At 44.0% G+C, this 60,948-nt stretch overlaps 2 protein-coding genes across 5 annotated transcripts in view; both read right to left on the reverse strand.

Moving 5' to 3' along the window:
- The window catches only part of dpysl3 (dihydropyrimidinase like 3), a 31,991-nt gene extending 11,734 nt beyond the window's left edge, over positions 1–20,257 (reverse strand). For 2 of the 4 annotated variants that reach the window (XM_036523641.1, XM_036523640.1), the window contains exons 1-8: positions 19,886–20,257; positions 6,861–6,949; positions 5,779–5,963; positions 4,094–4,258; positions 2,266–2,327; positions 1,564–1,644; positions 1,000–1,068; positions 424–544 (exon numbers count right to left, since the gene is read on the reverse strand). In XM_036523641.1, the coding sequence (XP_036379534.1) occupies positions 424–544; positions 1,000–1,068; positions 1,564–1,644; positions 2,266–2,327; positions 4,094–4,258; positions 5,779–5,963; positions 6,861–6,949; positions 19,886–20,242 (1,129 nt within the window). In that variant the 5' untranslated portion in view covers positions 20,243–20,257. Of the gene's footprint in view, positions 1–423; positions 545–999; positions 1,069–1,563; positions 1,645–2,265; positions 2,328–4,093; positions 4,259–5,778; positions 5,964–6,860; positions 6,950–13,611; positions 13,866–19,885 lie in introns of those variants that run through there. The other 2 variants (XM_036523639.1, XM_036523638.1) reach the window with 1 other exon arrangement.
- Positions 20,258–30,060: 9,803 nt separating this feature from the next.
- On the reverse strand, positions 30,061–60,538 carry jakmip2 (janus kinase and microtubule interacting protein 2). Its single transcript, XM_036525131.1, has 22 exons — positions 60,441–60,538; positions 47,367–47,618; positions 46,408–46,905; positions 45,582–45,791; positions 44,574–44,672; positions 42,729–42,875; positions 42,185–42,325; positions 41,981–42,037; positions 41,261–41,383; positions 40,202–40,330; positions 39,810–39,893; positions 39,222–39,284; positions 38,507–38,605; positions 36,849–36,947; positions 36,265–36,318; positions 35,959–36,024; positions 35,546–35,614; positions 34,265–34,342; positions 33,202–33,405; positions 31,794–31,859; positions 31,021–31,094; positions 30,061–30,611 (listed from the first exon to the last, which is right to left on the reverse strand). Exons 2-21 carry the CDS (start codon positions 47,493–47,495, stop codon positions 31,044–31,046), a joined length of 2,466 nt encoding a protein of 821 aa, XP_036381024.1. The 5' UTR covers positions 47,496–47,618; positions 60,441–60,538; the 3' UTR covers positions 30,061–30,611; positions 31,021–31,043.
- Positions 60,539–60,948: the final 410 nt, after the last annotated feature.

Raw genomic sequence — 60,948 nt, forward strand, 5'->3', positions numbered from 1 at the left:
GGCCCCCCTGACAAGCCGCCCGAGCCAAGTGACTCCATTATTCAGGAATGCCTCTGTCATGCAGACGAGGAACACATTTTTTCTCATTTCCCCTAAAAAAAAAGCAGGTCATCTTCTGTGGCTCGCCATTTATGAGGAGCCTGCTTTCCATCAACGGATTAAACCAGGCTTGATAATTGTCAAACATATTTAGGGACAGCAAACTGGGACAGGGGATCTCGGTACGGTAAGTGCAGGATTCTTCTGAAAAGCAGTTCTTTTCTTTTTTCAGTGCCATCTACCAGACCAGACCGGACGTGTCATGTAAACCTGCCCCACGGAAAGAAGGACTGAATCATCATATAAGGGCATAGGAGCATTCCTATGGGGTGAACGCTGAGGTAGGCGCCTTGGCCTGCCTGTGGGCTGGACCCGCAGGCCTACCTTTTTTCCTGGCCTGGGAGATGATGTCGCCCGCGCTCTTGCTCATGACCTTGGTCACGTACAGGGGGCAGTTGGTCTGGCTGGCGATGGTGATGGCTCGGAACACCGCCTCAGCCTCGAGCTGTATGTGCAAGAAAAAACGGAAACATCAACACACACATACTGTCAGGACACTGACCTGGCACAAACTGTCTGGGTCAATTGCTGGCAACAAAAATGCCAAAACCCCCCACCCCTCCCCTCCTTCCCCACACCCAGCAGCTAACACACAGTCAGGGGCAGTGGAGGGTCATGCAGGACAAATTGTTACAACGCCCCCCCCCCTTCCACACTAGGATCCTGGAAACAATCACAGTCACACACGCGCCAGGACTGATACTGTGGTCCAGTTGGAGAAATTTCCTTCTGTTCACTCGCTTGTTATCCCGTTCCCAGACGGGACTCAGCACCTAAGAATAGTGTTACGGGCTGGGCTATGCTGGCAGAGGAGAGCGGAGCTACTGGTGGGGGGGAGGGGGGCGTGATTGCAGCCATGATGGGGGGGGCTGAGGCAAAGACAGCAGAACTTGTCCTCACCTCCTCTGGCCTGCTCAGGACATGACCCTCGGGCCCAGTGATTCCCATCTCCAACATCCGTGCTTGTTCCTGCGGGACAGACGCATTGGGCCCACTTTATATCGCAGATGCTCACACAAGCAGAAGAAGCAAGCAGCATTTTTATAATTCTTCACGCTTCAAAATCCCAAAATCCCAAAAGGCTGTATCACTAATAATATTACAACCAAAGGGAGACACCCTTATCTAGAACAACTGAAATGACACAGGCTGTATTTTACACTTTTCTTTTTATACAGCTGGGTATCTATTAAGTATCTCAGTTTAAATACCGTACTCAGTGGATAACCTGAACTTTCCAAATAGTACCTGTATCTAAGCTACACCCCTAAACCAAAGCACCACTTCTGTTCTCTTCATGACTGTTCTCAATAGTAAAGCAGTAACATTCCACTAGGTAATCACACCTGTGTCGGCCTGGTTTCATAACCACTAGGTCTCACTGCCATCAATGTATTTGATTTATTACTGGTGCAGTTAGTGCTAAAAGCTCAGTGAAGGAGACAGCAGGGAGGAGTATGGCACCTCGGCGATGATCTCTCCGTTCTCTGCATGGACCTGCACGATGCCTCCCAGCTCCCCCAGGAAAGTGAGGATCTCATACAGCTGAAACATTACATTAAATTATTGTCATTTAGCAGATGCTCTTATCCAAAGTGACTGACGTTTGTTACAATTTTTACATGTTATCCATTTATACAGCTGGATATTTACTGAGGCAACTGTGAGTTAAGTACCTTGCCCAAGGGTTACAGCAGCAATGGTCCAGCAGGGAATTGAACCAGCAACCTTTTGGTTACAAGCCCTGCACCTTACCACTATGCCACTCTGCCACCCCAACACACGTTGCACAGAACTGACATCAGCACACGTGGCCAACACGCTTAGTACGGATGACGTAATGCCCACATTCACTTTCAATTCTCCCAAGAGTGAAAAGCCGAAGGAAAAAAAATAACCGAAGCTATAATAAACTTCAGTTACCGTACTAGGCGTATACCAAAAGCGGCAGGGCGAATGGGGCGAATTTTCAGGAGGGTTTTTTGAGAATCTTAAGTTTCCTTGCAGTGCTCACTTGGGGCTGCGGCGGAGACGGAGTGGTTTTTGGGCTGAGGACGGCTGGTCAGATCTAGTCTGACAGCCAAAGTGCACAGAGTGAGGAGAGGTGGCAGCACATCCTCAGAGCAGTAACCGACTGTGACAGTGTGAAATGCCGTGTCAGCATACCTCACTGTTACTCATCTGGTACAGGTCCTTATATGCCATGTAGACCTGGAAGGAATTCACTCCTGTGGAGACAGAGAGAGAGAGGGGGACAGAGACAGGGAGAGAGGAGGAGTGAGGTGGACAGAGACAGCAAGAGGAAGAGTGAGGGAGAGTGAGACAGAGAGGGGGAGTGAGGGGGAGAGAGACAGCAAGAAGAAGAGTGAAGTAGAGAGACAGAGAGAGGGAGAGGGTGGAGGAGGAGGAGGGAGAATGAAGAAGATGGAAAGAGGGGGAGAAAAGGAAGAGAAGAAAATGCAATGAGAGCAGCGCATGTGATAATTACAGCGCTTCACGGAATACAGAGAGGACATTCCTGCAGATGTTCCGGCGCTGACAATGCATGGAACCACAGTGGTCTCCAGATGACTGCATCCCAGCTGCAATTACCCAGAAGCCTCTGGACACTCGCGGCTTTAGCAAGGAGAACCATCTTCTTTCGTATTACTGTCTTCAACTCTCCATTATCTTCCATGAATCTGCAAATTGTCTATTGCACCCCACCCTTATGCACGATATGCGGCTGCTCGCAGGCCGCTAAAAGTGGAGTAATTTTAGTGTGTGCGCTCGACGTGGAGGAGTCTGGACTCGGGATATCTGAGATCAGGACACGAAGTTAACTAAACAGCCTCCCCCGAATGTTTTTAATATCTCATCCCAGCCGCTGCCCTGCAATCCTCTCCCATTGGTCAGAAGACAGATAAAATTATGTCATATTGTTCGGCTGACTCGGAGGCAGGCCATCCCAGCTCTCCCTTTCCTAGGGGAAATCCAAAACGGCTCGTCTACTTTCGGGCACGGAATTTAAAAATAGATAACGGTATCAGTTAAGACAATACGTCTCCCAGGAACACTAAACTTTTATCCTGCCTCTTCCTGATGAATTAATTTGGCAGGTCCTCCATTTAAGCAGATTGGCAAAGAGAGGACATGTTGACTCAGCCAGGCTAATAACTTTCCCAGGCCTTGGGCCCTCCACAGTTGGGAGACACATCTGCTGCTTCTGGGGGTTAATCCTGTTTGTCCACAGCTGCTCTTCAGCCTAGCGATGACCCAAGGACAGGTCCGCTAGGACACCAGCTCCACACCAACACACATGGCACAGATTACAGGATCCCGGGGATTACACACATGCTCAGCGAAGCTTCCAAACGCTCTCTGCGTTGTCTTACAGAAGACACTGTAAAGTGCCATGTTGGATTAGAAACCAGTATGGTTTCCAGTTTCATTGTTGTAGCAGTTATAATGTGATCTACACACACAGGGAGGTACGCATAAGGGTAAGTGATACATGATGTAAAGAAGCCACTTCCTGCAGGCTGGGAACCCAGCACTACTGCAGATCAGATAACTTATATAGCTGCACGTGAAAAAAAGAGTATTTTTCCCCCTTTATGTGACACAATGCAGTTTCCATTGCTAACATTATCTGAGCTCAGCCAGCTGGCCAAGTACCCAAAGATGTGCAAATTTACACATTTAGCATTTGTGTAATGCACAGTCTGCTCTGCATGGCGAATCGATCAATCGCTTAAATAATCCACCCATCAATCACTTCTATCAACCAATCGGAAGGATAGCAGGGATCCTAGCCTGTGGGAATTGGTGTACATCATCAGATCATACAGCCATTTCTGATTTATTATGATGTCATCTGTTTAATTACTGACACATCGGTTGAACTTAACGGTGCATTATTTGTATTTATATATGCAACTATAACTGGTACATAAAGTCAGCCCCCTCTCCACCATCATCCCTCAAACCCACAGCACTGCGGGCTTTGCCGTACCTTTCTCCTTGATCAGGGTCTCCACCTCCTGCTTGACGCTGTCGTTCCAGTGAGTGATGTCCACGTGCAGGGAGTAGTCGCAGCAGGCTTTCTCGTCCGCCCACTCCCTCCAGCGATCGAAGGCTTCGATCAGGCTGCTGCCCGGGTCAGGGATCACATGGTCCACTGCAGGGGGGGGAAGCAGGCAGGAGTCACGCTCGGCTCCGCGCGCGGGCTGCAACTAGCGCCACCTGTCTGTGCCACTCACAACAGCACCCCTGTGGTTGAGCTGTAATACAACTGTAATCCCTCTTTCTCTCTCACACGCATCAGATTCACTGTGAATTAACCTCCCTCCTCCCAGAATGGTGTTGATACACAATCTAATTAACGGCTGTGTTACTGATAGCACAGAGATGTTGAGCTGTTGGATGCTCCTTGGCTGATCTCATTCCCACAGGTCTGGGCATACTGTATGCAGTACAGTGCGGAGGCGACTCAGACAGGGAGATGCTATCGTTCAAACCTCGAGGTGAGACGTAGGTCATGCAAAGAGCCTGTGGTCTTGAGAGACATCTTGGCTGGGCTGCCAGACTCAAGCCCCTCCTGGTTTTACTCCCCGCTTGGTGACCTACATGCTGGTCTGGAGTCAGTCTCCGCATTCAGCTCTCATTCAAGGGGAGTGGAGGCTCAGATGCTCACGCCAACTGTATGAATCACCATCCAGACAGGCAATTAAGGCCACCCCCAATCTCCACAGATAAAATGGTTTATGTGAATGGGAGCCAAGTCCGAGCGGAGCTGTCCTGTAATAAACCGACACGCCCTCGCGAGCGATGGCACACAACCCCGGTCCAGAGGAGCGAGGCGCGTCGGCTGGATTTCGTCAGTAAAAACCCGGACGCTTCGCCCACCTGAACGGATATACACACCACGATAGTGATAGGGGGTGGCGGTGTAGCAGTTAAGGAGCAGAACTCGTAACCAAGAGGTTTTCGGTTCGATTCTCCGCTGGGGCACTGCTGTTGCACCCTTAGGCAAGGTACTTAACCCACAGCTGCCACGGTAAACATCCAGCTGGATAAATGGATAACACTGTAAAAAACTGTAACTGATGTAAGTCACTCTGGATAAGAGTGTCTGCTAAATGCCAGTAATGTAAAAAGTAACGTAATGATAGTTATAGTCCCTCCACTGGGCCTCTAGAAAGGCCTGCACAGCCTGTGGTTCTTTACCAGTTAATCGCGATGAGACACCGTTACAGCTACCAGCTGTTCCCCGCGTCTGACTCGCCTGTGCGCTACTCTCTCTTCCACGGGACTTGTGTTTCACTCGGGGGCCTTTGTGTGGTCCTCTGGCTGACCGCCCGCACAGTCCAGTTTGGACCGCTCCGCTGTGACAGCCAAAGCTACAGCATCACGGCGCTGCCACCTCAGTATCTAGACTGTGTTTTGTCTAACCTCACATGACAGGATCTCGAGAGTGACTGTTTCCCAGGGTTAAATTTTCACCAGGATCGAATGTCCTCAACAGATGTGCTGTACCTGAGAGCTTCTGTTTGCACTACACTTGTGACAACTGCATGTGTTTTGTAGGCCCCTAGTGGCACAGGTTTTTACATTTACGGATTTACATGTCTTGCGTGACATCGGCTGGTTAAGAACCGTCGTTTCTGATAAAGGTTCAGGCGGCAGGAAGCTCTTTACCAATCATGGTGGTCCCTCCAGCCAAGGCGGCCTTGGAGCCCTGGGCAAAGTCATCCACTGTGGTGGTGCCCCGGTAGGGCATCTGGAAGTGGGTGTGGATGTCGATGCCCCCAGGAATCACCATCTTCCCATTGGCCTCGATGATCTTCACCCCGCCTGGGACGATCAGGTTGTCTCCAATTTGCCTTTCCAGACAGTATAGCTCAGTCAATCAAATGTTTTCCTCGAGACATTTTACTAGAGTGCAAAATATACACACTAAAAAGCTCTCTTCATTAATGGTGCCATAAATTTTCCTTCACTGTTTATTATCTTTTCTAGCAATCATGGGGAACTAGCAGACACAAAATGATTCACCACTTAGGCATCCGTGTGTGAGACATTTGAAACCGATTCACAATTTAGCAGTCAGATATATCAAGCTCAAGATACATAAATTTACAGTCTGTTGAACAACATCCCAAAGTGAATTAATTGATAAAAAACAATTCAAATAAACTTGTCTCATCACCATGCAATCATCAAGCTATTAGTCTACAGTGCTGCATTCAAACTGGTATGAGTATTGTTTCCTCACAGTCTATATTTTTCCTTGACAGTTTTTCTCCAATGACATAAATAACTAGAAATAACTGAATCTTTTGCCTAGTAAGAGGCAGCCACTGGCATTGAGAGCTGCAATTCAGCAGGGCCTCAGCCATGTGAAACGGTTGTTTTTCAGAGGGCGAATTACAGGCGGCAGCGAAGACAGACGTTGGGGAGCGGTGAAGCTCTGCCCCAGTTAATTGGTATGCTGCGTTAATGTCCGCGCGAGGCTGGCGAGCCAGGCCTCTGCACGCTCACACGACAAAGCAGAGGGTTGACTGTTCGAGTGGGAGAGAGAAGGAAAACAACGGCGAGTGACCTTCCAGGAACGGGCTGGAATGCACAGCGCCACCCGCCTTTCTGACAGTGTGCATGGGGGGGGGGGGGGGGGGGAGCAGGGGGGGGGGGGGGGGGGGGGGGGGGGGGGGGGCTGACCCAGGGTGCCAACAGCCCATATCAGACTTCTCTCTGAGCTCACGCTTGCGAACAGGACTTACTTGATGAGGCCATCTTCCATGTAGATATCGGCGTAAAACGACTGGTCGTCATTGACGATCCTGCCTCCTTTGATCAGAAGCCTGTCGCTCTGGAGGAAAAAAAAAAAAAAAAAAGACATGATGTTAAAAATAACAGGCGTACCTGATCAGCAGTTTTCATGTACAGTGATTTGCATTTCTATCGCCTGCAAATCCTGTCGACAGCAGGGGGTGAATACAAGATTTTATTCCTTTGTAAACGGCTCTCCTACAAGGGCTGGGGAGAAACAAGATTTCATTCCAATGTAAATGGCTCAAACCTACAAGCTACAGGGAGCTACGCGAAGGCGGAGCCCGCATGTGAGACCTACATGTTAGCCTACATTTTCCGGCTGGTTGGATATTTCTGCAGTGGTCAGACAGCTAAAGTCAGACGCACATTAATGCGGGGTGAGCAGCATTGGAGTTCGCGTCGGTCAGATGAGGAGACAGCCACTAGTGAAGCCTGTCTTTTTTGCAAGTCAGGCAGACACCGCCAGAGGCTGTTGGAGAAGCTGGAGATGCGTGCGCATCAGGCAGAAAATGTCTCAGAGCCCAAACAACGAGAGAGAGGGAGAGAGAGAAGGGCTTAGAATGGCGTTCTGACAAAGCGATAGCTTTTACATCCGAGACAGGGACGGAGGGGGGACAGGGATTGGAAGGATGATGAGGGTCATACTCCAGCCCTCTCCTTGTCCTGGTTTAGACTCAAATCCAAAACCCAACCCTGCAGAGACCCCACCATACAGATGACTAAGGGTGCCTTTAGCAGGAAACACCCAGCACATGTATGCAACCTATTATTGTTTCACACTCTGTAAAATGCTTAAGTTCAGTTCACGACCTCCATGGAAACCAAGCATTAAATACCGTCTCATCAGCAGCGGGCGTTTGATGTGATTTACTGCCGTGTTTGGCTGCCAAGACTCCGTCGATCTACGCCCCCCCCACCCCACCCCCACCCCCCCAAATGAAGCCATGCACATCCCTGTGATGCCTGGCCAAATAAATAAAACAAGTCCCGAAACCCTCCCAGACAGCACAAGTCTGATGCTGATTAGCCAAAGAAGCCACAGGGTGTTCCGAGCCGCCCTGATACGAGGACGGCAGCCTGTCGCCAAAGGGGTGGAGCCACTAAGCGCGCTGAAAGTACACACGTCAATACGCGAAACCTAAAGAGTGCTCCACCTAAAGCCATAGTGAAAACACAATGAAGATGCAGTCAAAGAAAATTGCTTTGTTAATAGGGAAGCATGTTAGTAATGCTTACGAATAGCTTCAGTGGATTCATTCATCTCACTAATCTTTTTGCTAGGGCAATTGTTCGCAGATCCCCTGTAGGTAATTACAGTGTGCTACCACTGGTTGGCAGGTGCATTTTCTCTCTGCATAGTCCTTGATTAAAGATCTGACACTGAACGAAGCTTTGGAGATGTCCCCCCTGCTGGCCCCTGTTAATTCAAGGCTGTTCTCTCATAAATGGGCTTTTCTGTTAGGACTCTAACAGGGAACCCTGCCAAAGGCTACAGTGCTACTGTAGGGCAGTCCCTTTCAGCCATTGAACTTCACAATCAATGTGCACTATCCAGCCATGCAGTGCTGGCTGTCGCCACGCTAATGCTGGAGAACATTCACTTCTCATTCAACCATTTTAATATCAAATTCAGCTTTCCTTCTAATCGGCTTGTGTATTTGCAGTAACAGCTATGACGTAGAATGCAGTATTGCGGCATGAATGTGGTGTAAAATGCATGTTTGTTCTCAGTATGTGTTGTTTCTGTACTGTGTGAATGACTCAGAGTTCATTAGTGACTGAATGGCTTTAAAATGGCAGACAGATCAAATCCCCCCCACCAACACACGTACACACACAAAACTTTGGAAAGTTTTCACCCCATGCGGTGTGGTTAAACTGAAACATATTGCTTTATTCCAACTTTAGCTAATGTAGGTTTACAATTACTCAGACAGTGGCATTGAGGAATAGCTTGCTAAATGAGTCAAGAGACTACAAAGTCTCTGGGGCTAAGACCAATGATATCTTGTCTGTGAGTCCATTATCCAATAATAAACATCTACTGGAATTCATTTGTGGTTGACAACCATTGAAAATACCATTATTATCATAAAAATGTGGTCTTAACACAGTAAACAACTGTATCTCCGACATTTAATTATAATGAAATTCAATAATTCATAAAAGTTCACCAGAGAAAAAAAAACAACTCCCGTATCATAAATGATAATGAATAATAATAATGCATGAATAATACCGATCATATTCTGAAAGAACAGCAAAAAATTGCTTATTTCATCTCCAATATATTTCTGACCGATCCCTATCAAATAAATATAACAGCAAATATGAAAAGCAATACTGCAATTGACTGGTCTGATTCGGCTGCAGTAAAACAAATCTCCTGACTGTGGCTGAACATTCCCATAACTCTTTGCGGTGGAAGGCCACAACAAAATCCAATGGTTGCCGTGGTATCTGCATCTGTCTGACCACAATCCAGGAGGTGTGGCTTGTTTCTCACACTGTGGCCTGTGATGGATGGCCTGCAATTGGGTTACAGTATAATGCGTCAAAGGCGGGCTATTTGTACAACTCCCACTACAATCATCCAGATGTGAAATGCCCTTCGGGGGGGGGGGGGGGGGGGTGTCCAGAAAAAGTAGCAGAGGTTTGAGAACGCAGAATCTACCGACTCAGGCAGCCAAGCGATTGTGGTCACTTTTGAAGTGCGTCGTATTTTAAGGCCTCTGTACCGCAGTTCATATCTTTCGGTGGAAAAAGAGATGGAAAAGCGCAGGAAGAATGAGGGATAAACCTCAGGAAGGCTCCACGCAGAGGCACTAGAATATCAGCGATTCAATCTGTTCACTGTTCCTCGGGCCTCTGCACTATAATCAAGGGTTATAATCTGCAGCATAAAGGGCGCGCTGCCGTGAAAACATGCAATTAAGCCCGAATATAAAACTCAATGTTATTTTTCTCCATTATTTCCAACATCAATTGTGGTGTCATATACAGCCATATCATATAATCGTAAATGTTTATCCTTTCCCGTAACACCAGAAGGTACGTTTCACTGAGCTGCAAGAACACTGTCCAGCTGTTTCAGCATACTGCACTTACACTAACGTCATTTTATCCAAGAGGTTGCGAAGGATGCAGCGCACATGTGAGTTTAAATCACAGCTAAGCCATGGTCAGTTTGCCTGACCGTGATAGTTATGTGCCCTGCCCTCTCTGGTTCATCATTGCAGACCATTTCCCAAGTCATATGAGCGCAGAGGAAGCCTAATGAACAACTGTTCTATTTTCACTGCTCTGGAATGACAGGGAGACAGCAGGGGTTGTGTCATGGGAGCATTAGCAAAAACAGGATTTTTTTCTTTTACTTTAAGCCTTTGTGTGCCGCATATTTTGATCTAATGTGCTTTAAACTATTTATGCTCAAAATAAAAACCGCTATGTAGACCACGATTTCATATCACTGGAATTTGATATAGCAAATATTGCAAAAATTCATGGAAGAAATGTTTTCCAAGCTGATTTAAAAAAAAAAAAGAGAACAGTACGTTCTGTATGCGTTGATTTTATTTGAAATGAAAGATCATAAAATATGTGATGACTAAAATGCGTAAATGAGTAAAACGGATAAACAGTCCCTTGGGAAGTGTAGTCCTATGCACTTCAAAAAGAATCATCTCTGGCTTCCAAATGCACTTATTAATAAGGAGTCTTCTTTCCATATTGCATAGTGGATGGCCTCTGTATTTTGTAATGCCTGATTACAAGCAAACAGGAACTAAACACCAAGGAGCAAAAAAGTCCAATTGTTTACCATAATTCACTCTGGTGAACAGGGACAGTCAAGCTCACTGCTTTGCCAAAAGAGCAAGACTTCTGGAGCATACGACCATGTTCAACTCTAGCTTTTCCATGTCGTGGAGCAGCAAGGGTCTACAGTCCAACACGCTACAGCAGTTTGCACACTGCACAGAGGTCTACGAGGAAGGCCCAAACTAGGACACGGATGTACAATGCTCCATTTTCGAGGCCCGTGGTGGAGCCTGAATGAGAACAGTGTTGTCATTTGTTGTTGCTAACACAGAAAGCACGACAGCCAAAAACGAGCAGCCAAGAGGATATTACTGAAGAGCCTGTTAAGTCTGAGGCCCCTATGCTCAAGCCCGGGCCAGGAGAGAGGGATGGAGGAGGAAAATCATTCAGCATGCGAAGCCAGCCCCTTGGCTTCAACCTTGTTGCCTAGCAACAAAAATATTTACTGTTCGTTCAAAAGCACATAAGGCTTTTTTTTTTTTTGGTGGAACGTTGAAAACAATGGAACTTATCAATCTAAATAAGTTGCCCGCCTCCACGTTTCAGAGGCCTTCACGTCAGCCACAACTGTTTGATAAGCAAAATATTAACTTTCCAAGAAAACTTTGTCTGGTTTCAGTCAGGACCCCGTGGGTCACGAACCGCTGCAGATCGCTAAAGTGCCTTCATATTTTGATATCTTTACCTTGGTCACCAAGGAGAATGAGTGGCACTGCCATGGTGGTTGCAGACAGGACTGCATTTTTTATTTGCAGTCTCCCGTGCCTTTCTCAAACCCGTCTCCCTAACAGCGTCTGTGGGGCTGACGGGGAAAAAAAAAAAAAACAGGGCTCTTTTTCAAGGCCCCGTCAGTCCAGCTCACGTACGGAGCATCCAGCTGGAGGTGATTATTGATGACATGTATGGCACTACACTGGGCTACTGTGAAGAGATGGAAAAACCAAACCACACCTAGAAATTTCTACTTACTTACATAAGGAAACAGCTGCACTGTGGTGTGTTCACTCTGAGTGAAATTCAAACAAATGATGTCTTATTTTAAATGTGTGCATATTTATTACAAATTATTTTTTTTTTTATATGCTTCAAGGTTCCCATGAAAATGAGCAGCGACAAATAAATCTACAAATAAATCCCTGGGAGTAAAATGCACTTCATATAATGCTACGATAAATTATACTTGCCTGCACTTCATATAATTGCCTGACTATGAACAACTTTAACCTATCGCTTACATTGCACTTTTTACATCAAAATGATATAAAAATGAATATGAATGAAAATGAAGAGAAATTACAGCCTGCCCCAATCATGTTCTAACTTTAGTTTTTCATGCCATTTGGTAACACCTTAAGGTTTAAATTAATTTTAAAAAAAAGTTTATTTTTTATTTTAGGTGGTAATGATGAATGTTACAATTAATTGTTCATAGGGGCACTGCAGATGTGTTTGCGCAGTACTCGTAGAAAATAGTCAATAAAACATGATCTTCCTAAATTGTTCAAAACCTTCCTCCCTTATGCCAAGCACTGTCGCTTCCAAACTGCATCAATCCCAATGAGCCGTGATGCCCTCGAGCATCCACTGCATAACACAAGCAGGTGTCTTCTTTAGCTGGCGAGAAAGCTCCATGACCAAGCAAACCCTCCAAAAATGCATTCAAACGTTTTAGAATTGCATTCTCCGCTTTACGCGTTTGACCGGCATGGTGGGGCGCCGTGTCAGGGGTCCCCCACAAATGCCACCCCCCACCCCCCACCCCCCCTCCACTCCACTGCCGTTTGTTAATTCAGTGCAGACAAAGGGCGGCTCTCCTGGGTCCTGAACAACACCCTGAACCGCAACGATAAATCCACAGCCAGTTAATTTCTTAAGCCATATCACCGACATGAAACTACCCTAAATTCAGTTCCTACGAGCACGCCGATTTCTCCTACATTGCGTGCTTGTAATGCAGAAATCAAAACGCCACATTCAACGGGCGGGCTGTCTTGTTTTAATCGCCGATGGGCGTGGGGAATTCGATTTTTTTCTGCAGTACTCTACACGCTGAGTTTCAGGCACACAGCCGGCCGCCTTTGCTGGGTGAAAATGCTTATATCTACAAGTGCACAAAATACTTGAATTCATGCATACATAGTGCTTAAAAATAATAACACCACAAGAAACGCCAACAGCAAAATTCAAGTTTAATGATTTCCAAATATTGTTTCAACACTGACACTATGAATTACTTGGGATATTAATGTGACTGATAGTATCTACCGACAGTCTTTCACGAAGGCCTGCTAAGCCTGATAATTAAACAAGAAAAAATATTTGTGCTTAAAATGTTACACCGGCACAACCGTTAGGCACTCGAGACGGACTGCAATTAAAGCACCACGATTTCTTTTTTGCCATGTGAGTGAAATAGTATGGTGACAAATATGCAAACAACTGCAACGCCCAGTTAATTGTGTCGAGTTTAAATTATACGCAACTAAACGGACACAACGCATAACAAGGCGTGCACATGAAGGGTATCATGTACCGTCGCCGCTCGAGTTTTACGGAATACGGCAAATTATCAACCACAACAAAGAAGATGCCAGTCACCTTTAAGAAAACGCCTTGTTCGGTCTCTAGTTGTCACAATGGGTCTACCACGCCACTGTACTCTGCACAATCCTGTAGCACCTACGAACTAGTTAATACATACACGATTGCGCTAAAAAGGTGCTGGCGTCAATCTAATAACGTTACCGTAACAATTAACGTTCGTTTTAAAAAGGACACTAGTAAACCACAAAGCCACATCATCGCTTCATTACACTTAGCTAGCTATTTCAATATCAGTTTCTCAATAACGGATAAAACAGTAAATTCATATTGACTTACAGTGATCTTTGGAATATTCTTTTTGCCTTGGTAAGACATATTTGCTCACAGTTGATGACTCAGAGGACGCAAATGCAATGCGTGGTATATATATTTTTTTCCGGATGGTTTGTTTCTGCTGCTAGTGTCTAGATGGGAAATTAGGGAATGGTCGTCTTCCTCCCCGTGCAATGTTAAGTCCCTCTTCGCAGTAAGCCAGCGCGTCTATCCTGAATAACAGCGATGATCCGCAGGGCTCCACCCTCACTTGTAGTTACAGCGTTTCTACTACAATGCACCTATGATGCCACAGGAGGGCGCTGCAACAGCAACTACAGACATAAGAGACAAAGCCCAATATCCGATTTCTTTCTTATTCAATAAGAGCAAAAATACGGGCCGTGTGCTATTGACCATCTATCATGTAATTATTTATCACATATCACGTCATATTTATATATTTTTTTTGCCTGCAAGACTGCATTAGTGAAAACAGCATTCGGCAATATGGGAGATACCCCCCATTTCGTATCCTCCTCGCATTGATCAGTGTTCAATTTCGTCATTTTGGCCATTTCAATCACATGCCGAACCTTGTTTCAAACAGTATCCCTCAAAAGGTACTATTTATAATATGAGGGAATTTATTCCAAGACAGGTGCGGCGATGGATAACATTATGAGTGGGGACCCACCCAAAGTTGTTCGCTAACGTGTAGTGACGTGAGAGTGGACTGAGTGGGACGGCTCTAATCCGCCCGCAGCTCGTTATAGTGCGCGAGCCCCCTTGCACTGCTCACTGCTGCTTTGCTCGCATTTTGCATGACTTGCACTTTGTCTAGCCGTTTCATCAAAATACGTGATATGCGGTGTGACATCTATGGCTTTGGGAAGAAGCAAGTGCAGGAGACACAGCCGTACTTTAAAATGCACAGTCCTAATGGATTTCCGCTGCAAATATCCTGCTGGTACATGAACTATTAGCAAGCGCCAGTATCACTGTGTAATTGGACTTCAACACAGTTGCAGGCCCGACGCTTGAAAATTTATAATGCATTCTCTGCATGAGTCCAATCTTTTGTAAAATTGCTAAAATAAACAGTTACAATTGACTCAAATCTGATACAACTAGCACTTCATTATTGTCTGACTGATCCCTTGTTGTTTATTAAACAGTTAAAACATGAAAAACAGCAGTATCCAAAGAAAAATCCTTGACTGCAAAGTCAAACTGAAAGAGCTGTAAAATATATGGAGTGTACAGTGACAAGGCTAACAGATACAAGTTATGTGTCCTTGTCCTTCATATTGTATGCTTTGCTACAACAGTTAAAAGAAAACAAAAAACCCCACACAATTATTTTCCATTGAGTGGTAAGATTTTAGTACACATGCAAGAGATCAAAATAAGTGCAGTCAAATCGTAAAACATTTTCTTTCCACAAGTTTCTGGATTTCATTTAGAATCGATTGTGGAAAAACACATTCCTAATATCCAAGTAATGATTTTACAAGACTTTTTTTTTGGTTTCCAATAAGTGTTATCATGAACAAAGAAGGGGGCATGTTTCTGGGGAACAGCTGTTGAGCCCCCAGCTCCTCTCAATCCTGCCATGTGTCTCTATTGTCTAAGGGCAACCCACTTAAAGCTCCAGTAATGAGGTAATTATAACATAGGTACAAGGAGGGCTGGTATGGGATCCATAGATTAACTAGGGCAGTGATGTCAGCATAGAGGGTGACCAATCAGCATGCCTGTCTCCGGATACAGGCTATATACATATAGATGCAGCTCCTGGTACAGGCTGCAATGATGTGCTTTAAAATATTGATTTATTCCAAACAGATGCAACCAAAGGATATCTTTATTGTTGCCTCGTGCACCAAGTGTACAAAAGCAAAAGTGCACGGAAAAGGGCAGCAACGACGACTCAACCAATTACTGCCATCTTTACCTTTCATGGAGAGAACTGGGCGTGGGGGAGACACAGATGGAACTTCACTTCAACATTTCCATCACTGGCGAATGTATCAACAATAGTTGGCAGGACGTTCCTTTTGCAAGCCATATCTATGCATTGCTAATGTAAGCATTTTTATGAGTTGCTCTCAGGGAAGGAGGGCAGATGTCCAATCCAACACCTTCCTTCCTGTGAAAAACAAAGGGATTAGTCGCAGCCCTTGGCCCCAGCAGACCCCGGTTTGGTGCATTTTTTCGAGGAGGCTGGAAAGAAAGGCCCTCCCAGCTGGGACAAGACAAAGGCAGAGCCCCCTCCGAGCACCCCCATCACTCCAACCCCGGGGCTTAATAGGAAGGGTCCTCTTTCCCCCCCCTCTGCTGCAGACAGGGAGGTTTCAGAGGAACTGACACATTAGCATCGCCCAACTACAGCGTGTTCACTACACAGGCCTGCATTTTACAGAGCACTCTGCAATTAATTAATTTTAAAGTCATAAAGTTGGGTTGTGGATCATATGAATGAAGATGGTGTTGACTGTTGACCTGTGTTTTTAAAAGAAGAGCAAGAAGACCCTGAATAATGCACATTTTGCTATCTACAACTTTATATTAAGCTACTTAAGGCCCAGATACAATGTTAGTGCAGCACAGTATTTGTTATTGACTTTAAGTGAAGAATTTAGGAAGGATCTTGAAATCAGTAACTACCAAAGTCATAATTCCAGATTATAAACAGAAACAACGCAGGCTTGCTTAAATTACTCTTGTTTCTCAAAGTTAAGGACAGAGCTGCACCGTGTGGTTACACTGAATCTGGCCGTTAAACCCTGCCTTCTGACCAAACCATCATCCAGCAGGAAGCGCGCTAAATCTTTGCTTCGGCGAATTAAAGTGTTAAGAAGACCTTGGTTTATGAAACGCACACAAAAGTAATGCAATTAAGTCCTATTTTCGAATGTATATGAATCTGTCAATGGCACAGCTGCCGTGCACATTGAGCAAAAATATTCAGTGGAGAATCCGGTCATGGTGTGCATGTCACTGAAGCCTCAGAGAAACAGTGATGCACTCAGCTGTAATTAGAAGAATTGGCAGTGTCTGCGATTGAGAATGCCACGTGTCCTTGCAGGAACACAAGACACAGTACAGTACAATAATAATCTCCACTTCTGGGAGGTCACATTCTCATCACATTCTTTCTAAAAGAAGCTTTAATCAGTGAAGGACAGCAAATCCAATGTTAAAGTGTTTGCTCAAAAAAAAAAAAAAAAAAAACCACAAGACACTGCAAGTTGTGTGGAGGGCATGATCACCAGCGTGATCGCGATTAGAAAGTTTCTTCTCATTTCAAATATAGTAAAGACTCTGCAAAGCCTCTGTGTTTCTGCCAAGTCAACAATCAATCCCACAAGTCAAAGCAGTCACTAAATTAGATCTCACAGACACAGTGATCTGGTTCTTTTGCATTATTAGTTTTGGTCGACTTTTATTGTGTAAGAATGCTCACACAAGCACAGCATGCTCGCACAATTACATGTTTTGCCATTATACTCCTAGCCACATGGTGGCGACATCTCAGGCACTGGAGATGCAAGGGAGGATTGACCAGAACAGCTGAATGCACCGATTCAGAAATTTCATGAGGATGGACACTTGCAGGCTCGGCTCTATGGGGGTGCTTTGGGGTGCACTGCACCCCCAGACAATCCTCAGTGCACCCCCAGTTGTCTCCTTATATCCCGATGTCTACATAGTATTTATGACTTTTTGTGCACCCCCGTGGATTGCAACTGTACCCCTCTGTATTTTCTCATGCTGCCGAGCCTGGACACTTGGGCATGTCAGATCTAGTAATTGCTGAGGATGCGAGGCTGAAATGTGACACAGTGGCACAAAATGACAGGGAAAACATGCAACAGTGATTAAGAGCCTCTGATATCCTCCGCTTGCTGGAGTGTGCACTGTCCATAGATACCTCTCCCTCCACAGCTTGGAGGAGAGACAGAGACTGAGAGATTCTGGGGCCACTGCCTGTGAATATTGTAATAATCTCCAACCCCATCTAATGCATTTTCTCATTTTTAGGCAAAGAGGCTTAAATATTGCAGGGCCAGACATGTTAAATCAGTGCTCTGTATTGCAGCGCTGTATTGCAAGGCCAGGATCAAGCCGACATAATTGTAATGTGTGGAAGTGATCTGTCTCTCTACCAAAACCTCCTTGCCCAAAGAGACAGCAAATAGGCAGTTCATAGGCAATATATACATATATATTGTTTTTGAAAAATGCAAGGCACATTTTAAGAGCAATATTTTAAAAAAAGAATCAATAAAAGAATTCATCATTTCATCTTGAATTTAACCTGTTGGACATAAACAGTGCATAAACAGTGCAGTGCTGTACAGTACCATTTTGCAGATATATCCAATGTTCCTGGAAAATATGAATAACGTAAATATGAGAACTTGCATTCTCAAAATATTTGCATTGTGGCCTCTTAATCTGTGAAGTTATTCAAACCTTGATTTAAATATACACTGGAACAAAAGTGGAGAAAATGAACTTCAGTGTGGTTAACATGGTTTAAGACTGGTATTCACATGGAAGAGAAAAAACATCTTTGAGTAGGCTGGCTCAATACCACAGTGTGTAACTGAAGCCTATAGTTTGCATGTTCAAGATTCACAATGTACCACAGCCCGCCACAACGTGAAAGCGAAATATAGCTCCACTTAGACATGCAAGGAAACTGACAGTGCACAGCAGAAAAAAATGCTAGATGAGCTTTACAGTTTGACGCCGTATCAACAGGGATACCTCACCTATATGTGGTGAAAACATTGAACAATTATGCTGTCATTGATTGGTTCTGACAAGTCGTTTGAAAGAGAATGCATAAAGGATATGAGTCCAGTTATGTCTCATATTATTGCAATACAAGACTACTCTCTGAATCGGAATGCATGTAGATAATGTCTTTAAGGCACACCCTCCGTGAAAACAGATCATTAAGTAAACCATATCACATGATGTAACAGCAGTGATACATGGCTGTTCAGGAGTGTAACTCTTTACAATGAACTCTTGTTTCTCAGTCCATCTCAGAATAACACTGACAAATCAGACACAAACTGTGTCAGACAGCACACATTTTTAAATTGCTGTGTTTGATGTGTCAAAGTGACTTTGAAACAAACAAATTAGTTATGTATATAATTATTTTAAAAAATACAAAATCCCAATCATTTGTGAACTGTATTTCTCAATGGATTTACCTTTTTAATAACTAAGCAAAAATCTTCAATAATCCCCATGTATTTTTTTTCTAAAGCCTTCCAAGGAACATTAATTCCAAAGCGAACACTCTTCAAGTAATTATGGGGTAACCAGTAATAAATTTGTTTAGTTTTGTTTTCCATATTGCCAGGCATCGAGGTTTAGGGAACGTGCCAAAGTAAAAACGCTTCATATTCCAGATGCATACTTCATACAGAAACAAGGCAATAATGATAGGATGACTCATCATAATCATCAGGATTACCACCATGAACTTCATTTTCATCATCATCATAATCATCATAAATATTTGTATTAGCAGACTAGCAACAACTTGCTCCCGATCTGTGATTAAAATAAAATTGCATAACATACATTAATCTGTTTAATATTTTGCCTTTCATATTTGTTGTAAAATATCTTTCATTTATTTACTTTTTAAGCATGCATAAGGGCACTGTTATTAAGTCAAGGACAAGAGCACTATACCATTTGGACAAAGCAAAACGCCGATGCCAGTTGACGCCCTGTGGCGGTGAGGCGAGAAGTGCGAGAAGTCTGCACGTGCACCGAGGAGGCGGGGCAGCAGCTGTCACTCATTGAGGGTGGAAGATTTACGTTTAATGTATTACTGATTAAAAAACCTTATTTGAATAATTCATTTGGAATGCAGGCCGTGGCGTGCACATCACATGAACAGGCCGGCACAGGTCACAATTCACAAAGTTACTTTTAACGCCCTTGTATTGTTTACCTCGGGGCGCTCCACGCCATCCCAACTTTTTTAAAACTTACGGTACGCCCAAAATTAGCTGTTTAAATTGACCCCCCACTGTGAAACGGGTTGACCGAAATTAAATTATTTGAACAGATAATATTTAACTACAATACCGATGCTCACAACTCGACACGTTCATACACCCAGTTGTTTTGTGTGGCAATTCATTGATTGCATTATCTGGCACGAACTACAGTATGCGTTCATTGTGTGTGTTTTTAAAGGAGATGGGATATTTAATCTACATCAAAGAAAAGCATGAAAACACAGAGGGGCTCTTACCTTCAAGTCGTCAAGGTTCTGAAGGACCTCTTTTCCTCCGGTAGTTTTTATTTCTATGCCGGAATCTCTCGGCTCGGGCTCTCCAGAGAGAGTCTCCGTACACGGGCTGGTTTTCTCACTGTCGGGACTCTTCACTTCTTGAGATGCTTCCCGTTTATTCTGTGTTTTAGCGGTCCGGGAACTTCGCTGCCCGACACTCAGGGCATCAAAATCTATGGTTTTGCTCTCGAAGGCTCCTTCCACATTGCAAAACATACCACCGTATTTTTGCCGGGGTACCTGGTCAGTCGTTCCCGGTCGGGCGAGATAAACCGGCAGGTCGTCCTCCTTGTCCCAGTTGCGTTTGCGTTCGGCCATTATCTTTAGCTCAAACAGGAGGAAAGACAGCAGAAGAAGTATTTAAATTGTTCCGAGCAAAGGGCTCTGCTGTAGCACGCTCGGCGGCAGCAGGAGTGGAAACTCAAAACCAGAGGTGGCAGTGCTGCCTTCGATCCCATGACAACAAAGTGATAGCATCGATGCATTGCAGTTTTTTTCTGTCTTCCAGGGGCTGGTTCACTATCCAAAGAGATTTCAAGGCAAAGTTTAAAGGTTAAACGTAATGTATAAGAAGACAAATTTATCTAACAAAAATATAGTAATTTTCTAAAACAAATGTTATATATTACAAATATATGTATAAAACAGATAAGAACAAAACTGCAGCACACTTTACAAAGTGTAACCGCAAAATTTCTTATATGCTGCTGTATAATTGCTTGTATGCTTGCTTATATACTACGCACGTGTGTGTCAAAATGCATTATGCTTATTGACACTTTATACATTTTATTATGATAATTTCCTTTATCATGTATCACATGCATTGGTGAATTAACAAGTGGGTGCAGGGACTGATATTAGGCCTAACTATTTCTTATGAATTAACATTTGCAATATATATATATATATATATATATATAGAAGAAGGAAATAAGTCAGTGGACCTATTGCTTATTTTACAGTAGTGCAACCAATAGTATTGCCTGATATAAATGCCTTTTCTGGTTCACAGTTGTAAAATGTGCAACACATAGCAATGGTTGGATTTCTCATGAATGGACCCTGACGCATTTAAAAACACACTCCCCCACGCACTCACAGCAATAAATGAATAAATAAATAAAAGTCTATCAAAAAGATATAGCAACCCCTTTCTTCACTTGGCTGACATGCACCCAGGGTATATGTGGGTGTGTGCTAAGGTAGCCCGTGTTGAGCTTGTGAAAGCCTTATAATCGCGTAACCACCAGAGTCTTAACAGCGTCGCATCAAACATCATTCAAGAGTATACTTTTTTAGAGCAGTGCCACGCCCTGGCTATAAGCAGCCGCTGTTCTTTCAGCACCACTGATGATGTCCAGACGTACACCTGGCACTTGAGGCACTTTTGGCGACAACCCCACACCAGACCCTGCCGTTAATTTTCACAACCGCGTATGAATGTAAGGACTGTGTCTTTAAGAGCGTCCAGACGCCTGCTCTGCTGCTCACTGGCACGGCGCTGATTACGCTGCAGGAAAAGACAGTGGTCGGTTCAGCACAAACACAAAATTCAGCGGGTACCAGTCTAAGAGAGAGTGCTGAAGCAGACAGTCAGACCCGACAGATGAGTCTGTTCCAAACCTCGTCATCCCATATGAGAAAATGGAAACACGTAACCCTTGGCCTGCGCAGCTAAACTAGTTTAATGCAACGTGTCCCTGCGCAGACGTTTTGGCGCTTGAGACATCGTGCGTAGCCTACTGTAACGGTTCAGTCTAGAGCGCTGGCCATGACTAAAACTTTCTACCACCTAATCGCTAATTACAAAATCAGATGCCAGTTATTGTGAGGGACCGAGAACGATGCCAAGTACTTTGCTTATCAGTTTGTGCGATATCACGCAACATTATTTCCGCGGTTTGCTCGTTCAAGCTTTTGAAGCCTGGTAGGACTGGTCGGCCAAGATGCATGATGAACGCATTTTCTAGTGTAATTAGTTCAGAATGTTTCCACCTGTACCACGTCAGATATTCCATCGCGTGTACGCTGTACCGTGCACTAGTGCGCGTTGCAGTTAACACATGGTCTAACACAGCTATACATTCGGTGGTCGTTTTCGCCACCAAGAAAACGGTTTGTGTGTGTGTGTGGCACCCCTCACGCAACAGAAGGTAATCAGCGGGTGGTGAAGCTGAAGCTGGCCTGGACCTGCCACAGTGAGAGGGGAGACTACGCTTCACTCCCGGGCAAATGTGCTGATGGGGTTGCAGACAGGTGCTAAAACAAAGGGGACAGGGGCAGAGGGGGAAGACCCTGCAGGGCCGCATTGACCCCAGCGCAGCTGAAACTCCACAGATGTTGAGCGCTCACTGGGCCACTGTGGGGTTACTTCACTGGGATGAGTATAATGCACAAGGCATGGCAGACATTTCCAAACGTATTAATGAGCAGTGCAACTTTGTAATGTGATATAAACATAATGTGATTTCCAGATATAAAACACCAGCTGCTGCATTAAGTGAAGATGGATGGTGTAGTGTATTTCATGGCTTAAGTTTTGAAGCGAAACAGTATTTGTCACGCAAAGACAATATGAGCACAAGGCAAGGTATATGCCACATATCACACACACATAATTATTCCATTATTATATCACTTCTCAGCCTGTCATACAGAGTGCAGAATTTCAGTCACTTTTTTCAATAATGTGCATGGGTGTACATTAATATACTTTAAATGTTCAGTGATGTCTAGATAGTGGAGCCTGCATGACTGTAATTATGGAAACTGTTATGACTACAATTCCTGTGAAATATCAACTGTCTCTAGTCTGGCTTGCCTTTCACTGTGCAGTGATAGGTCATAAAAGAGAAAATATTTGTACAGGTAACAGTACATCAAAATCCAGTCCATGTAAGATAAAATGCAGGATTTTCTCCCCTCTAAATACAGTGCTGACACAGTGAGACAAATGACCACATGACAATGTTGAAGCATTAGGCTGTTACTTGAACTTTACGGTGTGGTTACCTTGTCAGTTTCAGAAATCAATATGTAAATTTAATGTGCAAACCGGCAATGACGAAGAACGCAGAAAGGTAAGATACCCGCAGAGCTCACAATGAACGCTGTTTTTACAATTCCAAAACACAATCCAGCTGTTATTTAGCAATTGTGCCCCAAATTCTTCTTGACTTTTCCCAAATAAAGACTGGATTAAAAGTCCGGCTTTCTATTTTTAAAATCACATTCCATGAGAGCAAAAAAAAAAAAAAAAACCCTGCTACATCTCAATTACTTAGACTAAGAGGACATTCAGCCAGCAGTTATCACATGGACGTGATTAAGGGGAGTTTAGCTGAGAGAGGTGGAAAAGAGCATGTTCCCAGGGCTCTTTAAACTCACCAATGCTCGGCAGCAGTGTAATATATTGGTAATCAGCAGGGCTTGTAACCGAAAGGCTGCTGGTTCGATTCCCTTTGGGCAAGGTTCTTAACCCACAAATGCCTCAGTAAATAGTCAGCTGTGTAAATGGATAACGTGAAAACTGTAACCTACGTAAGTCACTCTGCATAAGAGTGTGTGCTAAAATGACAATAATACAATGTAATATGATGCTGTCAGGCCTCCGAGTTGCCTGTTTCTCAGATCCCTCGCTTGCATTCTGGAACGCCACGCCGCACGACACCAGTATGAGGTCACTGTGACAACCTGAGCCCAGTTTTGCACAATGCCACATCTTCAGACAGACCTGACAAAGAAGACACGGACCATTTAGAGCAGCTCGTAATGATCGCTCTTGATGAAGTTGTGTCATGACCAACAGGCATGTTGTTGAGATTAGATAAAAAAGGGAATTGTGCTCATCTCATATTTGGTTTTGGTTAAATGCAAAGAAATGCTCTGTAGTCGAGATGGTGTCTTTGGAAGCATTGTCTTTTTTTGGGAAGTTGAAAAAGCTCTCGGAATTTCTGAACTGAGTCATTCCTCAAAGGCAACGGGCCATGATAAGGTTTAACTCCATGCAGAGCAGGTGGGATCTCACGAAAGATCCCACCTGCTCTGCATGGAGTTAAACCTTATCACAACCTCTGCATTCTGACATAATTGCCTCTTGATCCTCATTGCCTCAGTAAGGATCTTAATAATTAATCATTATTTATATTCCACAGACAAACATTACTCTTGGCATAAACTTTTGCTTTATATGGCTATGTGGGAGCAGTACAGATCCGGTATGCTTTAATAGTTCTGTTGCTATGGGGACCAGGGTCAGTGGTAAACAAATTCAGACAAGGCAAGAGAAAAAACCACACATTCCTGCAAAGAAAAGAAAACATCCATTGACACAAATGTGTTTCCATCTCATCTTTATGGGCAAGCAGCCAAAATAGGTTTAATTGTTTTAATAACAAAAATACCAGTACATTTATATCTTAATTTTAAACTTGAAAGAATGTGTATGAAAAGTCAGAGTTTGACACTCTTTAGGGGTAAAATTGTAATATATAATGGCATCATGAACTTGTTAAACAATCTGAGGACATTTCCCCACAATGTGACTTTGAAGATAACTTTATCTTAAAGGCTGGTTTCTCTTAAAGAGGAGCACTCTACATACCTGAAAAATGTAAATAATCTCGTGAAGAGTTATAGCCAATATACTATCATTTTATTGTGTATTGGGAATAGCCATAAATGGATGTAAGGACTCAAAATGATTGATGTACAGTATATAGTTATGACTATAGCACTCAAGCCATGTCTTCTCCATAGTGTATAATTGATGGTTGAGGCTACTGTTATTTTCTTTTTATGACCAAAAGGCATTTGAGAGACTCCATGGGAGCTCTGTAAAAGTCTGTGTCTAGCATTAACAAAACACCCTGACAAGAGTATTCCATTACTTTGGAATAGGTTCCAAATTAAAGTGAGCATGAAGTAACAAACCAAACTCTCATTAGGATGGTAAGTTGTCAGATTTGTATATTTTAAGTAATGATCATGTAGGACAGCCATAATACCATTGTAATTACAATCCATTTATACAGTGAATGCAAAGAAAGTTTGAAATGTTTCTGTGCAAATTAGGTAGATGCCCAGGAACTCTAAAACATTTTTGAACCAAACAAATAGTTGATTTGGGTTTGTGTGAATCATTGCGTCTGGAAATAAGTATGATTACAAGAAGAAAAAACACTTCAGGGACTGTGCTATAAAATATAAAGGATGTCTTACAGTGATACAGTACATCTATTCTTATACACTTATAAATTTTTGACCACCATAAAATAGGCAGGCAAAAGAGAGGTAGTAGTAGAGGCTCTACACAGACTTTAGGAAGTTCTCCAAAAGACATAATTTATTTAAGATTTTTTACAGACTGACACCATATATGTTTATAGGAGTTTAAAGTGTTTGCCACTAAAGGAAGTACATTAATCTGAAGCAGAATTACCTAACACAGCTTTAGGCTTAAAATGGCAGTATAGTTTAATTTGATTTCCAGAAAAAAGTTGACTACCACAGACATTTCTGGGTGAAACCTGGAAAACAGTTCAACAGCTTTGAGGTTGTTGAAAGCAAAACATGACGTATTCAATCACCTCCTGTTTCCTGGCAGCCTCACTGGTTTCTTGCCTTTTTCAACTTAAAGCAGCATGCAACTGGGCAGACACTTGGAAGACAATGTACCAACTTTTTGCCAAAAATGGCTACCATTCTCATCTTGCCCAGGCCATCTATTATAGGGCTTAAACAACAGAATGACACATATATTGCCCAGTTTTCAGATATACTTACCACTGCTTCTAAGTCCCATTCTGTTATCTGTCTCCAGACAAAAATGCAAGTGTATGAATAATGCTTCCCAAGCATGTCTTTGATAAGTGGTTTAAACAAAACAAAACTTTTTTCCCCAACTATAGCCTTTGGACTGTGCATGATTCAATGAGTAACAGAAAATCTTTTGTCATAGATAGAGACTTGATAAATTGTTTGAAAAAAAAAATCAAAGCATGCTTGTGGGTCCATGATATTCTGTTCTGTGGTTTATGAGCCTCTTAGTCAGTGAATGGAAAGAGACTGTCTGACATCACATCATTAAATATGGATGTGCCCCACTGTGATGAGTGCTCCTAATAAGACCAAAGGGCCTGCCATTTCGTTTATGCTAAGTGCACCTTCTGAGGTCCCTAATACACTGCAGCAAGCGCAAGCATTTAAGGATGTCAAGGGTCAGTGTGCTAAGTGTAAATAGAATTATGTCAGCTTCAACACTGTACCACAGTATATCTGGTACAGTGACAGCAACATTTGTAGTACTAAGTCATCTATAATAAATGATAAAAATGACAGGGGACATCATGAGCACCACAAATTAGTCTTTAAGCAGAAGGCCACAGAATGAAATCTTTCACTTTCCTAAACTCTATGGAAAACCTAGCAAATGTGAACTTCTAGCAGACACTGAAAGGTAACACACAGGTGTGCACAAGTCCGCATCGCCCTTAGGCGCCCTACGCTCCCTCCACGCTTCACCTGGAAATTGGATAGAGCCGGATTGAGTGTGTTCACGATGAATGATCCGGTGATGCGCCACGGCGGAGGATGAGATGAATAAATAATGGGGTCCATTCACCGCGCGGCCTGTTCCACACCAGCTGCTTCCGCCCCGCGATGAGAAAGCCACCGTGCTGCTGCCGCGCTAATCCAGTTACAGCCCTGTAATGAAATGAAGGCCTTTTCTGCATCTTGGTGTTCTTATCTGGGCAGAAAAAGTGCCATGAATCGACTCTCCTCCCATCAACATGGGGTTTAGTAGCAGCAACCTCCAACCCCCTCCCCCCTGAATTGCAGCGTTTCCAGGACGCATTATGTAATGTCTCCGCTCTCATTTCCTGATCAGATCCATGCTGAGCAGCACTCCATTTTATTTTGAGTCAGATGCTACATTGGGCAAATTGCCTGCTGAAGCACATACAGCTGCAGGTTATGAGGTTGTGGTCGTGAAACCATGTTTAAACATTCAGGTCACGTGATGAAAGACCAACGATTTTGGCGTGAATGTAATGCCAAATCAAGCAGGTTCTGCTTTATCAGTAAGAGTTATTTTTAATGTGTTGAGCAATGAACCGAAACACAGTATGCTGTGACAGTCACTTTCCCTGCTAGCATTGTGTCCTTACTTGACCAGCAGGGCTGAGGTAATCGCTAGGTGAAGATGCTTTTTTTTTGGATGCTGCAGTGTCTGCATCTCTTCAACTGGTAGACCCATGAAGAATAGGACTCAGCCGGAGATCCATGTATCAAATACCTTGCGTTGTTGTTTTAGCAGTGTTTTAACAATGTTGGTGTTTTAGCATTGTTTTAACAACAACCTCAACTTCTACATTTAAAAAGGATTCAAAATGAGCTCATTTACAGTGAGATCATTTATAGTGAGCTTGCGTTCCCAAGACAAAACCCCTAAAACGGTGATGTTACAATATGATGTCATACTCTAAACACACAGATGGTTCGAATCATTTGCTATGCAAAAAGAAAGAGCATCAGAGGACAAATATGTAGCTATTGCTGCTTAAGGATGACACCATAAAAATCGTCTGAATAAATAAAAACTGTCTCTGACATTTCCTTGTCACATGTTCTATGCCCAAAACAAATAAAATGCTACAGGGAAGATATTAATAAAAGTCCCATGGTGAAAATAACGCTCAAACCACTGCTTGCAGGAAACAAAATGCCTGACAAGAAGGAGCATAACCCTAACCCTCTCTCCCCTCTCTAAATCTGAGTGTTGGAAGTCTCAAGCATTGACACTTCCTATCTTAAACTATATTTCAACCAAAGCCACTGATACAAATTCCACTGTGTTTACTCCCAATAGGCTGTAGTATATGACAAAGGATCGTTACCCATCTCCACCATCAAGGGAACTGATTTCTCGCTGTACTAAATGTACATGCACCTATTGCTACCGACACTGAAACCAAATAATGTGAGCAAAGCATGTTTTCTTATATTTTTGGAATAAAATCATATATTTGACATACATTTGAAAGAGGAAGACAAAAAAGACTGATAATGGACTTTCATTTGAACGTGGCACACAGGTAAAACAGCTCACCTGGTGCTTCGCTTTGCATGAGTAACTGCATTATTTCTCCATCCATTTGTCTGCCTGATCTCAGGGGCCTTATAGGGTTCACATTGGTTTTACACAATGGTGATACTGATACTGAAGGGTAATGTATCTTGTTAAAGGATTTGACCCTGCTGTTTACCGCATTAGCATTAATCCAGTGAAGGACGTAAAGAGGATCCAAGGATCTTTCTTATTGTCAGGACGACGACATCAAGCTGAAGCCAAGAGGACCAGAGGAATCTATGGCAGAAAAATTGTTCTCAATTGTTATCTCCTGCCACCTGAACTTTCAACCACTGATTAAAAGACAAGAGCAGAGGGCAAAAACAGAAGGCCATCAACTTTTATTTTTCTTTTTTTTTTGCTGTATATACTACAAAGAGGACGGGTTTAAATTAAGCTCCTTTTGGAAGACAAAGGTCAAAGATGGACAAAACAATTGAACCTGTGAAGGAATTATGCCCAAATATGGACAACACAATCATATTAGTGAAAGAACCATGTCCTGGATGCAACATTTCAGACTCTCCGCACTGGATTTAATCGACATTTGTCATCAGCTTTGACTAACAAATAAATGGAAAGGTACCTTTTCTTCAATGCAAACACAACTCTTTTCATTTACTTTGGTGATCCCTGAAGTCACCAAGGAGTGTTTGCAAAGAATAAAGCTTTCATTTCGCTGTGAGCCGAAGGTTAAGGACAAACGTTAATTGAATCCAGGCCTTAGTTTACGTCATGCCCAAGAGAAAATGAGTAAATGAACCGTGTGAGAGGGGTTTTGCACGTTTAAGGCAGTTGCTAGGCGTATTAGGTTTGCTCAGTCCAAAACAGGCCAGGGGCATGTTACCCATTCCCCCTTAACACAGAACTGAGTGTGTGAGATGGACATGACCGGAGTTCTACCCGTCAGTGTGAGGGATGAGTGATGCCGAAAAGCAAACGGAAATAACGCGGGAATTCATCGGGTCCGGGGGGAAGCTTGTTAATATTGCAAAGCAAATCTGCAGCCAGGGGTGAAAGGGCAGGCCCGGTATCCATTACATCAACTTTCTCTTGTTTCAGCTCAGGGGTGGGAGGAGCTTCTGGCAGCATGACACATCTCCATGCTTCAAGGTAGGTGGTATTCAGAGAGGTACACAGAACAGAGCGAAAAACCATTTCAGTAATCACAGCGGTATTTTCTGCTCGTTTTAGTGATATGACAGTCACCTACAGTTGATGCAGGTGCTGAGAGCCAAAACACACCTACAAGCAGATTTTAAAGGGAGCGAGAGCTATTCACAAGTATAAACCCATCTGAATGATTCCTGCTGGTTGGGCAAAATCAAAATTATTTACCTTCAAAAGTAAAATAAAAAAAGAAGAGGACAGAAAAAGAGGGAAGAGAAAGAATGGAGAAAATCTTCCAAATTTGAGACTTGTATGTACATTCCAGAAAAAAAGTCCATCTGCAGCTGTCACCACAATAAACATAACAGAGCAATTCAAAGTTAGTTCCAGTTATAAAATTGCTGAGTGATTCTACTGCTCAAGCTGCAAGGCAGGAGTGGAGTATTCACAGAAAGAAACATTAGAGGCTACAAGTAATAATCAGACACAGTCATATACATATCAACAAGTGTATATTATACAGCAGTTTAAGACCAGGTTGTCTCTTATGGAGAAGTTTGGGTATGTGGAGATATACAGGGACCGTTTAAAAAAGAACGCCAGCAGTAAATGCCTTTAGTCTGTTAATTCTCTTTTTAAAAATAAAGACATAGTGGTTTTCAGCATCTCCGGTGGGAGGAGTCTGTGAGGGAACGGAGGTGTTGATTCTGTCAGTCTCTCTCTCTCTCCTTCCCCTCCCTCTCTTTCTCTCTCTTTTTGGCAGATCTGTTTACAGGGAGCAGAGGAATTGTCTCTCTTCTCCTCTGGTGTCACGTATTCCATTACAGAGCAGTGAGTCAGTGTTTCATCACAGGTCCAGAGACAGATCTGCTTCTTCCCAGGAGTGTGTCTGTGTGTGTGTGTGTGTGTGTGTGAGAGAGAGTGAGAGAGAGACAGAGAGAGAGAAAGAGAGAGGAGGCATATGCAGGACATTTTCAGTCAGCCATAGAGTGTGTGTGGGTTGGGGTGGAGGAGGAAGCCTTCTCCCTTCATGGGTGCACTGTCCCAGTGTTATTGTCTTGAGATGTGGTTAGGTGGTGTTGCGCTCCCCTGCACGGCAGAGATAAGATCTTCCCAACTTTGGTTTGGCTTGATATCTGAGATGGGTTTGCTTGAGGGGTCGGGCCGAGGGGTTCCGTTCCATTCAGTCCCACCAAAGTTACAGGTCCCCGCGACGAGTTGCCGCAGGGTCAGGTCAGGCCAATGCAGCATATATAGCGGAACTTCAGATGGGGGTATCCATGGAAACGAGTCAAACCTCCAAACACCCATCTGTCGCACTACAATCCAGTCAGAGCAACCTTTGCTACGAACACATTGAGAGCTGTAAACAAGGCTTGGTTCATCACAAGATGGAGAGAATAAGCTGCTGTCGTGTACAACGTCCCCACACTGCCACACTGTCTGTGGAGAGAAACAGAAGAAAACAGGATGAGCACATGACCCAGCCAGAGACACCAGCACCTCACAGCCTCTATTAGCCGAAAGAAGTGTGGAAGTGTGGCTGATACAAGACAGATGGATGCAGAGTGCGAGGCCAGAAACCCCCGCCCCTTAACCGCTAGGCATGCTACAGTATTTTTTGAATTAAACACTTCAACGTTGCTACAGCAAAAGTCTACAAGTAAATGATGGGTTGGCTACAAGAAACAGAAACAGCAAGTCATGGGTTATGCGGACACTGAACGTTCTAATTTTAGGGTCGACCAGCGGATTGACAAGGTGGCCATATAAAATGGACATGTTTTCCACAATTTGCTCTGAGTGCTTTGGAGTGAAAACCTCCCTCGGGGCTCCAGGAACTCAGACTTACCTCTGCAGCTGACGTCACGGGCATCAAGGCCAAAGAATAAAGGCAAGGGAGAAGAACAGGAATAGAAACAGAAACTGAGAGGGGGAGAGGGAGAGATTGAGAGAGGGAAGAAAACATGGGGAGGAGGAAAAAGAGAGAGGAAGAAAGAGGGAATAGGATAGGGAGAGAAAGAAAGGGAAGGAGGGAGGGAGAGAAAGGGAGGGTGGGGGTCAGGAAGGGACACAAATGAGTGTTAGTCAGAAGCAGAATCAGAGGAGCTTTGACACAGCTCACAGCTTGTGAACAGAAACTCTACACTGACAGGAGAAGCTGTAGTCCTTGTATAATGTCTGGCCCTATCCAAAACACACTCTTTCCATAATTCATACAAACCTAGCCCTGAATGCATCTAAAAGACTCTCAGCTGGCTCCAAAATGCTAAATGAGAAACATGATCAACAAGAGACACAGGAAACAAGGGTATTTCTCTCTGGCTGGAAGACTGAATTCCACATTCCTAACTGTTGGTGTGATCTGAAAAGCAGGTCTTGTGATGCTCTGCGTACAGTATGCGGAGGAGGTGAGGCAGACCTGTGTGCTGTTTTGGCTACTCAGCTTTGGCTGATTTTGCACTGTCTGTCTGTGGGGAGACCCACTGGGATCAGTGGAGGGAATCTGCCCCCATATTTCTTCTTTTTACGTGGATGGGAGAGGCCGCCAGGGAAAGCCACCAGAGGCAGGTTTATTGCTAACCTTGGAGACGGAACGCAAACGAGCTCTAAATAACCTCTTACCTTCTCCTCCAGGTCTTTGATTTGTCTCTTCTGAATGTCTGTTTTATCTTCCAGATCCCGGATTCGCTGAAAAAAAGAAAACATTGAAATGTGTTTTCTGTGTTTCTATGCATGTATATTCAGATTTATTTGATATCATCTACAAACACGTAAAACTACTGCCAACAAATGCACCTCAGGCCATCTCCAAAATGTATTTCCCAGCAGTAATTCAAGGATATTTCAGTGCTCAAAAACAACAACACCTGCTCTCAACATATTTTTTTACTGTCACATATGATTCAGCACAAGGTAGAAAAAGTAGAAAATATGGTTATGAATTACATATTTCAGTACACATTTATTACATGGAAAATGATATTTGAATAATTGAGAGAGGTTCCACGTATCTGTATTTCACTTATTAGAGACCCTGTTGCTTCACAAGATGAAAGGTGGTGGTCAGACCTCAAAATAATTAGACATGATTCAGATCGATCTGATGCAATGTGACGCTGTTCACAGGAGCGAAGAAATGTGACTCTGCCTTTCAGAGAGAGCTGGGTTCCTGCTCAGCATTCTCTGGGGGCGCATATGAGTCAGCATTTGTGTGTTTTAAGACCTTCACAGGTGGAATGATGCCTGACTTACAGGCTTTCCCCATTCAGCTAGATACAAGATCACCCTCTGCTGTATGTCTTAAGAATTGCAAGTCTGCTACACTGGCAAGCCACAAAAGATGCACAGGCAACAACAAAATATTTTACCAGTGTTTTTACAGGTTTTAAGGATTAAACAACACACACAAATCTACCGAACCATACTGAGGCAGTTCACAAGGTACAATGACACTGCTATCATTAAGGAACATTTGAACAATAATGCTATATGCTTAAAAACCATATGATTTATTTCTAACCAACAACAGCATTTTCTCCGTATCTTCAAATAAATACATAAAATCTGAAAGTACATGAATTCTTACAAAAAGTATAATCAGTCAAAACAATGCAGTGCCCGGCCACGCTGTCATATTCAATTTCCACATAAAAACCAAACTTCATCATCATCAGGGTGATTGAATATGCTGGTAAGTGAAATTGGAGCACGGTTCTCAATAGTCTGGGCCAGGTTCCAGCTCTCTCTCCATCTGTCTGTCTCTGTCTCTCTCTTGATTTGTGCCTTTCTCTCTTTCTGTCTCTCTGTGTCTCTTTCTCTTTCTCTCTTTCTCTCTCTCTCTATATACAGCTGAGAAAGAAGTCACATGCACATACACAACAGACCAGGTTTAGTGCATGAAAACAGACATGTGCACACGCGTGCACGTGCACGCAAAAACGCCAGCTTGCTTCAAAACGGCCCCATACTCTACGCGCGAATGCAACCTCGCTCAGCGGCGCCTGCGGGAGTCCGGGCGCGCGGGGCCTACCTGGTGAGCCTGGTGCAGGAGCTCCATCCTCTCCTGCAGGACCTGGCAGTCGTACTCCCGGCTCTTCCTCAGCATCTGCCTCCGCAGCTTCTCCACGGCCGTGCGCAGCTCGTCTTTCTGCTTGTCGCTCAGCGGCTCGCCGTACTTGATGACCGTGTCCTGCTGCAGTGCATTGTACAGCGTGGCCTCCAGCTCCTGGATTTGCTGTGGGGGGGGTGGGGGGGTGGGGGGGAGACGGGTCAGACGTGGCCGAATTGTGACCAACGGTGGCCTCGATTGTCCAAAAACAGTATTATCGCCAACTGCACGCTATCGGCTGCAACTTAATTTCCTCTCAAGGAAGATCAATTCTATTATGTACCATGATAGATAAATTGGCTCTCGCTCTCTCTGTCTATCTATCTATCTACATACATATAGGAAATTTTTAATTGGCTGTTAGGGAGGCCAGGGGAAATTTTCCACCCTTTTTTCTACCGTTTATTTCCTTTTTTTATGATTTTGCTTCCTCTTGAGAGCCAGTGGTTTATATGATATGTACACTGAAGTGTTCGATTAGGCTATCACAATCTCAAATCATTCATCTCAATGATTCTGTTGCCTCCAGGTGTTTTTTTCCCTCTACAGCTACAGAATCATGGCTATTCCTGAAAGTTCCATCTGCTATAACCTGAACTGTTCACATGATACCTGCTCTGTGTAGCATTTTGTGATAAATCCTGTTTGCTGAGTGCTATATCAGATAAAACCTGATGATGATAACGGTGTTGGTAAGGATGGTGACTAATAGTTAGTGGCTCTCAAGGGGGAAAATTTTGTTCAATATGTCTTGAAAAAGGCCAAAAACCCATACATCGCCTATCAAAATAAAGGAGATGATGTCATAGGAACAAACATCTAATTATTTCTGATAATTACAGTATTTGTTCATTGTACAGTACTAAAGACTGAAAATTATGCTCTCCTGACAATAATTCTGGCTGACACTTACTTCAGACATTTTGATGACCTAGTTCTGAAAACACGGGAATTAAAATGATGGCAGAGAAGGGACTTTGCATACCATATAAGCTTGGTCTAGGGCTTGCTTCCTGTAGTCCAGCTCTTCTTCCAAATAGCCTTTCTGCTTACAGAACATTTCCTGTGAAAAGAATGTTTTGTTGAATACTTAATCTTCACTTTCCTGTTGAAAGGAAATCATCCCTCACTCCCACATCACTCACACAAATCTCTCACTCAGAGTTCAAAATCCAGTTGAAGTGCTTTATGAAGTCTGAGGCACCAATACCTCAATCTAAGACTGAGTCCAAGAAATTGGTGTTCAGATATACACTGATGGGGAAAGGGAGGCTTCATCAATCCCATCATGGGAGGGACTTCAATATGCTATCAATTACTGACTCATATGAACCAATGAAAAATCTTTCTATACCATAGCAAAACTTTATGATTGGCTCAAATAGGTGAGTCATCGCTGAGGAACGAGAGCACCACCCATTTTAGCTTCATAAAGCTTTACTTTCCGATCAGTTTAAATACAGATACACAGTTTTCACCCTGTCTGGGACTGAAAAACATAATGCAAAATAAATGCATTCTTTGATATAATTGTTTTTGAGAGCCCACGAAGATAAAATATTGGAGTCCATCTCCCAGTTTTTGGCAAGCATGGCCTGAGTCTCTATCTGAGTGCACCTCAAAAATGATGGCTGAGGTCCAGCTTCTAAGTTCTGGGCTACTTTGCCGGCATTCCAAAACCCGAAAGCTGTCACAGTAAGTGCAGTAACTGCTGAAAGATGAAAAATTGCCACACAAACCAGCATGAGCAAATAAATGATTCAACTCCACTCACTGAACAGATCTCACTCAGCTCTTTCAGTCTGACCCCGGGTCAGGAGAACTGAGGTCAAAATCAGTTTATCATTAATCTGTGCAGCATTGCGTCTGCAAATTTCAGCCCCCTGGCACTCTTCTGACTTTAAAAGAAAGCAACAGACTACACAACTTTTTGAAAGCATTACGGTTTGAATTTGTGCTGATATGACTGTATCAGTATTAGTTTTACTATTAGCATGGTGTTAGTATTTTTGTAGCCGTCCTCATAGCACGGTGTGATGTATTGACACATCTGCTGTTTTATGTACATGCTGTTATTCATGTGGCGTTATATGCACTTTGTTACATTTGCTAAATAGCTAACTATTTAAGCATTAGTAGTTTTAGCAGTATTCATAGTATTAGTAGCATTACCAGTAATATACGCAGGAGTATTAGTATTAGTATTAGTATTAATATTCGTATTAGTACTGCATTGCACCCTCAGTCTTTGCGTCAGCTCACTCACCATCTCCAGCTCCAGGTCCATCATCTTTTGGTGCAATGCTGCCTCTGTGCCCTCAATCTGCTGGATCCACTAGAGGGCGACAGACACAACACAAGGGACCATGTCAGGAAGGTTAAAAAAAAAAAGAAACATGCCGGAAATATACTGAGCTCTCATGGCAGCTTCTGAGCTACTGCTACAGCCCCTAGGGCCACTGTCAGCAAAAATGCTTGAAAATTACTGAGCCCATAAACAATTATTCCTTCCACTTTCGTGATTACCAAAATCACACCCCCTCCCTGTCACCACAATGACCTTGATGAGATCGATCACCAAAACCCCTGTGTTTTTGCTTTGATGTACTTTCGGGTACGACGACCTTGGACTGGACAGTGAATAACAAGCCCACCCCCTCTCCTGGGCCGTTTCCATACCTTCTCTGCCAGAGACAGAACAGTGCTGGCTTGGATGATGGCCACCTGCTCTTCATTTCGTAAGTTCTGCATGAGAGATATTGGCAGATTAATTACTAAAAAAAAATCTTCGTGCAAGTTCACTCATAAAGATGACTATAAAACTATAAGACTAGTTTATGTTTTATAGATATTTTAAAGGATAACATTGAACTTTTTTCTGACAAGTACTCCAGCTGACAGACAGAGATCGAGATATCACTTAAGAGCAGTCAAATCATTAAAACAATATGTCTGCTTATCCACTGTATAAGGAGCCTGACCCACCCCATTATCGCCGAGGATATCCAGGAGTTTGATGAGGTCAGGAATACACACATCCTGCAGAATCAGAGAGAGCAAAGCGAACTTAATCAGAGCTGAGTTATGAGGCACAGAGGACTGAACTTAACACCAGTGCAAAGGAACGAACACATCAACGACTTTAACATTAATAAATACTACAGCATTAATTAAAGTGATGGCGATTTCTGACATCCAGAAAAGGGGTGTTGTTTATCCTAGCAACTCTGGATCCCCCCCCCCGGCTGCTTTGATTGCATCTGTCACACATCACAATTGCAAAGCCATCAACCATAGTGACAGTTACACATTTTGTCCTTGTGCTCAAATTTCATGTTTGTTGCAACCTATAATCAGAATGCAGTGTAGTGTAACCTCAAGAATTTAAAATTTCATAAGAAGCTTACTGGGAAAGCTCTATAATCATGCAAGATCCCACTGAAGACTGTAATAAAAATTGTTCTATAAGAGCTCCTACATTTTAGGCCTGGTGTGGAATCCTTTAATGTTTTACCAGTAGCTGTGCTTTCTCTACTGGCTTAAAAGGAGTACTGTGTGGCAGGCCCTACCTTCACCCCCTCCTTCATGCAGTAAATCTGCAAGGCGCTGACCCCCTCTGAGAAGGGGTGAATCTGGAGGTTGAAGGGGGGCGATCTCCGTTCCCGCTCCTATAAGACATAATAAGAACAGCACATAATCTTTGTGATGCAAAGATCTAATTAATAACAGTATCTCAATAATAAGAACACACAGTGGCCTGAATGGGGAAGCTGGAAGGTTTTCCTTCAAACAGGTTTAATGCACCTGCGTCTCTACCAGCTAGCTTGTGCCTTGCCTGGTCAACTATTGAGAGTTGGTCATGCAGCACTTCCAATATTGTGACTCCTTGTATGGCTTTTACTTGTGTTGTACTCTGCCTAACTTGTAAGTCGCTTTGGATAAAAGCGTCTGCCAAACGAATTAATGTAAACGTAAATGTAATGTAAATCAAACACATTATCTCAGGGTTCTGAATCTGGGACAGCTGAAGCAAAGTGCTATTGTTGCACCATCTCCTGCAGCACCTGCCACTGTCCAGCAGATGGCGCCAAACGTCACATGTGGGCAGGTGTGTCTGTCAGCTGTGAGGGCTGCAGCACGGAGCACACAAAGGCTGTGCTTATCTGAAGCGGGCCACACAAATAAGGCAATCAATTAGCTGCAGAGGCAGCACTGGGCTGCAAGCCCTGGGGTCTGAATCTATATGCGCCGCACGGACAGGGCCTGCCTGAGTCGGGGAGGCAGGGAGGGAGAGCGATTCGGCTGAGAGGACTTCAATAGTGCACTTTGGCCTCTAGCAATAAACACAAAGGATGCTAAATAAAGGCTCTTCAATGAAGCCATTGTTAAAGGGTAAATTGGCTGTAAATGTAAAAATGCAATATGCGGGTCCTTATCCTTACTATTGAGGATACCCCATACTTAAAAGCTCGTCTTGTGTTACAATAGCTATGAGCACAAGCTAATTTGATAATAATTCGTTAACTACTTAAGCCTATCAAACCCTGAAACAAAGCCCAGACTACACTGTTTCACAGCTCCTGTCTGGACAGTGGCAAATTACTTTTGCTGTTTGCATTTACATGTCCTTTAAAAAAATCTTTTTTTTCTCACTTAGACACATATTTAAAGATTCTTACTGCTTAAGCTATGTAAACTAGAGATGTGGTCTACTCTTTGGGCACTAAGCTGGTATGTGCCCTACTGCAAGCAACTTTCATCCATTTTAGCACCAACAGTTACAGGCAGAAGGGACACAACCAATGGCCCAATCCATTCTGGGGACCGAAGGCAGACATTTTGTTCCAACTAAGTACCCAAATTTCAATGTAAAATGGCTTAAACGTTTCAAGACAACCACCTGTACATCTTTTGAGGCCTCATATGTTGAGGACCTCATTCTTATTGCATGTCTTTAAGAAGGGGAATCTAATGTGCAAAACTGCTACCCCATATTTACAAGCTATAGATCATTGTTATTACATACTGATAAATGATATTCTTTCATTCTGATTCCATAATATCCTTGACTGTATCAATATATTTTGTCTCGGATTACACAAACTTGGTTTCATCATATGACGGCTTTACAATTTGTCCTTTAGCAGATGCTCTTATCCGGAGCAACTTAACAAGTGGCAGTAAGAGACTAGGGGAAAAATGCTGCTACAGTATAATCAAAGGTCACCTCTAACTCCAGGATTCTGAATTCAAGCAGCTCATTCTGGTCCTTGGAGTCTTGCAGCTCCTGCTGGACTCGACCGAGATCTGCCTCCAGCTTCTCAACCTGCAAAACGAGGGAATACCTTATGTGATGCCCATCCACCAACACTTTACGGGGGAATTAATGTGACATTTTTACGTTACATTATTGCATTACATTACATACATCTATCTGTCATTAAACAAACATTAACTTGTCATTGTCTTATCCAGAGCAATTTGCATGGGTCAGTTTTTTACATGTTATCCACTTATACAGCTGGATATTAATCTGAGGCAGTTGTGGGTTAAGTACCTTGCCCAGGGGTACAACAGCAGTGCCTCAGAGAGGAATTGAGCCAGCAACCTTCCACCAACACTTTACAGGGGCATTAATGTGACATTTTTACATTACATTATTACATTACATTACAGACATCTATCTGACATTAAGCAAACATTTACTTGTCATTGCCTTATCCAGAACGACTTGCATAGGTCACAGTTTTTTTACATGTTATCCACTTATACAGCTGGATATTAATCTGAGGCAGTTGTGGGTTAAGTACCTTGCCCAGGGGTACAACAGCAGTGCCTCAGAGAGGAATTGAGCCAGCAACCTTTCAGCTACAAGCCCTGCTCCTTACTACTACACCACACTTTTTACCCAAACGACTGCTGGCTTGTACTGACTCTCTCACCTTTTCGAGAAGCTCCTGGTTTCGTCTGAGGAACAGCTGCTTTTCCTCCACCCATTTTGAGTCCTGAGGTGATGAAAAAATAAATAAATAAATCAGGGCAGAACTGAATATGCTTTGTCCCAGGAGCCTTTTATGTTGTTTCCAATTTCACGCTGATGGCATATGATGCAGTAATGACGCTTATGATACAGTAGGATGCCTGAGAAATCATACATCGTGGTAAGCGCATGAGAAGGATAGCCGAGCACCAGTTTGCTCACAGTTTCAGAGCAACGGCTCCATGGCTGTTGACAATAATTATGCTATAAATGTTTTTGCCTTTGAGCTGAGCAGAATCAATACAGTTTTCAACTAGCCAAAGTTTAATCATTAATGACAGTTGATCACTAGCTTGAAAATTCTAATTAACTTCTCATGGTCACTTTCAAAAATAAATACGACATAATCAGCTATTCATGCTCTGCCAACGCTGTTTCATAATCCAATGTGAATAAGCAGTGGGTTATGCATTCAGTCTGTGTTTCGAGATGTTTCCATACTTGTGTGTTACTCTGTAACCTGTTTTCTGGAACCCTCTGTTATTCTTACCTGTCCTTTCTGTGTGAGCTCCTTCTCAAGGTCCTCGATTTTGGCCTTGTACCTGAGAACATCTGCCTGCAGCTGCTCATGAGCCTGGTGGAGACAACAGTGCTGTCAGCATGAGGAAGAGACATCATACTGGAGGAGTGTGTGTGTGTGTGTGCGTGTGTGTGTGTGTGTATGTATATGTGTATGTGCGCGTATATGCAGTGGTGGTTATGTCCCTGCTGTAAAGTACTTCTAAAGTGTGATCTAAAATGATCTATGAATATTTATTTAATATATCTATTAATAAGGGTAATCCAGTTCCTCTGAATTGCAAAAAGTATGTGAAAAGTACGGTACTTTAATGTTGTATCCATTTATAAAAGAAGAAAATTCAACAGTGAGCGGGGTGTTACCTTCGCCTCCATCTCAGCATCCAGGATGCCCCCCTTCTGCTCCTGGAGCAGGGCATAGGCCCGCTGCAGGGCCTGGTACTCTCGGGTCAGCTGTCGGAACCGCAGCTCTGATTCCTCTGCAGCCAAACCCTGCGGTGACACGGGTCAGAGTGAGAGGGGGCAGACAACAGACGGGGGAAAGAGGAAGAACCGAGACAGAGGTTAGAGGGGGAGGAGACAAGAGTGAGAAACACAGAGAGCAAACAGGGGAAGAGGGGAAGAACAGACGCAGAGTTTCAAGGGAGAAGAGACAGAGTGAGACAGAGGGAGGCGACAAGGGGAGGAGGAGAAGAAAACGGTTTTGAGGGAGAGGAGACAGAGTGAGACAGAGGGAGGCCACAAGGGGAGGAGGGGAAGAGAACGGTTTTGAGGGAGAGGAGACAGAGTGCCGAGACAGAGAGAGGTAACAGAATGAAAGAGGAGAAAATTGGCAGACAGGAAAAGAGGACAGACAGGTCAGATTGGTAAAAGAGCAGGCAGAGGTCAGAGAGATGGAGGAAGAGACAGAGGATAGAGAAGGAGAGGAACAGACAGAGGGCAAAATCACGATGAAGGGAGGAGAGACAGAATTAGAAAAGAGGGAAACAAAGGAAGGGAGAGAGAGGAAATGAGGGGAGAGAGGAGGAAGAGGTGGGAGGCACAATGGGACAACATGACAGGTATATTATAGAGAATGTACTTAACGACCCCCCATAGCTTTCCATACCACATAGTTACATTGCAGTAATGCTTGAATAGTGTATTGCTCGCACTCACTGGTCTAGGTGTAATGTTAGCCTTGGCTGACACTGTTGCTCATTTACCCTGGGTGGATACACTTCTGTTCTCTTGTGCTGCTAGTCACTCTGGATAAGATTGTCTGCTAAATGAATGTAACGGATTGATAGAGAAGTGAAAACCAAGGTGAACAGGCACAGAAATGAGGGTCGGGGCACAGATGTATGCATTTATACATCTACCACACAGGGTACATTTATCTGGTAGATACAGAATGGCTTTTGCGTTGTGACTGGGCTTCACCTCATCCAGGTCTTCGTCTGGAGTCGCTGGCGTGCGATCCATCCGGAAGGAGGCAACTGAAGAGGATTCCGAGTCCATGGACTCCTCGTCGTACCCGAAGAATGTGTCCACTACGATGTGCCTCTGTGGTTAGGAACAGGGTAATGGAGAACATGTGACTGCACTTGCGTTCCAGAAATAAATGACTGACAAAAGGGTTTCTTAAAAGATTTCCTGAATAGCTTAGTGCTTAAGGTGCTCCCCTTGAGTGCAAGTTGAGCTCTATGGCTTTGGTTTGATCCTAGCTGTGTCATCAGCTGATGATAACCGATGATAAGACCACAGCATCAGAACATTTGGCTTCATTCTGCTGAGAATAGGCATGGGTATACTGGGAATAGGCGCAGACAGGTTGGGGATGGGCCGGGCAGGTCGGTCAGGGTTTCCTCATTTCAATGTTCTCAAGCATGCTGTGATTTGTCAGTTGTTTGGACGTCACCAGTAGAGCAGGTACCTATCTTCCAATAAGCGCCAACTCCGCTGTAGTATTCTGGGTGACTCGTGGTGCGAAAAATAGCCTTTGGCTGTGTGAGGGTGCGTCAGAGGATTGTGTTTGTCTCGCCCCAGTGCTCCTGCACGAGCGCTGGGGTTGCCATGGTGAGACGAGCCCGGTATACAACTGGCAATTTCAAAACAGGGCTGCATAAAAGGGGGGGTTAAAAGGATGAGCAGGTGCGCTACCTTTATGGGCCTGGAGCTTCGTTTATGCCTCTTTCTGCGCAGTAGCTTCTCCCTGTCCTGAAGCCCGGGGAAAAGACCAGAGTCAGCCGCAGTACGATACAGAGGCGTTCTGGGTAAAAGCTAGCAACGGGGACCCAGAGAGCAGGTACATCTGTGCACTACTGAAAGGACAGGCCACGTTGTGTCCCAGCAGCCCAGACTCACTCGTGTCAGCTCGTCGATCATGTTCTGCTGCTCCAGGACCTGCAGCTTCAGGAACTCGATCTCCTGCTCGTCGTGCGCCTGGTCCAGGTCGTTCAGAGACCTGAGCTTCTTCAGGGGCGGGTGCGAACTGATCTTCTCTTTCTGTGAACACAAAGCCATCACCTCACGTGAGGGCGACCGTGTCAAACAGCCAGATGTCCTCTCTCTCTGTGTAGATGCAAACCATCAAGCCATCTCATTACAGCATCTATCACTGTCCTCAGCATAAAGAGCACAAAAGTACGTTATGGTTCTTTATGAATGCTGGATATTAATGATATGCTGGGTTTTACAGAGTGGAGTAAAGCAAACTTCTGCAATGATATACAACAGGGGGTTATTATATCTAATCTGACCACGGTGACTAAGATGGTTTCACAGACAGCTGTGAAATAATGGAAGGGCTTCCTGAAAGCACAACATCACAAACCTCAGGAGCAGGCTTTGTGTGCTGAGGTACAATAAAGGGTGAGCTAATGTCTTTCCCTTCCCATGATTCTCTCACCATCTCCAGGTTCTCCTTGGTGAGGGCCTTGAGCTTCTCTTCCTGCCGCTGCAGGGACTGGGTGAGCTCGTCGTTCCTGCGGCTCAGCAGCTTGTTCTTCTCCAGCAGGGGCTTGCACTGCTTCTCGGACTCCCTCACACGCTTCAGCTGGGGAGAGGGGAACAGATAGAGAGGGATTCATATTCATTACACACACACACACACACACTATATATATATATATATATATATATATATATATATATATATATATATATATATATATATATATACATATATACATATATAGGGTTAAGTACCTTGCCCAAGGGTGCAGCAGCAGTGCCTCAGTGGGGAATTGAACCAGCAACCTTTCCTTTCAGTTACAAGCTCCGCTCCTTACCACTACACCACAGTTTTTACCCAAACGACTGTTGGCTTGTACTGACACTCTCACCTTTTCGAGAAGCTCCTGGTTACGAGTCCTGCTCCTCATGACTATGCTACACTGCTGCCATCACATGGAATTCCCTTCAGATGCCACATCACATAACCTGTGGCATGCAGCCAATACGCTCTGACCTGCCCTTTGGCACATGGTGTTCGGACCAAGAGCAGATAAATTAAGTTTTTTTTTTTTAGGATTTTCACAGGGAACGTCAAAAAAACTGTGGATGGGGCAAAGACACAAAGGACAAATCGCCTTTTATCCACCCAGGAGTTATCTCTTTTCAGGTCTGGCTGTCTGTCACCAAACACATTTCTATGGTACTTTGAGGGGACACCCACAAGCTTGGCAAACATCCTGATACTAAAGTATCTGCAAGCTGTGAAAATTTTGGCACCAAGATCAGAGCTTAAGGACCTCCACAACCTTGAATGCCTCCTTTCTTCAAATTTGAGGACTTTTAACATTTTGGCATCTCTCCATCCTTCAGCTACTCAATGAATAATGGCTTAAGAAACCAAAAACGTGTGTGTGCTACGATGTGGATTATAAGTCCTTCACATGGCAGAATTAAAATGCATTCCTCAACACAAGACCAGAGTTCATTGAAAAGCATGAAATGGCCTACACTGTATACCCTGGGAAACACCTGAGGGTTTGAGTGCATTTGTCATCTGTGCTACCACTGTTGCACCTTGTTAAGCAATCTGCTATAAAGTGTTAAAAACCAAATATTACAGGCTGTTTAACCGTAAGTACTCTGTGCCGAAGCCTTAATAGACACTGCATTATGAGTAAGGTGTAGGCAGCAGTGTTGAGCAATAAAAAGGAAAAAGACTCAGAATCTGCCAGTCACTCAAAGTGAATGGCTTCAGCACATATGCAGTCTTATGTTCGCAGAAATCTGTATGAGTCACCAGGGATGTGTCTAGGGTGGCAGAGTAGCATGGTGGCAAGGTTCAGGCTGGTAACAGAAAGGTTGCTGATCCGATTCCCCACTGGGGCGCTGCTGTTGTACCCTTGGGCAAGGTACTTATCCCACAATTGCCTCACTAAATATCCAGCCGTATAAATGGATAACATGTAAAAAAATGCGACCTATGTAAGTCCCTCAGGATAAGAGCTAAATGTCAATAATGTAATGTAACATGTCACCGCTACGCAAACGCGTCGGCGTGAGGTGAGTGGAGGGGTTGAGCCGTCTGCTCTGGCTCAGCAAGCTGCAGGTGCAGCAGGCAGGATACGAGTTTCATTAATCCATCGCGTGGAGGCCAAATGTTAATCCCTGCCCAGTCCAGGGATTACAGAGCGGATGTTCTGTGCTAGGGGCAGCCTCAGGGAGACGGTCTAGGACTTGCTGAGGGACGGGGGCCGCGTGCAGTTATCCAGGGCAGAGTTCACGGCCGCCTGCTCCGTACCAGCTCGTTCCTCTCGTCCACCAGCAGCGTGTTGCGGTCCTCCAGTTTGCGGATGGTGGCGTTCAGTTCGCCGATGCGCCTCTGGTTCCTGCGCATGTCCTGCGACACACACACACACACACACACACACACACATACACACATACTGGTCAGACTGGACTATAGCCCATTGTTACAAAACAGAAACGTAAGAATGAGAGACAATCACTCCCTGAGTGTGAGTGTTTGTGTGGTCCATGCGCACGTGTGTGTGTGTGTGTGTGTGTGTGTGCAACACCAACAGATGCAGACGAAATTAGTTTCACAACATTCCTGTGTACAACATTATTGTTGCATAACAGAGAAGTACTGGGGATCTTTTGGGCTGCTAACTGGAGGAGTGGCTTTTGCAATCATCCCTTAATACTGTCTTTTTAAGCTGCAAATATCCCGGATCAAGTCGCCAACATCTGTGTGGTATTTTCTACATTAAGACTGACTTGTTGATTATCTGTTAATGACTGTGTGATTAATGACCGCAAACGTCTCTGTGTGGAATTACAGGGCAGCTATACCCTGGTACGGGTCAGAGGTGAGAGAAAGAATGTGGTTTAAGTATTGTGTCAGAACACTCAGTCAGTGTGGTCAGAGATGACACCTACATAATTTCCTGTACATGTGGTAATGAGCTGCCCACCGAGCTCCATTGCTAAGCACCATTATCTTGGGTCAGCATAGGTTCGCATAGGCATGAGGAGAGTTCAGCTTTAAAGGAAATAGCTGCCTTGTAGATAAACCTATGCACTTTTTACATAAATACAAATGTGTATAAACACATCAATTCTGTCACTCTGTTTGTTTTACTGGTCACAGTTGTCAAACACTATCCTCATCTTATAACCTTTATAACCTACATTTCTATATTGCCAGATGCTATCCCATGTTCCCAATACAGCATCAGTCTGGCTGCCCCTTCCTGTATCTGAGCTGCCCCCCCCCCCCCCCCCCCCTCTGCGTTCCATGTCCTACCGGGCTGCCACAGTGCTCTGCACCATCTCCCGCCCGGCCCGGGATCTCCCTCTTAGGGCTGCCCAGGTTGCACTCTGCCTCTTTGACCAGGAACAGCTGCTCGTCCAGGGCATCCTTCTGCAGCTGCAGCTTCTGCACAAAGCCCGTGGCCGTCTCCAGCTCCTTCTCCAGGGAGAATATGGTGCGGTCCTTGGACTTGATCTCATCCACCTGTGGGCAGTCGAACACAAAGAGGTCAAGGAGGCTCAAATAGGGATTTCCATACGCACTCACATTCACACACACACACACACACACGTGTGTGGACTGCCAAACACATGGAGGTCAAGGAGGCATGGATCACCACACACACACACACACACACACACACACACACACACACACACACACACACACACACACACACACACACACGCATACACACACACTCACACACACACACCTGTGGGCAGCTTAACATATGGAGACAAAGAGGCTCACAAAGGGATCATGCACTCTGTCTCACACACACAGACACACACAGATAGACGTGGGCACACTGCACACTACACACTATACACACACACATATTCATGTGTGCAAGCATGGTATATACCAATGTAGTATATACCAATGTCTCAGCACATATCTACAATTCTGGCTAAAACAGCTGGCTAAAACAGCTAGAAAAAGCTATTTATCTGTGTCTGCACAGATTATTCATCAGCCTGTCTGATCACAGAGTATTTATCAGTTTATCCGAAAAAAAGCACAGAACGTGCTCACCAGTCTACCTCTGTACAGACAGTATTAAGGTCCATCCTAGCAGACCAAACACAGTATTTACCAGTCTCCTGATGTCACGCTCACAGTCCCACTTGATCTTGGAGATCTGCTCCTGGTGCATCTGATGCTCGCTGCGCAGGTCGCCGGCCTTCATCTTGTCGGCCTGGATCATGTTGCTGAGCGCCTCGTCTGTCTGCTTCTTGGAGGTCTTGAGCTCGGCGATCTCCTGGAGCAGCCGGACGCGCTCCGAGTCAAAGAAGCGCCTGGCCTCCTCCTTGGCCTCCAGCGTCAGGGCGGTGCGCACCTTCTCCCCGCTGCCGTCCCGCATGGAGCTGAGCGCCGCCTTCAGCCGCTGGATCTCGCCGTCCTTGATCTTGGCGGAGCGGGCCAGCTCCTGCTCGTGCTGCCGCACCAGTGTCTCCCGCAGGGTCTGCAGCTCCTTCTGCTTCTCCTCGTGCCATTTGGCCCGCTGCTCCGTCAGCGCGGCTGTGTGCCGGTGCTGCTCCTGCTCCCGGATCCTCTTCCCCTCCTGCACCTTCTCCCGCTCTAGCTTACTCACCTGCAAGGGGGAGGCCAGCAGGGGGCAGTGTTTACGAGTGAGGAATACTGACAGCACGACTAGGGCTTTGTGAACCGGTACTTGTACTGGATGGAGCTGACAGCTACACACATGTATTTCCAGCCAGCTTGGGGTTCATGAGGCCTTGCTTTAATGAAGACATACAGCTAAGATACACAGTTCCAACAGAATCCGTGCTGCTACCTGACATATACACAATCATATCATACAGTCGTCTTACATGTTTGCAGAACTATTGAAGCTGTACTGTAGAACAAGGCAGGAATTAAGTGAAAAAGGGGAGACAAATAGCACAGAGTAATTCAGTGTAAATGAGTACTAAATAATTACTCACAGCATACAAATTTTGCATCTGTCAAGCATATTAATGTAACAGACAGACTTTACTGCATCACACAATAAGAGTGTTAAATGCACACTATCCACATGGCAACACATACCTTGCATTTCTCTTGATGCAGCTCTATTTGAATGTCAGTCAGTTTGGACCTGAGATCTTCGTTGGCTGCCTGCAAGGCAGATATTAGAACTTCGGGTTTCTCGCCCTTGGAACGTCCTTTCTTCGCCATTGGGTCAGATAGTACGGATCAAATGCTCTCATTCAGAAATGTCCGTCGCCTCAAAGAAATGAACTAAGGTCCTCCAAGGATTCCAGTCCCCTCTTTTCCCCATTATTCTAGGAGTCAGAAGACCTGAGGAAAAAAGAAGTGCCCTCATGAGAAAAGAGCCACAAACACAGCCACATCCATCCCTCTCTCTGCCTGTATAACACCCCCCCCCCCTTCAGGGAAAGACTGTGTGCTGCGAGCTACATGATGATTGATTTGGGGCGCTTCTATAAGCTGCAGGTTTCTGTACCTCGTGAATGCAGCCATATATAGACGACAGTGCAGATGACACTGAAGCTCAGGGGAGGATCTAGAGGTTCATCGGCTTGATCCTCCACTTACCCACACGAGGTAGACAGGTCTATTCAGGGCATTGACCTTCCTTTCCCTGCTGCTGTCAGTAACATGGTTTGCCTAATTGAGCAGATCAATGATCAATATGAAGACTGATGAGCAGGTGACCTTCGCAGACAACGGAAGTTTGATGTAGAAAAAGGTCCTGCCTCTGGATTTCTCTTATCCGTGTACTTCTCTGATCGGTTAACAGAGTCATTTATTTTGAGTCAAGTACCCTCTGTACTCCACACACAGGCCTCTCTCCTTGATGAGAGTAATCTCCAGTATGAGCTAACGTCAGGGCTCAGGTTCACCTTACCCTACTATGCATCATACATAACTTCAAAATCAAATTTAAGCAGTTACTTTAGCAGTTACTTTAAATGTTTTTTCCTCAAAATTTATTATTTAAACATTTATATACAATATTTTTCATTGGTTTTTGTCTCCAGTGACCTTGGCAATGAGTCCAAATTCCCCCCTCCATTAACCATTGGTTAAGAGCCAAGTGGCATAGTAGTTGAATGCAGGCTCAGTACTAGCTTATGCATGTGTTTTTATGTATGTGCGTGTGTGTATATATGTGTACATACATACAGTACATACGTACACATCACTTTACAAAAATGGAAATGTACTGTTGCAGCAATATGAGTCATCCCTGACCTCCCACGTGGTCCCATTTTTCACACGTATGAAGAACGTAAGCTCTGTCATGAATAGAATATGTGGTGGGTTTCTTCACAAAGCTTGCGTCTGGGGAGGGGGGGGGTCTCAGTCTCGTCATGGAAGGAAGGAGCAGTGCGGTGCAGTGCACACGCATGAGGAGATATGACACTGGATGGCCGTGATTGGCTGGAGCTAATGTGATGGCTGTGATGTGGCTCTGTTGGGGGTGCGGGGGGGGGGGGGGGGGGGGGGGGGGGGGGGGGGGGCGTGTTGCGGCTTTATGGAATCCATTGACAGCGAGGCCGGGCGTCACCCTGGCAACACGTGCACTGCCCCCCCCCCCCCCCCCCCCCCCCCCCCCCCCCCCCCCCCCCACACACACACACCATGCTGCAGCTCTGCCTCGAGCTGGGAAGGAGACAGTGGGTACATTCCCTCCAGAGCCAGCCCCAATTCAATAAAAAGGATTCAGTACGAGCCGTACGCCATAACAGAGGCAGGGCTTACCCCTGTGTCATGTGACCAGGGAAACCACGTTGTGCGCTACTGTAACGTGCCCTACTGTAATCACCCCTCTGTATTGTCTTCTCATAACAGTGGTGAGGCGATATAATGATGCTTAGGAGATTACACACTGAGACTGCAGACAGAGACTATCACACGTGTTTCTTCAGTTACAGCTCAGCGCTTCACCGTGGCTAATCCTGTCAGAGCCCTGCATCACTTACTGGCACGAGCATGTATTATTTATGGCAACATAACAATCAGCCACGCCTGCTTCCAATTTGGGAGACCGCGGTTACAGAAACGGACTGGGAAGTGGATGTTCGGAGGAAGCGAAGTTTCTGAATCCGGCACACACAGCCACATATCGGTTTGACCTAATCGGTACCCCAAGCCACCAGAGTCACAATGCACAACTCATACGACAACATCTGCTTCGTTTAGTTCATCTCAGGCGCTCTGTCTCGTGTTGACCATCCAGTAGTTCTTGTTCTTTTTTTAAATTTAAAAAAAACGTGAAGTCAGACAAAAGCAGAGATTTATTTCCATAACCCCGAACTGGGATCATCACTGAAAAGACTGAGATAGGATCTTAATTAACAGTTAAACATGGCAAAATGTAATTGCAAATGCAAATGAACACAAAGTGAGTAAGACTCCCATGGCCTGGGAGTTGAAAAGTAATTGACACACACGAGCACAAACCACACAAAAAGAGAACCAGATTAACAGGGAAATTCATTAAGATTAAGACAAGCATAATGGATCTGAACCATCCACTCTCCAGCAGAGAGCAGATAGAGAAGGAGATGGAGCGCTGACAACCAGACAGACGTGAACACTTTACTTGGAAATGGATACTACTTCAAAGCACTGATATCCCCAAAACTTGGGGGGGGGGGGGATGCAGACACCCATTAAATCCATGACAGACTGTCTGGCCCGGGTGCTCTCAGCTATAGCCCTATCTCGGTGTAAAGACTCACTGTTAGCATGATTTGCATTTCATTGCAAATATCCATGCAGAGCAGCAAGTCACACTTAACACAAGTCAGTGCAGGCTCAGAAACTGAGGCACTGGTAGAAGACTACAGTCCTTATTCTCTACAGGGCAAACAGTGTGCATTCAACTAAATTCACAAATAAATCTTTAAAAAATTGTCCGTGTGTGTGTGTGTGTATGTTCACAAAAATCCACAGATTCACCTTGCTCATCCTCGATAACCTAAAACACTGCTGTTGATGTGTTTTATGTGCATATTGCACTGAGACTACTGATGTATGTTTTTTTTAATTCTCTCATTGTATTGAAACTGACTGTCCAGCGCCTTGAGACTAGGGAAGGTGCTTGATAAATAAAACGCATTATTTTTATATATTGTTACTGTTAGCCGAGTAAACTGGACTTTAGAGGCTGACTGTCCCACACAGCACCTGCAGTGAAGAGAGGACTGTGTTCACCCACAACAGATACATTGTGAACCATGCAGGTGTACCTCTCTCAGAAGCGGGATGAATTCCTTTAGACTCCCTCCCCCTTGACTGCCCTCTTGTATGTGTGTTGGGGGGGGGCTTGATTGAGGGTGCCCTCAATCTTTCTGGGCCCTTCATGCTTGACTGCGGCTGCGACACATCCCCTGTGGGCCTGTTGCGATAATTGTGATGTAAAATGCGGGTCCTTTACAAAAACTGCCCGGAGGCCACGCGGAATTACACCCCGAGATCCGCTGCCTGACGCCCATCTCCCAAAAAAACAGGCGAGAGGCAGCGGGGCGAGGCGTGCTTCCTTTGATAAGCAAAGCTCATTATGGGAAAAGGTGAAAGACCAGGATCCATTCAAAGGCTGCAGGGGACCACTATAGTGCCACAATCAAGCACTGTATTGTAGTCAGTGATCTGCACGCGTGCAGTGTTCAGGCTCTCGAGAGACCAACACAAAAGGTACGGTATTAGAAACCAGGATAAAAATCTTGGAACTGAATTTACCAAATTCCCATTTGGCTCTTTCCTAAGAACCTCCATTTAGAACGTGATCCTCGTCGCCAGTCGTTTGCAAGGCCCGACCCTCTTGGAATGGGGTTTTTTCCCCTAAACGAGCAGCATTTTCTCTTTACAAGATTAAATTCCCCGGGCGCCATCACCACTGCTGTCCAATTCAATGCAAACGCCAGCAGAATCACTGAGATTTAGCAGGCTTTGTTTCCTGCATTTAATTATAGACGTTTGCTATGTAAAGGCAGCGGCAGTTCTGTGTTAAATAACCGCAGTTGGGCTGTTTGGACAGGATCCCGCCTCTTTGGTAAGTGCCCACCTGTCAGTCATCTGAGGAACATCCGCCCCCCCTGCGAGCTGGTGTTCTGTTCTTTGTCTCACTGTTACACATGGCCTGGAGGACGGGCCCAGCTTTCTGCTCTACCGTGGCCTGCGAAAACATGCTGTCATGCATCAAACTGGGGCCTTTGTTAACACGACACTATAACAAGGCTACAGTGAAACGCCAGCTGTAAATAAGGGTTTTCTCATCTGCGAGGAGCGAGGGGGAATGGGTCTCTGAGCTGAGAGGAAAAAAAATACCCCCTTAGAGATTAAGCAGAGGGTGCTCGTTTAGACATTTCCTGTCTCCCTCCAACCTCCAGTTGTACCTCTCTCTCTCTCTCTCTCCCAGTATAGCACCCTGCATGAGGTACTGCATTGTAATCAGCATATTTTTACGCCCCATTCACTCTTATTGCCCAATGCATCAGTCAACAGGAAAGTGATATTCTATCTAGATTGCGGCACCTTTGTTCAAAGGCCAACGCCAGTGTAACGATTAACAACCTGGCAATAGTATGACTATCGCTAACAGCTTATTAAAACAGTGCACTGGAGGGCGGAACCAATGCACACTAAACACAGTCTCTTTAAAAATGGCATGTTCTTAAGTCAAACTCTGAACATGGCTACCAAAAGACCATCCCCCAGCATTTAATTGTATTATTTGCTTTGCAGCTACTCGAATATTCAAACATAGGCACTTATCATTTTGTAATGTACGATAACTGTAGATGATATGTTACCCAAAATCAAAGAAACAGAACATGCATCTATGCCCACATTTAAATGAACGACATGTCTTCTCTTTCAAAAAAAAAGCTGCCCACTATGACTCCAGCGTTTTTATATATAGCATATCAGTGTGATTCGCTATTTCCTTAATGAGGCCAGTTGTCTTAATGACTTGCCGTAGGGCACAGCAGCAGCACCCCCAGCTCCAGATCTGAAGCAAAGGCCTGCAAGCCCACAGGCCTGCGGTCCAAGGCACCGAGGAGTGCTCCCACAGCACTGCAGAGAGAAGCCCTCGCACCCCCCCCCCCTGTTTCAGAACACGCACATGCTCTTACTCAGCAGTCTTCCTGACTTAGAAACCCAGTTCTGCAGGGAAGCGCCGCCCGCTGCTCAATCAGGCACCGATACCCCAGCAGCGTGGTCGTGTTCTGCCGCACCACAATCATGCATTATTAAGCATCGGGACGCTCAGCTTCACTACGGTTAAAACGCTCCAGAAGGGCTGAGCTCTCACGCTGACCACAAAAACAGCCTGACAGGACAGAGGGAGTGCGAGAGCTCCTTGTTGATTGCATTTCCACACACTTTAATATGAAGAGTTTTTATACCTTTCAGTTTTTACACCTAATTTCTTAGAAATGGTGGCAGCAGTGGAGCATAGTGGTAAGGTGCAGGGCTTGTAACTGAAAGGTTGCCAGTTCAATTCCCTACTGTGGCACTGCTGCTGTACCCTTGGGCAACGTACTTAACCCACAATTATCTCAGTAAACATCCAGCTGAACAAATGGATAATATGTAAAAAATTGTAACATATGTAAATTGCTTTGGATAAGAGTGTCTGCTAAATGACAATAATGTAATGTAATCTAAAGAAAGAGGAGTCATACCTGACTGGTTGCCTTGATGACTCAGTAATATTGAGCAACATATAAATTCATGTGTGAATTGTCTGCAACAAACTGCTGAAAAATGCAAGAAAAATGGCAACATCTTTCATTAATCCAAGCTATTCCCTTAGGCGTTTCTTGATTGGTCCGATTGGTCTGATAAACAAATATTTACACAAAATCTGCATGAGCATTTTCTCGAGCCAAATCTCACAAACTTGCAATGGAGACTGGGATGTTGATATTTCACAGTGTTCCCAAGGACTGGCTGGTATTTCATAACGGCACGTAACATGCACTATGTAAAGAGAGAGAGCACGTCATTATGCAGAAAGGGTAAGCGTCTGGGATATTTTTTATGGCTTTGGCATGGAACCTGCTTGTCAGAGCAGGCTGGCCAACTTACCACTTAGAATACACTTGTCACAATTCCAAATACTGTCCCCCTTCTCCAACAAATAGAAACTATTGGGTGATTCTTTGCCCTGGGGAGGTGTCTAGGAGTGCAAAATGATCAGAATATGAATTGTGATTTAAACTACATACTACAATATTGCACATTTCATAATTGTAACATTTCTGAATACATTTATTTATTCAGTTTTTTTAATTTCGTAAATCCTACGGTCACAGCAGCATCAGACTCGGCTAACGTTGATAGATTACTGGTCGTTCGTTTTCTTAATGACGCTGCAATGGTTGGCAAAAGCAGAAGCTACACACTAAGGGTAGTCTCCGGAGTGATGCTCTAACCGTGACCGACCGGAAGCTGAAAAGAGCAGTGCGGTTGAAACACGGGCCAGACCGCATCTGTAGAGAGCCATGTCCGAGTCCGTCACGTGATGCGCAAGCTAATGCCGTATTAACCCAGAAACCGCACATCCAAACAAAACACTACAACTTATGTGAGCAGGATCTAAAAATGAGAAGCTGGACGTAAAACAGCGTGCAAATATATCGTCTGACCGCCCCCCACCCCCCTTTGGGATAATCCACTGCTGGATCCTGCAATAGAGCCTCGCTGCGTCTACATAACACTCAGGTGGTACAGCGTGTCTGCACTTTTCATCTGTCACAATGCGCGGTAGTTATTTTCGACTCGCGTAAGCGCTGAAAGATGAATCCGTGCAAATTGCTTAATTAGAGCGGCGGTTCTGACAGCTCCCGGGTCCTCTTCCGTCCACAAGTTGTTTTCTGCTCTGGTATTTTGAAGGTCTGCCGACACTGGTCTGCACGGCCGATGCCGTGGAAATCAATTACCCCCACACACTATCACAGCCCCTCAGCTGCAACGACTGAACCCAACGGCGTCTGCGAATTTATATTACTCATTTCATGGATCAGCACTGATGGGCAATTTCACTTTTTAACAGTATCACTCACTCAGTCCAATGACTTCATTATACACTGTTTAAACTTGGCTTTTCTAACGACAGACCTTATAATGGCGAAGCGTAATGACGCGCCGACCATCGACGATACAGAATTAGAATATTTCCAGCTTTCTTTGGAATACTTCACGCCTTCGTAGCCATGGTGTTGCTCACGTGACTCATGCGTGAGAAACGGCGGGTCCTTAATCCTGCAGGCGCTGAGAAGGGCTGCAAAATTTTTCTGGCAGGAGATCAAATTACCATTAATATCACTGTACAATTATGATTGTTTTCATACTGTGATTAATAATAATAAAAATAGTAACAATAATAATAAATAGAAACCCATTCGCCCTTTCCTTTTTGACTAGGCTCCTTCTCTCCTAGGACATTTCAAATCGAGAGTGTGAAGAAAAGACCACAAAGGAGATGAAACAACAAACACTGAAAAAAGAGGGATGAAAACATTAAGTTGCCGGATTCTTCTGGCTGCATGGCCCACTTCCCAGCTCTGGTTGGGAGTGTTGAATGCATCACAATCGCACTGGCACTGTGACCCAGTTTTGTCTCCCCAGACACCATCAACCCATGCGTTTCCTTTAAGATCCTACACACGCCACTGGGTCGACAGTTGAGATAAAATAAGGATTTAGCGTGTAAACTGTTTTATATCCAGTCCCTCTCTTCTCACACAAGGAAACCACCTGACAGGAATCACTTAGAGTATTTGGATAGATCTGAGAGGTATTTTGACTAGACCAGGACTGTTGCCAGGATCCACAGTCTATGGTGGCCTTCGTTTTTTTGTTTTCTTATTCACTAAAGTCACAGCTTACTGTACCATTTTATCCATTATCCATTTAAACTTTATACATTATCCAGAGATCGTTTATCCTGGAGTTCTGCTCACACGAAACTGTCCAGCGTGGACAGCTTGGATTTGTTTTTTTGCCAGTGATCAATTTAGACCACACCATGAAGACATTATCAAAGTAGACCATTTCGAGTGGGCTTTCTGATGCCCCAGGCACAAACAACATTCAAAAGTGGTCGGCTATGCCCTGCCATTTCCTTCTAATGGACAGCCAGCTGCCCTGCAAGTTTCCAAGCACAAGAGACCAAACTTTGAACGCTGTTTCTTGGTGTGTCTTAGGTGTAATTATGACTTCTCATTTTTCTCAGTACACATTTGATATTCAGATGGTGTCCTAAGCTCAGTTTCACAATTACACCAATAAAAAAATCATTCATTTCTTCATCCATGCATTATTACCACTACTCTTTTGACCTATCTTGTTCTATGCATTGGACCCCAAGCCCTGCTTACCCCTAGACTGCCCAGCGACTAGTAACATCTGTCTGCCCATAATCCTCAGGCAGCAGCCCGTTTAAACCCTCTTGCTGTTACCTCAGATTCACCAGGATTACGCTGTGACCAAAGCACAGGCAACACATCTCAGATGAGGCAAAGTTAAGGCCCATCTGTAAAACAGTGTCCTTGTTGGATGCGCGCCTCAAAGTGTGGATGTCCGTTGTGTGTGTGTTTTACAGTTTTGGACAAGCAATAATCTGCCTGGTTTCCGACTAAAACCAACATAAGAAGCAATGCCAGCACTTACACTGTTGCCTATCTCTTCCCATAACTTCCTGTGTCCTCAGATAACTTCCTGTGCCTTCCTATCGCTTCCTTTTGGTTTGGTTTCAGCTCTTCCAATTGTCTGAAAGATTAAAATTGTGTTGCAACTATATGCTAAAGAGTGTCACGGTCTGATAAGGCAGTAGTAAATTCATAAATATTGAGAATCGTCATCTTAAGACATTTTGTCTGTTTATCTTAATTATCTCCTTTAATAGGATGGCACTCTGATCCCTGTGTAAACATGAGGCATTTGTCATAAAAATCACAAATCATTAAAAAATTATAGAAGCTGTTTTCCTTCATTTTAAATTGCTAGGGACTTTTTCTAGGAAGTAACAAATAACAGATGCTATATCAACAAGAGCTACGATTTTACAGGCGGAAATTCAAGCCCTTTTGTTCACCCGTATGAACCAAACAGCTTCAACAAGCCACAACAGATACCTCGGAAGAAAAGCACTAATTGGCCGTTCTCAAAAAAGACTATGTTTTTGGATGTTTAGCCTGGATGACTGTTTCCATTCAATTAAAATACCCTAAACATATTTCAATTACATGCTGGAATAAATTACATTTCTAATGGTAGAATAACAGTGATTACAATTTGCTACAAATAACATTAGTAGAAGGAAGTCCTTAGCCATTTCAGACAGTAAAAGACAATATGCTAAGACACTAATTTTGAAAACTAATAATCCTGGTTATGCAAACTGTGGTGGTTGGTGCCAGTCATCTAGTGTGAACTTTACAATCCCTGTGCCAAATACAGATGGGGGTTTAGTTCGGGATGACTCCATCTGATTACTTCAACTGGATGTCTGAGATTGGCAGTGAGCAAGTGATTACTGCGGTTTACTTCACAAATGTAACAATGTCTATGTATCTATCTATCTATTTGTGTGTGTGTGTGTGTGTGTGTGTGCTTGTGTGTGTATATATGAATATATGTAAACAATGTATAATATAAGTAATATTGTGATTAGTTTTAGTTTTCTTCCGTATGTGCGTGTATTTGTGTGTGTGTGTGTGTGTGTGTGTGTGCGCGCACACTGTGTACACTATGTGCATACTGTATCCTCTAAAATAAATCCTATCCCAAGACATACATATATATACATACATATACTATGTCCACATGAAAATGCAATATCACTAAAACATATTATGACCATATTTTGATATTAGAAATATTCCTCCTTACATACATACATGCATACATACATACATACTTACATTTACATTAATGATACATTGGGGTGAACTATTCATTTTGCAGTGCTACATGACACTCATCATTTCTGACCACATGGTACCCTGAAAGTCCTGTGTGTGCAGTGCTATGGCAATGCAATGAACTTGCAGAATGACGTTAAGAGCTCTACCGCTTAGCACAATATCTAAAAAAAGGAAAACACACAAAAGGGAAAAGACAAGTTTAACAAAGGAATCCTCCTCAGCAAGGCAAAGTATATGGCACAGTCTCCCTCCCTCGGTGCTGTCAATATTAATCAGAAAGGAAGTTCTCTGGGGGTGTCTCTACTCATTCCATTTGCATAGTTACAATAAAGGCTTTTTGAGGTAAGACGGATAGGAACGCTGGCAGGGGTCTGGATACAGGCAAACTAAACCCCCTCGCCTCCACAAACTGAGAAAGGAAGGATCAAGTGACATCAAAAAAAAAATCATGACACTCTCTTTATCCTTATGAATAAGACCAAGGGCCATAGTATTCAGCACAGCACTAAACAAGAATGATGGTCCTACCATAAAAAATTCTACTACAGAGAGGCTCAAAGTTTCAGGTTAATAGATATCTCATAAATTAACAGTTCAAACCCCACAGCCATTACAAATGTCGGCCTTTTCAAAGAACCAGGATGTCAAACTGGTATATACTGTAGACAAAACATTGGAATTGCCAAGCAATATATTAATTAACTAATAAGGCTAACCTTTGCCTTCAGAACAGCTTCAGACCTTCTTGTAATGCTGCAACACAGGTTTTACAACTGTGTCTAGTGAGATACTGGACCATTCTTTAAGAAGGTAAGCTTCCGGTTCTTGGAGAGACAAAGGAAGTGGAAATTTACTCCCCACTTCCCATTCCTCATAAAGGTTCAATGATGTTTAGAGCTGGTGATTGGGGCAGCCATGGAAGATCTCTGACTTCATCCTAGTGTTCATGAAACTACTTTTGAATCCATTTAGCAGTGTGTGCATGAGTGTGATATCATCTTGGAATGTGGGAACATCTTGAGGAAAAAAAATATTTGCACCACAGGGTGCAGTTGGTTGTTTAAAATGGCTTCTCATTCCTTGGCCGTAATTTTACCATGCAGAGAAATAATCGGACCCAATCACCCCAAACAAGATGTCTGCCCATACAATAACAGATCTACCACCACATTTAAAAGTCAGGAGCATGAAATGAGGGTTCAAGGCTCCCTGGGGCTGTCTCTAAACATAAATCCAACCAGACATAGGAAAAAGAGTAAAAGATGATTCATCAGACCATAGTACTTTCTTCCACTGCTGAAATCCAGGTACTCAATATACTCGGTTATGCTACAGTTACACATGGTTTCCAAACATCAGCTTTGTGAAACTCATGACATACAGTTTTTGGTGAGCCTGGGTATCACAGGTATAGATGCAGCTCTGGGGTAGTTTTTGAGACTGTTGTTTTGTGGTTTTAGCAAGTGTCTTGTTGAGTGTCTGTTTATCCCTGTTGCTGGGCTTCAGCTTGCTCCTCTTTCCTGATGCAGTTTTTCATTGTTTGGTATACAAACAAGTTAGCTATACATCCTGAGTGCCTATTATATCTGTGGGAAAGAGCAGGTCTGTGTTTTTAAAGACATTAGAGTGCATAGTTATAGAATAGATTTGCTTTCTGGGCCATATTCCGTAAAACCATTCAATGACCATGATTTATAGTCATTTGCTTATTTCTTGCTACGCACAGGAAATCTTCAACCCTGATGCATAGTTAAGTATCAAAAGTTCAGGTGTGAACAAGATAAGACGCTTTTGGAATAATCTTTTTCCTAATCGGATATAAGATGATGACTGGGAGATTAAGACACTTACACTATGTCATCGAAATATTATAAACCGCTTATGGAAGGAGGAGAATAACTGCCCCAGGAGCTAGCTAGAGTGGGTCTTGTTCATAAACAAAAATCCTAGCACTGTCACACTGACACATAAATTTATTGGGAGCACATCATGAGGTATCAGTGTATCACATCCAACAATCCTCAGTTATGAACAGCTTTGTGAGCTGTGGCAACAGCTAATATTATTTAAATGCCTGTGGCAAACACATACATTAAAACATGCTCAATGATGTCATGGCAACAAGCTGTTATTGTATAATCAACATGTAAAGTACTATTAAGCAGAGATTGAAAAAAAAAAATCTTGCAGTAGTAACAGGCAAGAATTGTGAAGTCATACATGTACATTACATATGCATTACATAGAACAGTGTCAACATAGTATTTAAATATTTATTTGAATTAATGTTCCATTCACAATCCTTCATATTCCATGTTTGTAGACCAGGACTGTGCAAAGACTAAACATTAATAATGTTGTTCATGTAAAGATGTAAAAATGTAATAGCTATCACTACTAATAAATTATCATATAATATACTGAGAGAATGACACAAAATGCCCATTTTAGATGAGGTGGTTTTATTCTCCATTCCTAACATTGATACAGCATAGTATAACCAAATTATATTGCATTGTTCTTTCTTTCCCCAGAGAAAGGAAATATACATCCAGCCACGAGCAACACTTCACATAAAAACGAATAAAACTGAAACCGACATCTATACGGTCATGATGACGCTGGTCGGCCTTTATGGAAAAAAAAATGAACGGAGTGCTTCATGGAAACGTGCGGTTTAAATCTAGCAAACAAGCTGGCCCTGAGTAATTACACAACGGAGCGCTCAAAGAACACATCTGCCTTGCCCACGACGCGAATATCAACAACTGCATACCTGTATTTATATTTGCAGGTTGTTGCATCGCGGGTTACCAAATGGAAGATGTCAATACATTGTTTCAATGGCCTGGGCGATATCTGCATCGACTCACGAGCCTGAACAGGCACCAGCGTTTCACTTGTCATCACCGAAATGCTTAAAGCATCCTTTCCTACAGGCCAAAGCAGCTACGGGACGGAGAGCTCTCCACTGACAAGACATCTCGCAGTATAATACGCATTCGTTAACAAACCCTGAAATGACCCGAATTATTATACATTTGTAATTTACAGCATCAATCGGCTGCTGTGCTGGCTAACTACAGTAGCGAGCTGTCGTGAAACCAGTTTAACAAACGGACGCCTCTTTTCCCACCAAACGCCAGATTAAAACACCAACGCTGATCAGCGTAGGATGTTTCACCAAAATGAGAGTAAATTGCAATATTCTTACCGTATAATTAATCTCCGCGATGCTGTAAGGCCTAAAGACCTCGGGACAGAATCCATGGCTTGTCTTTTTTTCCGATGCTCAACATCAGCAGCTGTACAATGCACCCAGAACGATGATGCTGTAAAACCCCGCCCTCATTCTCATCCTGCGAGAATGAGCTCATTGAATTCGCCGAGATCTGCAGTCTCCGTATCGTTCTATCTCATCGCTGACTTATCTGATCGTCCCCCGCGCTGTCCTTTCCCTCACCTCCTTCTCCTCATCCCCGGTAGCCTAAATAGTCTCCGTTATCGGAAATTTTGCGTTTTTAGACAAAGGGGTGACGAGTAGCCAGAGACAGAGCGTGCAGTTTCTCCTCTCATTCAATGTGGTGTAGTGCAGCATCCATCACGGTCCGCTTAGCCTTCATATTTTTTTCCACGATGCTTCCGTTCAGCATCCGAATGACAACGCCACATGCAGGTAATGTTGTACGCTAATTTTGCCGTTAAATATATTGTGCATTTAA

The sequence above is a fragment of the Megalops cyprinoides genome, chromosome 3, assembly GCF_013368585.1.
Source record: "Megalops cyprinoides isolate fMegCyp1 chromosome 3, fMegCyp1.pri, whole genome shotgun sequence".
Taxonomy (NCBI): domain Eukaryota; kingdom Metazoa; phylum Chordata; class Actinopteri; order Elopiformes; family Megalopidae; genus Megalops; species Megalops cyprinoides.

Excerpts from the sequence above, each read along its gene's own strand:
- jakmip2 (XM_036525131.1), bottom strand. The coding sequence starts at position 47,495 with ATGGCGAAGAAAGGACGTTCCAAGGGCGAGAAACCCGAAGTTCTAATA. Across the intron at positions 42,326-42,728 it reads CCAAGGAGAACCTGGAGATG|AAAGAGAAGATCAGTTCGCA; the intron begins GTGAGAGAATCA and ends TTGTGTTCACAG. Across the intron at positions 38,606-39,221 it reads ACCAGGAGCTTCTCGAAAAG|GTTGAGAAGCTGGAGGCAGA; the intron begins GTGAGAGAGTCA and ends CTCGTTTTGCAG.